This window comes from Platalea leucorodia (assembly GCF_965183815.1).
Source record: "Platalea leucorodia genome assembly, chromosome: Z".
NCBI lineage: Eukaryota > Metazoa > Chordata > Aves > Pelecaniformes > Threskiornithidae > Platalea > Platalea leucorodia.
The window spans coordinates 18055837-18127925 of NC_138858.1; the positions used below are offsets into that span (position 1 = coordinate 18055837).

General features: G+C 40.2%; 1 protein-coding gene across 2 annotated transcripts; it reads right to left on the minus strand.

The window, feature by feature from the left end:
* Positions 1 to 29808: 29808 nt before the first annotated feature.
* On the minus strand, positions 29809 to 57471 carry EMB (embigin). 2 transcript variants are annotated; one of them, XM_082337372.1, is made up of 11 exons: positions 57111 to 57471; positions 51932 to 52018; positions 49642 to 49731; positions 48271 to 48360; positions 45823 to 45997; positions 44515 to 44603; positions 40934 to 41061; positions 38850 to 39132; positions 38019 to 38052; positions 35487 to 35551; positions 29809 to 34281 (listed from the first exon to the last, which is right to left on the minus strand). In XM_082337372.1, the coding sequence occupies exons 1-10, from the start codon at positions 57193 to 57195 to the stop codon at positions 35491 to 35493; spliced, it is 1122 nt and encodes a 373-aa protein (XP_082193498.1). In that variant the 5' UTR covers positions 57196 to 57471; the 3' UTR covers positions 29809 to 34281; positions 35487 to 35490. The 2 variants fall into 2 exon arrangements, with proteins under 2 accessions (XP_082193498.1, XP_082193499.1); XM_082337373.1 differs by lacking the exon at positions 51932 to 52018.
* Positions 57472 to 72089: the final 14618 nt, after the last annotated feature.

The following is a 72089-nucleotide window of genomic DNA, read 5'->3' on the forward strand; positions in this document are numbered from 1 at the left end:
GGGTCTGGTTTCTGAAAAAATACGTATGCCACCTGGAAAAGTCGGTCTTGCTTTCTCCTTCTGGTTTGAGACACACACCTAGCATATGAGTTCAAAACCTTCTTACTACCTTTAGTCCGTGAACTTCTGTTAGCATTCATCCGTGCAGCTGTTGTGTGTGTGTTGGAGGAATCCATGTGGGATTCTGGTTTAAGTGAGTCCGATACTTGATGACATCCCTCCTGTCACGTGGCAATATACCAAGGCTCCCTCTGAATATATGGAGGATTTACGTACTCCTTGTGATTGGATCATCTTTATGTATAACTCTTCTCCTTTGCCTGTGTGTATGCATTGTGAAATATTTTATTGTATTTCTGGCAGTTATTATTCATGAAGCAACCCTATGTCATGGTACTACAAAGAACGGTCCTACTGACTGAATGAGGCAACTGGTCTATAATGTATTGTCATCTGATACACAGTGTCAGGTCATAGTTACTTTGCACCTTCCAAATTGCATTGTAGAAACAACTGTTTTTCTTTGAGTGCTTTCTAAGGCATTCTTTGAGTATTAATCTGATTACCTTACAAGCGCTAATAGATTTTTCTTCCTAATCTGCCGGAACAATTGGGAAGTATCATTTATTTCCATTTTAAAGGTGGACAACCAAAGGTTAAAATGAATTAATTGCCCATGACTATGTCACAGAATATCTCTGAAAATCAGTAGGCAATTCTAGATCGGCTGAATCTCAGTCCAGAGCCCCAGTCATCTCCTTTTCCAGGACAGCTCTGAGAAATTATTGTAGAGTCTACAGTTGAGGGAGTTTTCAATGTTATGGAAAAGTCACTTTTCTGTTTTGTGGGAAATAAAAAAAAAAAGGAGACACTTTCACTTTTTAAAAAGATTTAGAAAATCTCACAAAAACAACTTTAGATCCTAGTGTGACTGGCTTTGGAGATGCCAAAAAACTCAGTAGCTTATCTACAAATTGCCAGGTGCTTGAGCTCAAATAGCAACATCTGAGATATCTGGCCTAAATATATTTGCACATTGTGTCCAATCTTTCACATTCAACAGTGCTATGAGGTGGATCTGCCTCTGTGTTCTTCTAATGACCTCCCCAAAGAAAATGAAAAGGCATAGAAACTCAAAGGCAGCTTTTATTAGATCATAAATTAAATTCATTAGCTTTTGTTATAGAGATGGCATAAAGAAAATTCAAAGTGAGTAAATGAGAACAGAAATCAAAAGAGGTTATAAATAACTTCCCTTCTGCCCATTGTGTCCTTGCAGGGCAAGTACTTTCTTTCCAGCAAGGCTTCAAACAAGTTGGTGGCTTTCTGTCTTTTCCCAAGTTCTACTCATTTCTCTGTGGTTGTGGGCAGCTTCTTCCCATGAGGTCTGGCTGGCTGCACCCTGCTTGTCAGTCTGTAGGCTCTGCACAAGTTGCAGGCTCACAGGACCTTGCTCGTACTCTTGTTCCTCTTCTCCTGTTCTATCACTCTCTGGAAAAGATACGTTCCCTCCCTCCTTTAGGGGCCTCATAAACTGACAAACTGTCCGGTGAATGGCTGATGCTAGTTCTAAGGGGACTGAAGGTCATTATTACCACTTTCTTCCTTTATAGTGCTAGCTCTAATGGATAGACTTTTAAATTACACCTTTCAGAGTCATTTACTTTCTTACTGGGGTCATAAGAGACCAGTCCCGCCTTGTGCAAAACACAGACTCATGAGGGCTGCTTCTCCAACCCAATTCCTCCACCCATTAGGCCTGTGAAAAAATTGTGCTTTGCTTGAATAGCAGTCTGCTCGTGGGTTGCTAAATCCAGGATGCTTGGGTTCTGGAGCTTTGTTTCCTTGACAGGGATCAAGCCAAGGCAAGGGGCTCAACAAAAGGGCCTTGTTCCCCTGGAGTGGTTTTTAGGAACCAGTGATGACGTTTGGGGTTGGAGGAGCTGGGGCTGCTGTTGTAGAGAGGTGTCACAGAAAGGCTCAGACTGGTGTGACTGGAGGATGACGGGGGCCGTTTGGGTGCGGAGGCACCAGCAGGAGGACCTGACAGGGACAGGGCTGTCAGCCAAACAGTGGTCATGGCACCTAGATTAGTAGGTCCTCAGGACCCACAGCCTGGCTGCTGCTCAAAGGGCTTGGACACCCCAGCTCCAGTGCTTGGAAGGGGAGGCTGGGAGAGTAGGAGCGACACCTGCTCTCTTGCAGCACGTGCGTTAAATAACATGGCTGCACGCTCCAGGAACTTCTCCTGTGTTGTTGAGACAATGTTGGAAAAGTATTGCCTGCAATGGGTTGTTCTTTGGTTTTAAAAAAACACCCCATGAAAAGCAACTGGATGTTTATTGAGCTCTCCAAAAGGAGACTTGCACATGCAGGGGTGGAAGCACCAGCATGCCAATGTGAACGTAGGCTCCATCCCCAGGGCTGACCACGCGCTCCCCTGAGCTCGGTGGGCTTCGTGCCCAGGAAGCACTGGGTACAGGAGCCTGCTGGGAGGTGGTGTTTGGGGGCCTTGGAGCTCTGTCACCCCTCGATGCTCGGCCGCTCCCCATAGGCCTCCTCCTCCGAGCTGTGGGCTCATCGGTCATGGCACATCTGGCCAGTACATAGCGCTGCCGTGGGGATCCGCTCTGCGACCTCTCTCTGGCCATGTTCCTCTGGCGGCAGGTAGAAGTGCCTGCTCTGTCCTCTTCCTCCTCGTCATCTGCTGGCAGCACCCGCAGGACACGATCAAAAGGCCTCCTGCAGAGTGGGCACACAGCTCTCATCACAGCCCACCTCTGGATGCAGCCAAAGCAGAAGCGATGGAAGCACAAGGCCACGCAGGCTGCGTTGTTGACTTCTCCCAGGCAGATGGGGCATGGGTTGTCTTCTGATGCCTCCCACTGCCCTGCCCACTGCAGCTGGCCCCCGCTGGCTGTCACGGCAGAGCCGCTCTCCTCCAGAGATTCCTCAGCATCCGACACCATGTCCTGCAAAGACAGACCTGCAATGTGCCTGAGCTTTCCTCACGATAGGGAAGAGAAAAGCAGAGAAAACCCAAGCAAGTGGTGAGAGAGAGGAGGTCAGGGCCTCCCAAAGGGTCCCCTCGAGGGCCAAAAAGCAACAGCCGCAGCAGCAGCCCTGCAGGCAGCCAGCCCCATGGGCTGCCCTCCACACCTGCCCCCTCGGCTCCCCCCACGCATGCTGCCCGCCAGTCCCAGCCCGCTGCCCCAGCTCCCAGATGACCAGCGTGGCTTGAGCTAGCAGGGGGTACCTGAAGGAGGAGGTGCTCAGCGAAGACAGCAGAACTCACTGGGAGTCTTCAGCGGGGCCTGTGGCTCTAGGACAGCTGCTGTGTGGGACCCCCAGCACCCCACAGCTGAGCAGTGGGGAGAGGAGCACGGGAAGGGGCGTCCTTAACTCAGCTCCCAGAGCTGCTGCTTTCCTCGAAGCCGAGACTCAAGCCCAAGCCCACGGTCCTGCTCGAGTGTGCACACCATGCGTGTGCGCAGCAGGAGCCCTGAGCACAATGTGCTGGGACAGAGACAGGGGCTGCTGAAGAGCAGTGAGGTCATGGGCAGTCATAGGTGCTCCATGGTGAAATCACAGGGGTCTCTGGAGCTGCCTCCCAGCTGCCACCCAGCGAGGATGACAAGCGCCCCAAGGGGAGAAAACCGCTGCTTCACAGGACGTTGGCCATCTTCGTGTGGCCTTGCCTTGTGGTAGGGCTGGGGTTTTACCTCAGGCTTGTCAGGCTCTGTTATGAGAGGCTGGTGCCCCCGAGCACAAGGGCCTGGCAATCGGCAGCCCAGCAATGCAAGTGGGGAATGCTGGTGACCTCCTGGGAGCAAACAGTGTGCCCTGACTCGGCTCTTCTGAGGGCTGTCAGGGGAGAAGGACTCACCTCATGTCACTGGTGGGAAAGCCCCAGAGATGACAGAACGGTTGACGTTGTCAGGGACCTCTGGAGATCATCTGGTCCGAGCCCCTTGCTTGAGCAAGGCCACCTAAAGCCACTTGCTCAGGACCATGTCCAGACAGCTTTTGAGGATCTTCAAGGATGGAGACTCCACAACCTCCCTTGGCAACCTGTTCCCATGCTTATTCACCTTTACAGGGAAAAAGGGTTTCCTTATGTTCAGGAAGAAGCTCCTGTGTTTCACTTTGTCCCCATTGCCTGTCAGTGGACACCACTGCAAAAAGTCTGGCTCTGTCATCTTTGCACCCTCCCTTCAGCTCAATGAGATCTCCCCAAGACTTCTCCAGGCTGAACAGTCCCAGGTCTCTCAGCTTTTCCTGTTATGGGAGATGCTCTAGTCCCTTCCGTATCTTAGTGGCCCTTCTCTAGACTCCATGTCCAGTATGTCCATTTCTCTCTTGTATTGGGGATCCCAGAGCTGGACATGGTGCTCCAGAGGTGGCCTCACCAGTGTTGAGAAGAGGGGAAAGATCACCTCCCTCAACCTGCTGGCAGCAGTCCTCCTAATGCAGCCCAGGATACTGCTAGCCTTCTTTAAGGCAAGAACACAATGCTGGCTTATGTTCAACTTTGTGTCCACCAGGATACCCTGATCCTTTTCTTCAGAGCTGAGGTGGGTAACCCATAGAAATGCTGTGCAGGGGTATTGCAGGCTGACAGGGGTCACTGCCTTGAGGGCTGGGGGAGACTTTGCAGGCTGCGCGGCAAGAGCATTTGGGGTTGCACAACTGTTATGAGGGGATGTTGTTCAGGGGCTTGTAGAAATGTGTGATGCTCATCCCAGGATGTCTTGGGGAAGGCCCAAAGGTGGGAGGAATGGGATGGGCCCAGCGGGAAGGGAGAGGAAACTGTGGGAAGAGAAGGGTAATCATAGGCTCATAGAAAAATGCGGGTTGGAAAGGACACCAGGAGGTCCCCAGTGCAACTGTCTGCTCAAAGCAGCATCACTGAGGAGATCAGACTGTGTGGCTCAGGGATTTCTCAAGCCTGGTCCTGAAAACCTCCAAGGAGGCAGACTGCACAGCCTTTCTGGGCAACCTGCTCCACTCTGGACTGTCCTCATGGGGAAAAAAGTTTCCCTTTATATCCAGTCCAAACTTGTCTTGTTTCAGCGTATGCCCACTGTCTCTCATGTTGAGAACCTGTGTCTGTCTTCCCAGTGTGCACGGTCATAGGCAGGAGAAGGCTGCTCTGAAGTTCCCCCAAAGCCTTCCCTTCTTCAGGCAGAACCAGCCCCACCACTCAGGCTCTCCTTGCAGAGCAGGTGCTCCAGTTCCCTCAGCATCCTGGTGGGCCTCTGCTGGGCTTACTTAAGCCTGGCACTGTCTTTCCTGGACTAGGGACCCCAAACCAGAGGACACAGTATCTAGGTGTGGTCTAAGATGCATGGAATTGAGGGAGAACATCATGTCCCTCCATCTCCTGGCTGTGCTCCTATTCCTACAGTGATGGATACTGCTGGCCCTTACTGCTGCCAGCCTCAGGGTGGCTCCTGTGCTGCTTACCGTCCCCAGAGCACTGGGGACTTTTTTGCAGAGCTGCTGCCCAGGCACAGAGAGTAAGTTTATGCTGATGAAGTGTTTGAGGAGTTATTTCAAGACTTGGCAGTCTTCTCAGCAATGTCTTTTCGTAAGGCTTGGACCAGAATAACCTTCAGATTTTAAGCTTTTTTATGGGTTCTGCATAAGCTATGATAGCATCTTTAGATTATAATGGTGGGATAACTGAGATAGGAAGGGATCTTTCACAGTCATCTAGTCCAACCCTTGCTTAAAGCAAGACTTACTTCTGCATCTTGCTATGTATGTTACTCAGGGCCTCATTCAGCTGAGTTTTGACTCTCTCCAATGACGGACTGTCCTTAGTCCTTCTCTCTTTTTTTCTGTTTCCTTTATCTGTCCTGGGCTGCATCAAAAGAAGCGTGGCCAGCAGGTCGAGGAATGTGATTCTGCCCCTCTACTCTGCTTCGGTGAGACCCCACCTGCAGTACTGTGTCCAGCTCTGGGGTCCTCAGCACGGGAAGGACATGGACCTGTTGGAGCGGGGCCAGAGGAGGCCACAAAAATGCTCAGAGGGATGGAACAACTCTCCTATGAAGAAACACTGAGAGAGGTGGGGTTGCTCAGCCTGGAGAAGAGAAGGCTCTGGGGAGATCTTATTGTGGCACTTCAATACTTAAAGGGGCTTAAAAGAAAGATGGGGACAAACTTTTTATCAAGGCCTGTTGCGATAGGACAAGGGGTAATGGCTTTAAACTAAAAGAGGGTGGATTCAGACCAGATATAAGGAAGAAATTTTTTACAATGAGGGTGGTGAAACACTGGAACAGGTTGCCCAGAGAGGTGGCAGATGCCCCATCCCTGGAAACATTGAAGGTCAGGTTGGATGGGGCTCTGAGCAACCTGCACTAGTTGAAGATGTCCCTGCTCATTGCAGAGGGCGTTGGACTAGATGGCCTTTTAAGGTCCTTTCCAACCAAAACTATTCTATGATTCTATTATTTCTCTACCATTCTATGTAATTGCTACAGCTAAGAGTGGCTATAAATTCATATTGATGAGTGATGTTAATTATCTAATTATTTGTATGTGGTTATCTCTTAATTAATGGCAATGATTTGAAATAGCATTTTCTCAGGTTGTTAATTGCATTGTCTTAGGGCTTATGATAATTTAATCAGAGACTGTACAGACTTGATCAAAATATCAGATGTGTGAGAATCAAAGGTATAGACAATTTGGAAGGACTATAAAGTGCAGACTGAAAAAGCAAGTATGTTGTTTCAGAACTTGGGAATTTTCTCACATCATTCTTTAAATTGTCCAAGCCTGGTTATTTTAAACAGAAACAAAAACAAAAAAACCCAACCAACCAACCAACCAACCAACCAAAAAAAAATTCAGACATAACAATGCCTAGAAATTCAATGAAAATCTGTGCTGATGAATGAGTAATTATTTAATATTAGATCATACTCAAATGGAACATTCTCTCTTTATAGCACAAATTGTCCAGAAACTTGTCTCTCATCATCGCTTTTTGTGTATGGACTCAGAAGGTGATGGAACTGATACAGTACAACAAACTCTAATGCTGTAGTAACTAATAATAACTCCCAAAACTTATTTTTGCTTCACCTTTTTCTTTTCTTAAGAAAACTTTAAGCTTCTTTTGACCGCACCTAAGTGTCTATGCCGTAGGGATTTCCTCCATGTATAAATCATATTGTATGGTTACTGGGATTAAATACAGGAAGTAACATATTTAAGATCCATACAGTTGGTTCTAGACCTACTGCATTCTGAAAGTAACAAATCTAAAAGAAGGTATTTGTAGGAAGACTGTTAGTGGTAATTTCTAAAGACACCTCAAGCATATTAAAGGATTTCCTCTTATTTATTCTATGTCTGGAATTGTAGTATAAGGCAGCTTGGTTAATCAGGAGATGAAGCTTTGTAATAGAAAAAAACTACAAAATCTTTCAAAGGAGGCAATCCTCTAGTAGTGGTGTGTTCAATATCAGTATATGGGGTACACCCCGTTTTTACCTGGAAGACAGTGCATTGTACTTAAGGGGAAAGCTGGTGATTAAAGCACAGCGGAGCACATAGATCTATCAGGAAGGTTAAAATTAAAAATAGGTCATGTAACATTTAAAGGAATATGAAGTAATTTCTTGTGGATCTTATGATAGGTCCCAATATATTTGAACCACCTGAAACCATTTCAATGGCAATAAAAGAATGCATAAACATTTTATATCTACCTTCAGTAGAGTTATTACAAATAATGAGGCTTCTGTGCATGATTTAGCAACAATATAAAGCCTGCAGCACTCTATATCCTGTATGCAAAATGACTACAGATAACGGAGTAGTTTCCTTTTTGAGTCTTTGTCTTGCTTTGAGAAAAGAAACATAAATTAGAAAGACAGATCGTGAAGATTTACTGCCCCCAGGTGTTTGTATGAGGATTCATTTGATTAGGAGGCAGCAATATCCCTCAAGGAAATATCTTCCTTTTGCTGTGAAAGAAATCAGATTCTACACTTTTATCTTTGCTATCCAAAGACTTTCACTTTGTCTTAGGATGTACAGTATCATTGCGAGAGTTAGAAATAATTAAGATCATGTCTCAGGCACTGACCAAATACCTATGCTGATTTTTTCTCAAGAAACAGTTTGTTTCTGTTTTAATTGGGAATGGCAAACTTTGAATATATAATCTGCATATAGCTCATGGTTTTGAACAAGTTAAATCAGATCTTACCCAGCTTACTTGTAGTCACTCAGAGAACAAAAGTGGAAGTAACTGTCAGAGGAGAAACAGGGTGAAACAGGAAAACAACAATGAAGGAAGCGTGATTTACATCCCCAGAAGCACCATAACAGAAAAAAAAAAAAAGAAAAACATGGAAAAGAAGGTATTCCCATTTGATTCTCTACAGGCTAGAGGAATAATGGGAACTATTTATATGGTGGAACCACTGGAGAATTAGTGTGTTATGTTCCTTATTCTGCATATCCACTGAGTTAATTCTCTGAACATGACGATTCCTGCATTTCCTATGTGACACATGGGTCACTGAGCAGGGAAGTGCTGTTGTGTGACTGAAGCAGGTGGGCTTCCAGTGGGAACCTGTGCTCTCTGGAAGGCTTATGAAAAGGTAGAATTTAATGGCAGCTGCTCTTCACTATCTCAGGACTCTTCCCTTATCATCTGGAGGCACATCTGTTGTATACAGACCCAGTGTGCCAGCAGTCTCTCCCACCTTGTGTGATATCTTACAGGTCTGTAAGCTGAAGTGCCTTTGCCTGCGCTCATGCTCATAGACCCCACTAATTACTCAAGTAACAGAGGCTTGTGCTGTGCGGTGCTGAGAGTCCCTGCCAGTCCCGTCTTGATAAAAGGCCATCAGAGCAGTATAGCATTTTCTGAAATTAGTATACATGTATATGTATTTATGGTAACAGAAGCATACACGAGTAATGCTATATCAGACTACCTTAGGACAAGCTCTTTGTGATGCTTGCAAGATAGCCCAGCTGTCCCAGGACTTCAATGCAAGGGCGTAGTTTGCAGGAAGCTGTGATATAGCAGGTGGCGTTCTTCCCTTGAGATATACAAAACCTGACACGTTCACCAGCATGAGACAGGGAGCCGTACATAATTTGCTCGTTTTTGGATGATAGATTAATCCATGCTGTTTAACACTTGTGCTTACTAAAGATTTAGATATTTTAAAGTTGGGTAACTATTAAATCATGTTTCCTAACCTACGAGGACATGTTACTCTGACTATGACTCTGTCTGCAAAATTTATAGTACTTGTCATAGTGACCTGACCAAATTACACATGGAGTGTTTACACTCTATTTAGCAATTTATTGGCAGTTTCAAATGGGTACAATGGTCGTAGCTAATTCTTTAATTAGACTATTAAGAGACCTTTCATAAAAGCAGTGCTATAATCATTCTAGAAGTAATTCCACTTAAAATATCCTTAAATCTATCATGTATAGGGCTAATTTGCGATTTCCCTGGGATGAAAGGTACTGCCTATACTGAAGATTTTATTCGTTAGCATCTCTAAATCTAAATAAGAAATGATACACACATATTTAATACTAGATGAGAAAAGTGAAGGCAGTAAGGTTAATAGAGGATAAATCCCTACCTTTAAATTTTTAAAATGAGAGAAACAAAAAGAAACTCTATATTGACTAAGTACAGTATTAGAACTCCAATGCCTTTATTTGCCAGCACTTTTCTGCTTTCATCATCCAATTCAGAATTTCTGTAGCTCTTTTTAAGTGCACAAAATTAAAGCTCTAGCATTAAAAATAGAACCCAAGAGATTATACAAGTCCTTTTTATGAAGTTCATAGAATCACAGAATGATTGAGGTTGGAAGAGACCTCTGGAGGTCATCTCAACTAACCCCCCTGTATAAGCAGGGCCACTTAAAGCCACTTGCTCAGGACCATGTCCAGACAGCTTTTGAGGATCTCCAAGGATGGAGACTCCACAACCTCCTTTGGTAACCTGTTCCTGTGCTCATTCAGCCTTACAGGAAAAAAGGGTTTCCTGATGTTCAGGAGGAAGCTTCTGTGTTTCAGCTTGTGCCCATTACCTCCTGCCATGTCAGTGGACAGTACTGGAAAAAGTCTGGCTCATTTTTCTTTGCACCCTTCAGATATTTGTACTGCTTGATGAGATCCACCCTGAGCCTTCTTTTCTCTAGGCTGAACAGTCCCAGCTCTCTCAGCCTTTCCTGTTATGGGAGATGCACCAGTCCCTTCAGCATCTTAGTGGCCCTTCTCTGGACTCTCTCCAGTAGCTCCATCTCTCATCTATTGGGGATCCCAGAGCTGGACATGCTATTCCAGAGGTGGCCTCACCAGTGTTGAGGCAAGGGGAAGGATCACCTCCCTTGATGTGTGATTAAGACCTCCTAGTGCAGCCCAGGATACTGCTTGCCTTCTTTGAGACAAGAGGACAATGCTGGCATATGTTCAACTTTGTGTCTACCAGGATCGCCATGTACTTTTCTGCAAAGCTGCTTTCCAGATTTTAGGCCCCTAGCATATACTGGTGCCTGGAGTTGTTCCTCCTCAGGTGTAGGACGTTGCACTTCCTTTTGAATTTCTTGAGGTTCCTGTCAGTCCATTTCTCCAGCCTGTCAAGGTCCCTCTGGATGGCACCACAACCCTCTGGTGTATCAGCCACCTCTCCCAGTTTTGTATCATCAGCAAACTTGCTGAGGGTACACTCTGCACCATAATCCAGATTATTAATGAAGATGTTGAACGGCTTTGGACCCACTGTTGACTTCTGGGATACACTGCTAGTTACTGGCCTCCAACTAGACTTCATGCCACTGATCGCAATGCCCTGGACCCATCCATTCAGACAGTTTTCAGTCCACCTTGCTGTCTGCTCACCTGCCCCATAATGCAGCAGCTTCTCTGTGAGGATCTTATGGGAGACAGTGTTAAAAGCCTTAATGAATGAAGTCTAGGTAGTCAAGTGGGTAATATCCACGGCTCGCCACATATCTACCAAGCCAGTCATTTCATTGTAGGCTATCAGATTGGTGAAGCGTGACGACATCTTTGTGAACCCATGCTGACTAGTCCTGATCAGCTTCTTGTTCTTTATGTGCCTGGAAATGGCTTCCAGGATTTGTTATTTCATCACCTTCCAAAGTGTTCCCAGGAGTTGTTTAAGTAAACATAATCTAAAGAGCAGATACAAAACTTGCATACAATAGCTAAATTCTACCATAATTTAAATGTGGGGAAGTTGTGCTAAAAACAAAAAACCCTAGTCCCTAACAGGTAGTCACAAGTGTTGTCACGCTTTTTAGTAAAAAAAGTAAAACCCCAGTTGTTTATATCTAGCAACTTTGTCTTACTAGGTGAATAACATTCCCAGATGGGCTTTCCTCTAAGGATTCCAGCATTGCTTAAGATCGTGCAGACAGACGTGCTGGTTATGCACAGGAGCAGCCATTTGGAACGTGGTTTGTTAAAGACAGTAGGTGCTGTCCATCTGGAGGCTGGTGGAGAATGGCAGATCAGCCATCCTTGGATGGCCTCACATGAATCAGTGACAGTTTCTATGGATGCAAGGCAGTGAAGGGATCTTCTGACAGCATGTCAGCTGGCCTTCACCCACACCCACTCCCCAGTGGGCTCTCCACTTTGATTGCTTTTACATTCTGTGAGCTCTGTGGTACAGAGGGAATTGTAGAATGATAGTAGGGATCAATGACAGCTCTTTCCATGATTCATTACAAACACTGGAAATACGATAACATGCTTGCAGAAAGATTTGTGATCTCTCACAAATTCCACTGTTACTCTGCTGTATATTGTACAGAAAAAAACTGCATTGGAAGACTAAGGCAGTCACCCACTCCTTGTTTTTCCTTCATGTATCTGTATATTCTATACGTTCAGGATATTGTACTTCTAAGAAGGCATTAGGAATAGGCATTTAAGTCTTATCACAGTATTTGACAAATCAAATTGAGTCATTTACCCTCCCATCTTTCCACCAGGAATTTTGGAAAATGCCCAGTGCACAGGGCATGCTTTTTTTTTTTTTTGTCCTCTGTACAGAGGCAATCAACTTTTACATTTTGCATGCATCAGACTAGATTAGAGAGTAAGTATCAGCATAGTTTTGCTGACTGAACTAGAGATCTGCTGGTGATTTTTGTGCGTGTGTGTGCGTGCTCTCACATGAAGCTTCCAATACTTGTACATGCAGAAGTTAAAATTTATTCTCTGGGTTTTGGCAATTGGTTTGAGATCTTAAGCAATCTTGAAATCAGAATTATGTAATCTAATGATGTTTTGTTGAAATTGTTTAGAAGGCAACCTTGTCCTCAGCAAGATGGCTGAGAGGATTAATAAAGTCTTATTCCAGTGATACAGAACAGAATATATACATAGATTTAAATATACATCAGTTTGTCCTTTCTGTGTAAATAAAGAGATTAATCAGCTAAAAAAGGGGAATTAGGAACATAACAGATCAATGTACGTGTAAGAGGGTTTGTGTGCTTATGAAATACATCACTTTTGACATGATCATTTTTTTGTTTAGCACAATTATGTTCACAATAAATGCTTCTCTTACCGAGTTTGCCACCAGTACCAATTAATTATTACAATATGTAATATTTTTAGCATAGTTTGGGGAGATTTTTTCGCTTACTTTAAAAGAACTTAAAAATATTAGTACCTTTAGTAAACACGATTGTGAGATAAAGAGAAATATCATCTAGAAACTATGTAAATTTGTGGCCAAGCTCTCTTAGTATTAGGTGAATATCTCAGAATACTCATGAGAATATGTGAGGCTTTTATTTAAAACACAGTCGTACTTCCTTATTTCTCTTGAATGTATCTAACCTGGTTTATTCAGAGTTGATCTTTGACTTTTCTACAGCTTTGTTGTCACCTGATCTGAAATCTTTCCTCCTCTTTCTTACTCCCAAGATCCTAGATCTTTTAGTCCCTATGTGCGCACCCTCACACTTTATAACATCTATGTTACTCCATTTCTAAAGATCATCCAGTTCTTCTGTATTTCAGAAATCTTTCCAGACAAAATCTTTCACCTTTACAGTCTATTTCAATATTGCTGCTTTTAGCAGAAACTTCAGCCTGTTTACATTTGAGCATTAACCTATCCAGTGTACCTCATGTTCTTTTTATCACAGGCTATTAATGTGATTGATTGCAAAGTAATTGTATCTTGTCTCCTATCAGACAAACCCTTTCAATATAAATTGCATTACATGATACAGTTTTGTCTCAAATACATGCACTGCTGACACCTAGACTATTTACCTATTGCTTATCATTGAGAAACCATGGAAGGGAAATTCTTTACTTGTTACAAAACAATTTATTTGCCTGTGGCTTAGCTAAACTTCTTTCTGAAGTGGCCCTCTCATTTCATTTGTTTCCAGTAAGATTATAATTCAAGTGTCTTTACAAGGACATTTAACCTTCAGTAGTCTTCCTCCAAGATTTCTTACCTCATCATCTTATACTTCCTAACAAAAGAGTATGTAACAGGAGAGTCCTATTAAAAATATTAATTCTGCAGAACTACCAGACATGTTCCTAGTACATTCTAGCTGCTTCTCAGAAAACAGACAAAAATATGACTCAGTTTCTGTAGCTCATCAGCTTTTAAATAGGTCTTGGGTTTTAGGTAGTTGCTTCTGCTTTTTAGCTTGAGTCACACAGTAGTTCTAAAAGAGGTACAGAAAGAACATAAATGTCTAAACAATTTACTGTCCTAGTTGCAGAACTATAAGGAGAGAGAATTTGAAAATTAACCCGTGGGTTTTTTTTGTTTGTGCAAAGAGCATCAAAGTATTTTCTGTCTCATAAAGCGTATTACGCTAACCTTCATACTAAAATGAATTTAAAAAAAAAAAATTGAAAAAAGAAGATGAAAAAGAAGACTAAAGGATTATGTTTACATTCCTTATTAGATAGGTTCTCTAGTAACTTTCAATCAGTGCAAGAACTATGTGGTCTCTTAATGACTCAGTAGACATACATAAAGGAAGAGCTTTGACATAATCACTTCTAGGGCGGAAAGACCTCCCTCCTGTTGAGATAAACTTGGTAAGAGACAACATATATCATAGATAGAATACTGTTTTCAACTTATTTACTATTGTTTTGCCCACCATTCCCATAAATGATCAAGAAAATTATGATGCATTAGTCCCTGTCCTTTATTGCTCTTGATAAGCTTATTGGTCCTCCATGCCTGCCTTGGTTTAGCATATTTTACTTTAGGAAAGCAAGAGAAAAAAGGTCACTATTTAGTAAACTCATATGAGTCATTCAAAATTATTTCAGGCCCCTAAGAGCCCATAACCCTGTAACACAGCTTATCAAAAGGTATTTGTTTCTCTAAAGGTAGAACTGTTTGAGAGAACTAGACAGACAAATAACCAGAGAAGATACAACATGTATAGTTTTTCGCCTTAGTATCTTTTTTTTTCCTTTGAGAAAGCAGTAAATCCTAGCTCAACAGCAAATGCCGAGGGGAGCAAAGAAGAAGCAGGGTGAAGTCTGGGTAGCAATTCCCCAGGATGCACTCCCAGTGTTTCATAACTACAGGTATGTCTGATTCAGATACAGTGTCTTGATGCATTTTTCTTGAACAAATATTTGTTTAGCTGTTACAGATCCTGCATAAGCTTTTAGCATCTGCAGCATCTTGCATCAAGAAGCTTGAAAGCTTGACTACAATTATACAATGACTCTAATTTTGATACTGGAAGAGACTACAAATAGTTGTTCTGTATTCGCCTTGTTTGGGCTACTCACGATTCAAATTCCACATACAGATCTCCAGCAAATCCTTCTAACAGTCACTTCTGGACTGAAGAATCCTAGTGTAAATACTTTCTACTGTTAGAAATCCAGGAACGGATATACCAGGAACAAGTCTCCAGCCTGTGGAGAGCGTATGGTGAGTTTGTGAAATCATGAGAGAGAGTGAATAAGGAATGACTGTACATTTTATTTTCCAATCTGCATGCTAGGAAACATTGAATGAAGCTATTGTGGAAAGCCTGAAAACAAACCAAAGAGGGTGGTCTTTTGCATACTGTTCAGTTAAACTATGGAATTTTACTGCCACGAGCTGCTGTGGGCAGTCAAAGTTTGCATGGATTCAAAAAGCCTATGAAAAAAGAAATGGGGAGAAAATCCCTTGCAAGCTATAAATACAGAGACATTGCATTTGGTCAGTAAGCCCTAGACCTGCAGATTACAAGAGCATTTGGAAAAAGTACTGTATGCCCATTCTGTTCTAATTTTCCTCCTTAGGCATCCACTATGGTCAGCTATTAGAGAATGTATAATGGGTTAGATGGACCTCCGATCTATGCAGCCCTTTGGATCAGCACTCTCATTATTTTAGTCTGGCATTGTTTTAGTTTCTTCTGGCTTTACTTTCTGTAAGCTTTTGCCAAAATTAAGAAAACAGGAAAACTCAGATTAGCATCATAGTGTTTTATCAGGGACATCTAGGATGACGATTGCCTTCTAAAGATTGCATAATTGTTTTGGTCTGTTGACCCATAAAGTGGGCATACTCTTCTAGCTAATGTGAGAGCTGCTAGCACAGTTAATTTGAGGTCTTTTAACTGAAAAATCCCTTCAGCAACATGTGCTCCTCTCTCTGCCAGGTCACTTCTCTGTGAAGCATGGCTGCTGACAGTAATATCTTTGAAACAAAACTGCCCTTTGGAATTACTGAAGCAAACGTTTCTGTTTCTTATAATGAAAATTTTCCACACTAGAAACTCTCATCTGGCAAATACAGCTCAAATACAGCTTGCTGTTAGTGATTATTTCTTCCAAGATTTTAAAATTAATGGGATGCATTTTAACTTATCTGTAGGTCTAGCAAGAACTAGAATGCATACAAAGCCAAATAGATGCTGATTTCTCGATATACAGAAAAATCCCTTTTCTTTCTACACACCTAATTGTATTATTTCTTAGGTTTTACTAGATAATAATGTAAGTATGAGTCATTTTTCAGATTTTTCCTTCTACAAAATTATTTTCCTAATATTGTCAGTTCCAGCTGTGTTGTTGAGATAGAAAATGACATTTGTAAAACACCGTGAAGCCATCAAGTAGATTTTGACATATTATGTCTTCTTAAAACTGCAATTTGTATGGTGATTCCTGCAGTGCAGGTATTAAATGTAACTCAGGAGGCTAACGTTAAGCATTGTTTCATTGTCCATTTTAAATTAGATATCCGATCCTGTAACTATAGTTGGCACTCTGAGTGTAGTAGATCCACACCAGGGAGGAGAGGATGATAATGTCCACATTGGCACATGTGATCTGATGCCTGAAAGCTTGAAGCAAAACAAACATCATTATTTTAAAAATAAAGGTGCATTTTAAAGCGTATTTACAGAAATACTATTAAAATCTTTGACTTACGTGTTATAGCCATTTATGCTAGAAGAGTTCAAGAGACTGCAATTCCGGCATGTCTGTCAAGCTATTCTGTTAGAGGTTATTGCCTTTGAGAAGTCTGTCACTTAAAAAGTCAAGGCCATGGATGTGACTTATTTTTTTTCATTCCATTAGCCTCACTAATGAGAAAAGGAAGTGGTGGATGACTATCACGACTGAGGACTGATTTGACAGTGCAGCTAAGCTGACCTCCTAGCCAGCTACTGTCAAGAGGGGTGCCAACCCCTCCGCATGGGCTGCACCCTTAGTCCCTTGATTTTCATTAACTGTCTGATTCCCTAATGCAAAGGTCTCTAAACTTTTTTGATCACACACCCCATCAGTAAAAAATTTTTAAGCGCGCCCCCCTGATATATGTATATTTATTTTTTAATAAATTATATACATTTACTACTGTACTAATATGTTATGTACATTATAAAGCATGCACAAAAATAAAGATTAAGAAGGATGAGATTAAGAGGAAATAAACACTTGTTTTAAAATAAATTTTAAAAATCTTTTTTATTAACAGTACAAACCATATTTTCTTCCCAAACCTCTATGGACTTTCCTGTGCATGCATATGGCACCCTGTGTTATGATATTACAGCCTTAGTCCTTGAACCTTGGCAGAAGCATGTACTGCAGATTTTCAGGCACTCCAAAAACTGGAATTCACATTGAGAATGATACAGTATATCATTATGTTCTGAGCTCCCTAAGTAACAAAGCTGTGTATTACAGACAAGGTTTAAAAGCATAAAATTAACTTTTTCTGTCAAGGTAGAGGTTAAGAACGTCATTCCTCATTATAGGGCTAGAGTATACAGAGATTCCTTTGACTCGTTTCTATCATCTTTGCGTCTTCCTGCATAGAGAAGCAGACAGCTCTATATATCATCATTCAAGTCAGAACTCCTCTTTTCCTTCTCCCTGTGCTTTTTTGAGCCTTCTACGTAGCCACAGTGGTCCGGGACAGAGACATCACCAGCTAATGAGCAGGACAGGGCTTCTTCTCATAGTTGCACTTCTATAATGTCTCAGCATACCTCTGCTACCACGTACATAATAGCACTTCTAGGTGTCACTACTTCTGCTGGCTTTGTTACAAAGGTATAGTCAGCAGTTGGAGCCTACCTGGAAGCTTAGACCGACAGGAGGGCTTAGTGCCCGCAGCACTGCATGTTGCAATGTCTCCTTTTTAGCATTGACATTACATGCCTCAAAGAAATTTACAGAAAAAATCATCATGCTGAGTTAGGAGCCACCTGCAACCCATAGGACATATTAAGGTTTCTCCTATGAAATGCTGAAGACAGCGGTACTTGGAAACATGCTGCTACCATACACAAAATGCATAACTGCAAGAACTGTCAGTGAGGTGAAATCAGACATCCATATAAACTAAGCTAATCTATTTAATTTGGGCAGAAGCAAATTAGGAAAAAGGAACCTCTGCCTTTGGGAATTGACATTGTCCACAGCCTGGTTCTGCTTCCTGACCTGTAGCAAGACATATCTGTTCTTATTGCCCTATCTACACTGAAATAATATAAACTTTCCCATGGAGGCAAAAATCCAGTTTTGAGGGACTGGAAAAGTTAATGGCAAAATAGAAGCACAAACACCTTAATAAAAGACAATTTGATCTGTAAACTTAGAAATTTTGTATGTGAACCCTTTTTTATGAAACTAATCTCTGTCAACTGATCTTGCTTCTTCAGTTCTGCAGTCAGAAAATGATGTCCTTGTTCTGATACTTCAACTTCCTGTCTCAGTTTTTCCTTTCCAGATTCATTTGTTTGGATTGAGAAAGCTGTCAATCATGCAGCTTCATCAATGTATGCTACTCCTTGCAGCTGTCAGTGCTATCCGAAGTTAGTCTCATGCATATTAATGTTGTAATTTTATTAAAGCTTTTGAACAAATAATATGATACCTGGTGGGACACTGAGGAAGAGAACATAAGACATCAGGACTAATAAGTGAGAATGGTGTACACTACAGAACGATGGTGAAAGTCCTTCAATCATTGTCCAATTTCTGTTTCCTCATGGAGAAACAACAGTACAAAAAAAACCCTCAAGCCTATGGGTAACTTCAGCTTCTCTTCAATAAATTATTACCAATTTGATATTTCCCTCTTTAATTGCTGATGCATCATATAAAATATTAATTACTGTTCCTGCATATTAGCCTGGACAGGTAGGAGTCCCTTACAAACATAGTGCTGTAAGATTCAGGTCATTTTGAAAAGGCGTCTCTGGGGATGTGGGAAGTTTTTCTGAACTGCTGGTAAATGGGAGAAGACAGTAGAAATTAAGAGTGATTTCATTGGTTAAGTCAGCAGAGAGAGGTGGCTTGCAGGCTGCACGCTAATATCTATGCTGCCTTCAGGTCTGTCAGCTAAAATTAATGACTCGCTGCAAACTAGAAAGGACTGTTTTCTGTGAGTTGCTAGGAGATAAAACAGCTTTGCAAGGTCACATTCTGTGCACACTCTGTTCCTCATTAACCTCCGCCTGGCCTAATCATCAGGGAAAAACAAAATCCAGTGTAGATATATGATAAAAAGCAGTAATATCTGATAATATTTGGGAGACCAACAGGAGGTAAGTGAGCTTACTCTACGAACAACATATTTAGCTAGATAAGACTTTGGTGGAGCAAATCTGTTTCTTAGTGGAATTAAAGCAAGGAAAATATTAATATATTCCATATCTAACAACAAAGTATGGTCCAACGATATTCATTTTATAACATGCGTTTTTTTAAAACACAGATTTCATATGCATTTTAATTTGCTTTCTTAATTTTCTACTGTCCATCAATATTGGCCATAAAGAAATTTTTCTTCATCGAAAATGATAGACATCTAAATTACCTAAGTTGTTAAGACAACAACTTTTGTTGTCGTCTTTTTTTTTTTTTTTTGGTCCATTTAGATTGCTAAAGGACAGTTTGTAAAGGGAGGAAAGAGAGGAAAAAGAGCAGAGACTATAGATTTTTTGCCAGAAGAGAGTATATTTTGACCTTTAGCTAGGATACCAGGCCCAAACTGAGTCAAAAGCTATGTTCAAAAAAGTACCATGTTTCTTTCAGAAACTTAAACTTGGTGTTACATTTCTTCAGATAGGAAAGAAATCATATTTCTCTCAAGGGATTGAGAAGAAAGCACATAAACCAAACTTTTAAAAGATTCCACAAACATTTTAGAACTAAAGATATTGCAGACTAAAGAAAAGCTTGAATAAAGCTAAAATAATCAAGATTTATTTCAAATAATAACACATGCTTAGTCAATACAGTAGAAAATAGATGTTCACACAATATAGGCATAATAATTGTTTCAAGTAACACATTCTTAGCCAATGAACTAGAAAATTATGTAGTTCACACGATATACATTGGTATAATGATGCTACACTAGTTGTCAGCAAATTATGCCAGGCACTGTACATACAGTAATACAGTCCATTTTCCAGTGAGCTTACAGACAGCTGCAAAGCAGCCACATTTTGGCAGCCCCTTGGAGCTGCTATCTTTCTCAGAAAGGAAGAAGCTCCTGAGAGTTCCTCAGGAGTGTGTGGCTGTCTCGTTTTACAGTCTCCCTGGTGGAATGCTGTGGGGTCAAAATACATTTTGATTATGCTGATATTTTTCAGATTTGACTTATTGTACCTTAAGAAATAGATACCGTAAACTCAGCTTGATGTATTACATGATTCTCTCTGGGAAAATCATGAGAATGTGATATTTAATATACTGCATAAGGGCAATGCTTTCCTTGTATTTTTTCCACACCTTTTAACATTTCTGGAAAGCATTATTGAAGATAAATAGTGAAGTACAAGAGCTCTCTGACAGTCCTTTAGTATAAGTATGGGCTAGAGAAAGAATTTGCTGCTGTCTCTGTCACATAGAAAAGGAGCAAACATGCTCAATGAACTTTATTGTTGTTCCTAAATTGAAATATAGGGAGCCATTTTGTTGTTATCTATCAGAAAGAATGAAAGCATACCAAGTAGTAGTCTTTCTGCATGTATTGTATGCTATATGCTAAATGTTTCTGCTTTTATAGAACAAGTATGATTGCCTGATGCTTTGTTAACTCTGTTCTGGAAGGTCATGTCTTTTCTGTTAGCACTGCACATCACGAACTAGCATGGCTAGCGACCGTGGGTTATAATGTCGGAATAACAGTAGTTATTCACAGTGATTCTAATCAGATCTGACAGGGAGAGTGTTTGAAGGCTGTGCAGAAGGTGATCATCTAAAAACTGCTACTCCCCAGAACATTTGCAAGGGAGTTCACACAGATCTGGTACTCGCAGTTTCCTGCTGAGTACCCGTGTTCCTTTCAGATAAAATCTGTGACGCTCAAAAACAGTTGTAGAAGCAACTGGAGCCTTGCCAGGTAAAAAGAGATGTACACCTTTTATGACGGATACAAGTTGATGTTTCAAGCCTTGCATCCTTGTCCTTCCTTGTTTCAAAGGGCCAGTGAAGAAAAGATGGTCCAGATTCATCCCAGCGCTAACTTCCAGCGTCTTACTGTGATGCCGAGCTGGGAGAAATCCTTTGGCTCAGGCTGCTCTGTAGACAGCTATCTTAAATCTGAATTGCCGCTGGAAGCATATATCTCTGTCTTTCCATGAAATGCAGAGGGAGTAAGGTAAATAGATGTCTAAGCCGGGAGGCTGACTTAAGTGCCCAAAGTTAGGAAAGAAAACTTCTGGCCTGAGAATCCACTGCTGCTGTTGTACTTCTCTAGCATCCCGCTCACTTCTCAGTGACATTGCTGACTTCGGTCACACAATTCCCTGTCATCTGTTAGCTGCCAAGAGCAACACTATCTATCTCTTGTAGTTTATAACAAAATAAAATGATTCAGAAACATACGTGACTGAATTCTTTATACAGAAGGCAGTCCTAAATCTCCTGTGGGGTATGTGTGTATGCAAAGTCATTAGCAGTCTCTGAATGCTTGCAGAACGAAAACCAAGTACTAAAATGGGTATTGAAATTTGGGGGTATTACATAATTCTCAGATCAGAAAACGGTAACATCCTTTAAAAGTATCAGAAACAAGAACGATGGGTGCACTTGCAGTGTGAGTGCCGTTTCGCCTTTGCTGTTGGGCAGCCCGGCTGCGTGTGGCAGGCAGGTGGCTGCAGCCCCGGTGCTCAGGGCAGCCGTGTTCAGAGCAGCCCGGTGTTCAGGGCATCCCTGTGCTCAGAGCATCCCTCTGCTCGGGGCATCCCTGTGCTCGGGGCAGCCCTGTGCTCAGAGCATCCCTCTGCTCGGGGCATCCCTGTGCTCGGGGCAGGCCGGCTGCGGCTCGGGGACCGGCTGCCGCTCTGCAGCCGCTGGGCCCTGACCGCTGCTGGGCTCGCAGAGCGAGGCCGGCTCGCCCTTAACCTGAGGGGCTGCAAACCACGGTGGGAAAGTGACACCTCCCGGCGAAAGGAGAGATTTGCACAACCCCCGACCACTTCCCTAGCTCGGGTGGTGTAGGGATGGCGAGGGCCTGATTATTGTCTCTCCTGCAGTCTCTGCCTGTTTTTAAAATATTGATACCTAATTTCTTTCCACTGATATCATTGAACCTCCTAATGCTGGCAATCTTAATGCTCTACTGCTGGTATTTGGCCACTGATGTTTTACAATTGGGCTGAACTAAATAAATGGATCCTTAAGAAGTGAAAAACACTTTTTTCAACCTTTTTTCATTTGTGTTTGTTTTTTTGTTTTTTTTGTTTGTTTTTTTTTTAAATTACTCCTAATGAATATTCAACACCTAAGGGAACAGAAAGAGTGATATGTCTCTAGTGATGTATGGTAACAGTATCTTCATTACTTTGTCCTAATACTATGTGTGAAGCAAATAAGTGCTCAGCGTGACACAGACTGAACTTCTCACGCAACAAGGGTTTCACAGATTATGACACAGATGGCAAATTCCAACAACCAATTTCTTTCATTGTCTGAAAATGGATGGATAGGTTAGGCTGCTGATTGTCTGAAGTGCGCCAGGATAATCTAGTTCAGATAGATAAACTTTATATTATTTTCTCTACCTACTGAATTTGCTGGAAGTCTTTAGAAAGTCACCCTAAGATTTCCTTGATTGAAATGTTACTATCAGTATAGACACTGATGAACAGAACAGGTGGTGAGAGCGGAGAGAAACGAATAACAGGGGTTTTGTTGGTTGACTCTGCTGATGTGTCAGTTCGGTACCTTTAGATCAACTGAGACTTTATGAACCGCTGTAATGGAAAAATACTGCTCTCTTAAAAATGGCCTGGCACTTAATAACTCAGTCAAATTGGTGATTTTCTTTAGAGTACTTGACCTAATGTGACAACAGAAAGGGGGGAAATTAAATAGATCTCACTTTTTCAGAAGTAGGGTGGTTGGGGGATGTCAGTGATTAAAAAAATCCCCCCAAAAGAAAACCAATCAATTTTAGTAGTATATTGATAACCAAATAACAGACCTTGATTGTGCTCCTAGTTAGATATGTTGGTGCTTCACCATTGCTCTCAATTTCAGTACCTTATATACCTTTTCCCTTGGGGATCTTCAATTATTCACCAAACCACTGTATGGAAATCTCACTTCTGCTTATAGGATTTTTTTCAAATGCTATGTTAATATTAACTGCTTCCAGAAATCTCTTCTGCTGTATTGTTCTCAGCAATAACCTCTGTCTATCTATCTGCTCTCTTTCAGTAAAACCACTGCACCATGTCTCATCCTAAGCTGCATTTTTGTCTTTGGACTGTGTTTCTGTGATTCTTTCTGTTCAGTAATGATGATGATAAGTCTTTATAATTAAGTGATATTGGATGGTTTCAGTGAGAAACTGGGTGACAGCATGTGTGCAAGTGAAACTTCATCAAGCTTTTTCTTCACCATCATTTGTTGTAACAAGCAAGCAGTATTTTTACTTCAATTACCAAGTTTTGATAAACAGGATGTAGGATTTCCTTCATTGGTACCTTTCGTTTAATTGTCCAACAGTTTAAACAATTTCCTGAGAAATTCACACCAAGTGTCATACTGTGTTTCCTGACTGGCTTCATCCTGTCAAAGTGACTTCTCAGCTGGCTCACTTGGTCCCTGCAGTTTAGGGGTGCACAGTTTGCCATGTACCCTTTTGCAGCATTCAGCATCATGCTATGGGAATTTCCTTTTGAGAGGCTGGGAGTCACCTGTTACTCACGCTTATGGCTAGCGGGGCAAGGCATGAGAAGAGAAAGACCTGGTTCTCTTTACAAGTGAATTTTTGTGTCTTTTTGACTATTGCAGAAATAGTTCTTCTCCAATTTCTCCCGAACAAGAAGAACATCTTATTTTCTGGATAAATAAATTTAAACATAGGGTACGTTGGCCAGTGAAATCGTTGGATTGACAAATGGATCAATAGAGTTATACAACCCAGCTCCAATCCTGAATTCATCTTCTCACGTCCGAGATCTAGTAGGCAATCGATGACCGAACACATGTTGCACCAGTGCCTCAGGTGCCTTTTCTGTGATTTAATTATGATCAGATAGGAAAACCCACTTATATCTTCAAAGCACTGTGCATCATGAGGTAATTTGCTTTTATGCATAATTTTATTAAAGGAAATTATAATCTTGAATTCCCGTCTGTGGAGCACAAAATTATCAGAAGTTTATTTTCCTTGATTCCCTCCCACATATATAGATAATAATTAAGCTCTTTTCTGTGCAGACTGACTGATAGGAAGGTACTTGGGAAATACTGCATCACAAGATGGACTGCAGATCAATCTCCCAGTTGGGCCTTAAAGTAGAAGATTATATTTAATCTTCTGCTAAGGTTTGTGGAAGAGAGATGAAAAAGCAAGTAACAGGTTTAAATCTGCTATATTGCTGGATGAAAAGTGGATGTCTATCTTGGATGAAAAGCGGTTAGTTCTAGAAATCCCCCAAATCTTGAAAACTACCAGGGGCAACTACAGATTATTTGAAAAACTGTAAAATCCCGAAAGAAGCATGTTTGCCTTACCTATTGCCAAATATTGAATGACTTGTACTTTAAAGAATGATACATTTTACATTCAGTGCTTTCAGGGGGAGGAATATTCATTGCATTTCTTAAATACTTGTTCTCATTACTTAGACCTCTGGGTTTTTCACTGCTGCTAGAAATATACTGTTGATTAACTCAGATGGCAAGAAGCTTGACAGGTTTATGAGAGTTATATAGAAAAAAAGGGATTTTTTCGTCTGTTTTAGGGCCAGTGTTGGAAAGGAGGCTCAGCCTTTTAAGATGTCGGTGTATTGGATCTGGCTGGGATGGCGTTGAGGTCCTTCATAGCAGCCCGTATAGTGCTGTGCTTCAAAATTGTGTCTAAACCAGTGTTGATAACACAGCAGTATTTTGTCCGTTCCTGAACAGCGCTTACACAGCCTCAAGGCTTTCTCTTTCCCACTCTGCCACCCCAGCGAGTAAACTCGGGGTGGGCAAGACATAGGAGGGTACCCAGCCAGGACAGCTGGCCCAAACTGACCGAAGGAATATTCCATCCCATATAGCATCGTTCTCACCAATAAAAGCTCAGAGAAAGCAGGAGGAAGTGGGGACACTCGTGCTTATGGCATTTGTCTTCCTAAGCAGCTGTTACACATGCTGAGGCCCTGGTTCCCAAGAGGCATTTGGACATCTGCCTGCCAATGGCAGGTAGTGAATGAAATCCTCTTTTTTGCTTTGCTTGCATGCACAGCCTTTGCTTCCCCTTTTAACGTGTCACTGTCTTGATGCAAGAGCCTTCTTGCCTTCCTTCTACGTCCTCCCTGTCTCACAGGAGAGTGGGGTGAGTGGGCAGCTCTGTGAGCATTTGGCTGTTGGCCAGGGTCAAACCACCCCCTCAGCTGGCCACCTACCAAAGTGTAGACTTTGGGGTCATGTACCCCTAATACAGCCCTTCTAACATAGGAAAGATAATTGAAGAAAAGAAAAGCAATAGCATTTCAACAGTCTCTTCTGAAATATTTAGCGTACCACTTACCTTCATATAAAAAACTGCTAAAAGTATAAAGTGAATATGGGTGAAGAGTTACACCTGCATTAGTAAAAACACCGGTGGCTTGATAAGGTATATGAACGATTGCTAGATGGTATTTTTCATTGGGAAAAATTAAAAAATGGGCAAACTGTACCTTAGTTTCTCTTGATCTCAAGAGTCTTTTAGTCCTATGTGGTATCAAACACAATCTTGAAACAAACAAATCAGTATTATGCAATTCTTCTTGCAATATCAACCCATAAGAAAGAGACCGACCAAAAATTCAGCATGTTTCTGCTACTTGCCCTTAGCAGATCACCAGGAAATTGTCTGAGAGCATGGCGGGCAAACAGTGATAAGCCACAGGGATATCTGCCACAATTTGAACCATCCTTGAATTACACTGTCCTTGAGACAAAGGCTCTAATCAGTACTTGATACTAGCAGACATTTCATTTGTGAATTCCCGTAATTACTTTTTCAGCTTGTGTAAACTTATATTCACAATATGCTGCAGCAGTTAGTTCTCAGCTCAATGTTATCTCATGGGAAAATTACAACCTAACAATATCTACATAAACTGGCTATTGTTTTGCTTTTACCAACTTTTGTTATTTGGCACTTAATCTTGTTTAAAATGTTATTCTTCTACAATTCTGAGAACTCATTTTCAGATTCATAGTTAAGAACTATCAGCAAACTTTCTCATCTCACCAAGCACCCTTTTTGCTTTTATTAATATGTTGAACAACATGGATTGTAGCATTGATCCCTCCTTACACTGTGAAAGCGGAACATTATTCATGTTTCTTTGTTTCTTGTTAAAGCAACTATTGGTCTATAATAGGTCTATTGCTTTTTTCCCTAGTCTCTTCAGATATTGCTGGTATGGGACCTTGTAAAAAATTTTTTGAACGTCCAAGTACACCATTTCACTCTTTCCACAAGTTTATTGATTCCTTCAAATAACAACTCCTACAGACTTGTATGGTGACACTACTCCTATGCTGACTCTTCCTCATTGTATCATTTATGCTCATGTCTGCTTATTCCTTACTGACGTATCAACCAATATACACATGAAGACCTGTCTATAACCTGGGAGATTTCTTTCCAGATGCTTTCCAAACTTTCATTAATAATGATCAGGGCAGGCTCTAATCTGGAGAACAGGTTTTCCTGCATCTGCCTCTTACGCGTCTCTCAGAGACAGATGCGCTGCCCAGATGTCTTCCCTGGTTTATTCGTTCTTGCGTTCCTGAGCTTGTCTGGTACCAGGAAGGAGAACTTTTCTAAAGGAAGTGTGCTTGAATTCACCACTCATGTCAGTTTTTGTCATTCATCTCCCTAGAAATGTATCAAACACCTTTCATTTCTTTCACACACATCTTAGCCCATGCCTGTTCTCTCAGGCTCTCCTTCTTGACATCCTGTCACTTCTGCTCCTCTGCCCACGTACGATGTCCTAAGGTCTGCATTCATTTTCCTCTCTTTTCCTGCAAGTTATGCTCTCTTGCTTGCCTTACCTGTCTGCTGAGACAATGGCCAGCAGCATGGTTCAGCTGTAGCATGCGTTTATCCATGCTGTGATGGATCACCATCACAGAGTATACTTTTCACACACATTTTTTGGGAGAGAGGTCACTCGGAGGACAAGATCAAAGGCACACCATTCAGGTTTCATAGAGGATATCTGTGATCTTGCAAAACCATACATAAAATCTCTCTGGATTCAAAGGAAAAGTCATATGATCCATGGTTCTTTTACTTGTTTTTTCTGTCACTCAACATACATATTACAACCATGTTCTTAGAAAAGGGCATTAGGATGTGCAAAGACAGCTTTTCTTAATGTACTGTTGTAACTGTCACCTAATGTATGGTCTAACTGTATATGTAGGACGTAGCAGAAAAATGATTAGCCTCGTTGTCTAAGTTTGGTATCTACCTCATCAAGTAGTAAACTGTCATGGTCTTCTGCAGTAAAATTCTGCAGAGGTGGTTGCTGCACAGCACCTAATAGCAAACTTTTCCTCCTCTAGAAAGCCACAGTTCTTCCCCATTTTCTACGACCTTTTTCTACGACCTTTTTCTTTGTATGCAGGCTTTCCTTTGTATGCAGTAACATACAGTGCCCTAAAGTAGCCCACAGATAACTTGACATAACACCTATGGTCCTGCTGAATGAACAAGGAGCATGCCATCCTTTACTAGGTCTGATGTACCCCATTATCAATACAAGCTGAAATAGCAGCTGATGTCATTCTTTCTAAAACATGAGCTAGAAGAAAGCTTGCTCTCCCTTCTTTGCACACACTTTTGTTACTTACTACCAATGCCAGAAAACAGCCAAGCAATGTAAAACTCTTCCAAAGGTGTGGAAGTCTAAAGGGTTACAGGAAGCAACTCAGAATATGCATTAGTTCACAGGTCTGCACTGTCAGTAACCAAGGCTTGGTAGAATTGAAAATCACCTGAACTGCTTTCAACTATTTCCTCATGACAGCATCTGCGGGTCCTATAGACACTTGTTGTTTCTTCTGTCTAGCCTGACATAACAAACATCGATCACGAAGCTACTTTCCCCAAGTTAACTGATCTGACAGAAGTGCTTTCATTTACTTCTCCAAAAGCAGGCTTTGTCAAATTGCATCATATTTTCTAAGTAATATGTATATAAATTTGCATGGAAAGAGGCCAATAAGAACTTTTACATACATGCTACTTTTCTGAATTGGTGGTTAGATCTCCTGGGATTTCTTTCTTCAAAGCATTTTCCTGATTCTTTCTTATCACTTCTTTCCTTCATTTCTGTGTCATAAAAGTTAATAGTCGTAGAGATTTGCATGGACACTTGCTGAGCAGAACCACTGCACCTGAACCTAGAACGATCCCAAGTCGTAACTGTGTAATTGCATGTAATGGCTAAGCTATGTGGCAAATTGAGATTAGCTCATCAAGAGAACCACATCACCATAAAACCAGGGGAACTCACAAGTTTCAAAGAGTACCTACATGACCTCATTCCTTCTGATGGTCTTAGTGGGAGCTGAGGATAACAGTGTAGGTGCCCATCTATCAAGTAATCTAAAGGCTAATGTATTTTAAAATGATGGACATGATTATCAGCTCTATCCACAGAAACAGTAGAATTAAAGGGATTAAACAACAGTTGTTAAACAATATGGAAAGGCTGTTGCTATTTTATTTGCACTGTGGAGATGATTTCTTTCCAATCCATTGTATGTGTTTGAACTGGCAACTTTTTTTTTTTAAACGTTATTGTTCTACGTATTTTCCTTTATGGTTTTCAGAAGTATACATGCATTTAGAAGACTCTATGACCATTAAGAGCAAAGGATACAAATCCTCTTACTCTGCTCTTCTGGAAGAACTCCAAACTTTGCCTCCCTCTGCTATTACTCTCTCTCTTTTCTAAATACTGCCTTTTAAATTTCTATGACAGATTTTTTAAAAAGACAATAGAGAAGTATTTGGTGTTACAAACATATGGCTTCACTCTGTTATTCTATGGCAGTAAGTTGTCCTTCAAGTTATCTTGGCTGCACATCCTATTTCTGCTGGTAGCAGTTAGCTTTAGTCTTTCATATTTTTGCCTAGACTGGAACTTCCGTACAAGCAATTCCAAGTGGCAGAAGTAACTAATGGTACTCTATTCTCTTCCAAAGGATATGCCTATGTTAGTGTCCTGTGCTAGGGGGAAGCAAGTGCTCATGAACATTCAAAACAACTGCCAAAAGGGAGACTGAATATACACTTGCTGCTGTGCAGTTTATTTTAATTATTTTATTTGAACTCTTCAGGCAAACAGGACAATGAGCAAGGCCAAGATGTGTTACTTAACCCAGTAGAGACAGCATTAATATGTACTAAGAAAACGTCATATCACGTCTGTTTGTGATCACAGAAGAAAGCAACCCAATGAAATATCCTTAGGTCTCCTCTAAAATGATAACCGAAAGGAGAAACTAGTATATATTTCAATTTCCAAGCTAAGTGCAGAGATTGGTCTTCAGGGGAAGATTAACACCATTTTAAGTATGTTTTAACACCTTGTGCTTTATAAAAAAATTAACACTGTCTCAGAGGCAGAGATTGACCCTGCCTAACTCCAGATTCCATTTAGGCTGTTATTTTCTACTGGAAGATAATTTTGTTTCTCTAAGATGCCAGGCATAAGTTCACTCTCCACTTTATGGATTCTTCACAGTTAAATTTATTAAAATTATTTGTAAGTACAATATTATCACACTACTCAGAACTACTCTCCTTTTATTGCATATACATCAAACATACAGAGGCTATTCCATTTTCTGTATACATCTTACTGCTCAGGCAAAACAATAAAACAGTTGAGTGAGCACAGAGTATAAAATCAGAATGTAAAATAAGGCAAGCGTGATAAAAGCATTAGGCTCAGTCTTTCACTAGAAAAATAGGTTTTGCTGTCAAGTTTCCTCTGAAACTTTTAACAAACATATTGCAAAAGAGAAAAATGAACTTAACTATGGTAAACAAATTCCTTCCTTCAAGGCACTATTACATAACTTTTAATGTCAATTTGAAAATAATTCAGGATGTCAATTGATAGAAATATTACCTTAACAGTAAAAAAGAACAAAAATATTTGGTTAAATAAAAGGCTGAATGGAAAAACAAATCAGATTTTTCTTCTATACAGAAATTTAACAATCATTATTTTGGCTAAGATGGAACAAACATTACAAGTTTGAAGTCTTATAAAATTCAACTAGAAAAATTAACTCTTATCAACAGCAAATTTAGACAATTCAAAGAGTTTTAGTAACAAGTTGTAAAGTTTGGAACTTAGGTTATATTTTTCATAAAGAATTGTTTAACACATTATATACGCATGTTCCAGCATAAGAAAGTAACATGACTGCAAAACTATTTAAAACCAGTGGAGAAAAAGTTTTCCAAGCATGTAACTTCCAATCCTCTTATGAAACATATCACTTGGCTTTGTGTTTTCACCAGTGCAAGTACTTCACAATGGCAGATTGTTTTCAGTCACTGTACAGGACTTCCTACAGAAACACTCTGAATGGCACACCTAAAACACTGCTTCTCCTACAGATTTATGCTCTATCTTCCCTGCACACATCTAATTGCAAGTCATCTCAGCTTCTGCTGTCTGTCCCTCAGAAAGCCTATGGAATACCTACAGGTCCTTCCCATGTCCCTACAACCATTCTCAACTGTTTTCTTCCTCATTCCTTGCCCCTTCCTATTTTTGGGGAGCTCCCAGCTAGAACTGCAACTTGATGTGGCTAAGTGTGGTCAGCCTGCATGTGCTGGGTAGCTCAACACTTAGAGGACCACTCAACTGAAAAACTCCTCCTACACTGAAGATGCCAGTCAGTTTCTTTAATTTTAATTGCTCAGCAGTCAGTGTTGAAAAGCTTAGAGTGAATTTAAAGACAGAATATAAAATCTCATTTTCTTTGGCTGAAAAATAGTTAAGAGGCACACGGATGCCAACTTCAGTAGCAACATCAATACTGAAGGGTTCTTCCTCTCTACCTTGCGACTGTGTGCATCAAATGACCTATAGCTAATCACTTAATTATCCTGGCCCACTACTGGGTAATTCTTAAGTCCCCATCCTAAGGAAACAGTAATACAGTTCTATCTGAGCTCACAGTTTGGAACCTGTTCTAAGATTTGTCAAGCTTCACTAGGAATCTGGTCTCACAGCTGCTTGTGTCTACTTCGGACCTATGAAAAGGAGGAATGTGCAGTGACCAGTCTGAAGCAGTAGGAAACAGCCCTTCAGAATTCTTTTGCAGACTTTAATTTTTTCCTCTAAGAAACGGATAAGGCTTTTGTCGGTATAGAAACCAATAACATCATCTCTTGCAAGAAAACAAGGATTTGATCTTGGAAGACAAGATTTGCCAAACAAGTATAATGGTTAGACTCAGCCTACCCATAAGTCAATTATTACAGATTAATGTTTGTTATTAAAACTAATTTTGTGGATCCTTACACTTAGCTCTAAGTGCTGTTTGAAGGAAATATCTTAAGGATTGTTTTGGTTCATTTGGTATCTCTTGGCTTGAATGAGGTAAAAAAAATCATTTCCTAGAATTTTGGTTTTTTAAAGGTTGCCAAATTTTTGTTCTATTGAGGGCTATGTTTGCATAATAAAGCAGATACACAAAGCAACTGCATTAGGAATGTCCTGAACATATAAAACATGTATTTCTCATAAAATATATATTTGTAGATTTCCAGAGCTTCCTATGTGGTATTGGACTAAAAAAGTAGGGTTTATGCCTTAAGTTATGACCATTAATTATGCCGATTATTTAATATTTAATATTATTTATTAGTCCCCTCTGTAGGGGGACATATGTCTAGGCAGACATATGAGGAATAAAACCACTTGCCAAGATGAACAAACTACTTGCCAACTGAAAAATAAACACCAAACCCCTTGCAAACCTGGCAACCAGAATATGCTAGAGGCAGGTCAAGACAAAAAACTACAGTTACAGCAGCCAATTTGACCAAACTCTAATACAGTCCTGATAGGAGCAACACATCATAGATCTAAAATCCATGCTTAATCCAGGTTCTCCAGTTCTTGCCTGCCTTCAGTGCAGCCCTTGTTTGCTAACACCAAAAAAAGTATCTATTCATGTAACTTGCTTATGTGGGCCAAGACTTCATGCCACAATTTCAGTAGGAATGCTCAGTGAATGTAGTAATAAGTTGTTACATTTCTCATTAAAAGGTGGGCTTTTTCCCAGATAGTACCTAGCCTCCTTTTTGTTGCAAAAGATATTAAGTCTGCTTTATTCAGAATCTAATTCTTAGATCTATAAGTAAGCTTACTTTTTACTACTGAATTTAATATGAAAAAATGTATTGTCTACAAAAAATAAAATTATGTTTCAACAATTGCTATACAGAAGTAAATCTTTTTAAACTGCAAACATTTACTTGCTCTAGCAAAAATGCTGTTATATCAATGATAAATTCATATAAAAACCTGTAAATGCATTCTGGTTTTTATAGTGCATAGAAACTCCGAGGCAGAATACAATAAACACAGTAACTTAGCAAGGGAAATCTTTACCACTGTTCAGCCCTTATGGTCAATCACTTAATGCTTAGGTACTTCCCATTGTTTTTTATTTGGACTTTAACTTGTAGTTGTTAAAGCTGCAAAATAAACTATGAAAACCAAAAAAGCATAGATCAGACTGGATTTTGTCTCCCATCTCCAATAAAACAGCCAATGCTAGACTTTGATATTTTGAAGCCCATAAGAACAGTAAAATAGGGAAAAAAAGGGAATTAAATCTATTTTATCTTTTTCTGTATTCCTTTATTTATGTTCAAAGAGAAATTACCAGTTTGAAGAAATTCTATTTAGATGTTTTTTCTTTTTGCTTCCCTCGAGAGTTTGCAAATGCTGCCTGTTTTTCCTTACATTCTTGTAGAGAGAAGAAGTTCTTAAGAAAGGGAAAAGTCTAGTCTTCAGAAAATCGAAGTTATTTTTTCTTTTGGATTAGCAAGCAAAGGCAACCAATGACAATTGACTGTTTTTCCTGTTAGCTGCACATTTTTCAATTGCTGAATGCATAATGTAACTAAATGGTATATTTAAAGTTATGGCAACTAGCTCTTTTAAAGCAATATCCTAAGTTGTAACAGCAGTGTCACAATTTTATGTATAAGAGAACTAGCAGTATTTATGTTGGTTTATCCTATTACCCTGAAGAATTTAGCTGCTCAAGACATTTTCTGTGCTCTGAGAGGAGTTTAAGGAACAAGATTGTATGCAGCAAGAAGTAAAAGTACCAGCTAGACAGGATGTATGATAAGAACCATATAGGTATATTTGTGAAATTTCTGTGTTCTGTATAAATTATAATCGCAAAACTGGATTTGCAGCCCTCAGATCCTATAGTAATTTGTGCACACCTAAGGAATTATTTCAGTTATATTCTGCTATGGTACTGTATCCCCTTTGCTTCTTTCATCTACTCTGAAATACCTGCTGAAATCTCTGATCTGTACAGTATTTAAATGTTTAGCCTATGTAGAATTACAGTATAGTAGCACAGACATATGGCAGGACATCTTCAGATAATTCATATCTTAAGTATTCAGAATGTACCTATATTTCTTTCTCACTTAAATGAAGCTAAGAAAAGTTAGAATGAAGATATTTTACTGTTCAGAGCAAACTGAAAAACTGTTAATGTTTCATTTAAATCATGATAAAGATTTCCCTTTGACCATTTCTTTGGTATAAATGGCTGTGTCACATTTGCTTCATCTGCTAGTAAAAGGCGTTTTCTTTGGTGGAAATACTTTCTTGATCTCGCACGTCCAGCTTTATAACACTTGGATAATAGGCCCATTCTATATTACCTGTTTATTCAGTGAATGCAAGGTTAGTTCCAATTTAAGACAAAAATCAAACAGATCAGTCATAAAACAGGAAGTCTGATCACAAAAACCGCCTTTTAGTAGCAAAATAACAAACAATGTTACACACAGCAAAGGTCTAAATGCAGAATACATTATCAGCTGTATAAAATGAGCAGTTTCACAGCTATTTTAAAAGCAACTCATTTCTCTTAAGTGTAGAGGAGTTTATTTGGAAGCATAGTGGATGTTTAAAATGCATAGCCGCATACATCTTCTGTAGGTTTGTGATGATTTCCCCTTCTGTTGGCTTATATCTCCTGAATTAAAAGAGATTAAACACATTTCCTTGTAACATGAATTCTATTATTTTGCTGCTTAATATTTTCCCATGTTTGTTTGGAAATAAAATTCATTCCAGTTTATATTTTACAATTTTTTTGAATAGTCCAATTTGCATATCCGAATCCTTAGTGATTCACTGAGTGTCATGTGCCAAAAGGACTTTACAAGAATGGGACCTCAGATCCCATATGGGGTAAGTCCTTGGAACCTAAGTCACAGCAATCAACAAGTACAATAATGCGCAGGAAACAGAGGAGATAATATACTCTTGGAAAGTATTTGTTCTTGATTGTTTTCTGATTTTTACCCTGTTTATATGAACTTCACCTAACACTTCTCTTTGTTCTTTAAAACAAAGGGTATGGAAAAAATCTTCCTTCAGGTAGATGGCTTGTGATAAAGAAAAAGAGTACCAGCAGTGACATGAATGCAAAGTAACTCACACCTTTCATCCTGAAATGGGAGATTGGGGTGCCAGATGCAGAGGGGGAAATAACAAGGGGAAATAGCTAGAGTATGTAGGATTGGTCCTCAACTGACAGACCATCCTCTGACAAGCATTTCCAGCTGGCATAAGTAGAAGCAGCCTGTAATTAGACTATAAAAAGGGGACAGAATCAGGGAAGATCATTATACAGCTTCCACAGGGCTACATTCCTCTGCTTCCTTCTGCTACCACTAATCCCTTCAGTCATCATCTATTAAGCTCTGTCTTCTTTCCTAGACTCTATAATCCCTTGTTTCATCTCTCTGGTACTGTCACATTCCCCACTTGCACCCTTCCTCCATGAACTCACTTGACACCCAAAATACAGCCTGAAAGAGCAGGATTTTGGATACATCAGCAATTCTATGCATCTCAACACCTACACTGGCATTCACAGAAATGTTTCATGATCAGGAGCCAAGCAATTAAGCAGCTTAATCTGGGTCCTGTTTTAAGAACTGCATGGGTAAACCGAACTATTAAACCACAATGATGATGACAGCATTAAATTTAAAGGTTTTGGACTCACTTTCTTGCTGACATTACATCATAAATGACTAGATATTGTTTTAACTAAATAATGGTTCTATTACTATACTATTCCCACATAAAAAAAGCGGATTTTTTTTTTTGCCCTTGTATTAGGCTGCTCAAGAGAAGTAAACTCTGGTCTCTGTTTCATCTCTCACTTACCTTTTTAGGAAGTTTTTCTGTGCCTAGCACTACTGTTTTCCAGACCATTGCTTTCTTCTGATTTACTATAAAGAAAGAGAGGTTAAATTCCAAAACTCAACATTTAAGTATAGGATGAGCACAGTCATTTCAGTCCCACAATCCAATCACAGAGCACATCTAAAATGTTTTTGATTTTCCGGTTTTTAGTATGTGAAGTTATAAGAAAAAGAAGATTAAACAAAATTTAAGCAACCAAAATACTGACTCTTGAAGTCTTTCAGCCGAGTAGCAAAGGCTCAACTCAATCCCCCTCAAAAATCCCACAAAGTTCTGGCCAGAAGTTGTAACAATGATAGCATTCCCAGAAATTACTGCTTTCATTCAGTGTATAGAATTTGTGTATGTCCTGGTTTCAGCGGGAATAGAGTTAGTTTTCTTCTCAGTAGCTGGTATAGTGCTGTGTTTTGGATTTAGGATGAGAATAGTGTTGATAACACATTGATGTTTTGGTTCTTGCTGAGCAGAGTTTACATCAGTCAAGGACTTCCCAGCTTCCCGTGCCCTGCCAGGTGCATAAGAAGCTGGGAGGGGGCACAGCCAGGCCAGCTGACCCAGACTGGCCAAAGGGATATCCCATACCATATGACATCATGCTCAGTATATAAGCTGGGGGAAGAAGAAGGAAGGGGGGACATTGGGCCTGATGGCGTTTGTCTGCCCAAGTAACCATTACGCATGATGGAGCCCTGCTTTCCTGGGGATGGCTGAACGCCTGCCTGCCGATGGGAAGGAGTGAATGAATTCGTTGCTTTGCTTGTGCGCGCGGCTTTTGCTGTACCTATTAAACTGTCTTATCTCAGCCCATGAGTCTTCTCACTTTTACCCTTCCAATTCTTTCCCCCATCCCACCAGGAAGGGGTGAGCAAGCAGCTGTGTGATGCTTAGTTGCTGGCTGGGGTTAAACCATGACAGTATATAAAATGAATGCTCAATATACAAGCAATATATAGCTCAACATCCTCAGAACATGCGCTGAAATAGTCATATGCTTGCTTCTTCTGGAGTACCTACAACTAGCTATATCGTGTTGGTCACAATCAAGACTTAAATTAACAATTCTCTTGCTAAAAAAATTCTCTGAATCACTAGCCTCCCACCTAATACATTGTTGGATGTGACAGTTTAATTATAACCTCATCAACCAAGTTCAGCTGTATATTAGTCATCACTTGACATAACAGACCAGAAAAGTTCCTCTGAAGCCATTCTCTCTGGTACACAAATCTATCTTCTAAACAGCCAGTAGCTGAAATAACTTTCAGTTATTAAAATCAGGCAAGAACTACATGGTTTAATACATTTTCCTCATATGTGTTTATCTGAGATAGAACTCCAAAGATCAAGCAACTGATCAAAACCACATCCCACATCTCATCCAGCAGGAAAACATTATTTTTAAACTGTGTTAGAACCCTATTGTAATACAGTTTCAGCATGTTTATAAGAAGCAGGGCTGGGCAACAAGGGCAATTATTCAATTGTCAACCCAAGACATGTCCCCAAACACTCAGCAGTATAATAGCATTCTATAGCCCCAAGACATAGCCCCACTTCATAGTATAACTGAATTACAGCTTTAAAGCTATTTAGGTAAGGGGAAAAGCACTAAAATATACTTTCAGCTAGCACTGGAAAAAGGAATGGGAAAATGAATACAACACAGGGAAACAAAGAAGGTCACTGCAGCAAGAAAGTCAAAAAGGGAAAGACAGCACCAGACAGAGGGACCAAAAAAAAAAAAAAAAGGAGATAAACATAGGAGAGAAGGGACTGAGGGGAAGAAAACTGGAGTTGACTGGATACATCTAAAAAGAGGAACTGCTAGGCTGCATCTTAAAACAAAAGGAAAGTTAACAGGCCAAATGAAGTGACCCAACTGAAAAGGATGGGCAGAGGATGGGCACCCTCAAGCTGCAGAACAGCAACAGAAGTGCCTAAACCTGCTCCTTTGGCTCCAGCAGTGCAGCCATTCCTGTGCCCAGGGAGCCCAAGCCATCAGCACAGTGCAAGACCCCAGAGAGGCTGGAGTTACCACCGAAACAGCCAACACCACCAGCTCCCAACACCCCAGCAACTACAGGCTTACTAGGACAGTCAGGGCTTTGACCACATGCAAGTGAGAGAAATGTATGTTAATATGGACAAAACATACATATGAGAAAAAAAACCTTGAAAGCCTCTTCTGTAAAATTTCCACCTGAAAGTGATTTTCCTCATAGTTATAGCCTTTCAGAATGAGTTTATAATGAGGACAAATGGTATTCTCACAAAAAAGTGAAATATCTTCCAAACACCAAAATTAAGTACCAAGTAGAAAACAGCTTTCTGCACACTCTGGAATTAGGAAGTCTTAACGAAAGGAATAAACTGTACTTTCACATTCATCATTAACCCTTACGAATTGGGTCAACAACAAGATATAGTTTTATACAACAGTGTAATATGGAAAAGAGCACATATTTAACTGTAGTATACAAATTCTTTACTTACAGCTGCTCAATTTGGTCAAATTCTTTTTCGTCTTCTGCATAACAGAAAAAGGATTATATGAGGTGTCAATTTAACAAACAGTAGAGAAGTTCTGTTCAATTTTATTATTTACGCCATGTGTAAGCAAAACAATCTTATTTTTTCATTTTATTAGTTTTCTTAAATTTGTAATTGAAATTATCTTGTTCCTCTATTCAATGGAATTACCTGCAAATTTGTCAAAAACCTTTGATCAAGTTTTATTAATCTGATTTTAATACATACGTTATATATTAGATAATATATACATATAGGTATAAAATATAGAAAGAGAAATGTATGCATATATGTATAATCCATAGACATATGTATACATAGATTTTATATTTCTCTTTCATCTTGCACATTTAGTTTGGCTCACCTATTGGTTGCTGAACCTAAGGCACACACATTAGTGCATTCTGTTGTAATGCTTTTTCCTTCTTACTCAATTTCTTGACAGAAGTTTCTCCCATCAAGACTACTAACAGTTGCTTCCATTCCTAAGCATTCCCCAAGAAAGTATAACCTCTAAATTCCTTTGTCTTGTAAGAAAAAAAAATAAGGACTATATCAAACACTATGAGAAAGTATTGCTTATTGAAAGCACCTTGTACCTGAATTCTAGGCTCATGGAAGAGATTTAATCTAAAATAATGCAATGTTGTAGAAGAAAGTATTTTATCAGAAAAAATACAGTGTGAAAAATCACACTGAACTTCATATATGAAGTGCTATGGGTCATACCCTTCTACCTTTGGCTGCAATTTCAATGTAAAGCTAGAAAAGACAAAAAAAAAAAAAAAGACTTACCTGCACATTTCTCTTTCTTTTTCGAATACATCTCATAAAGGAAAACAATAGTTACCAAAATAACAACTTCAGCCACAATTGCTAGAAAGGGTTTGAGAGGCACCATGAGGGACAGAACTTTAAGCTTCAGCTTTCCTTTACTCTTCCCTAGTTCAAAAGCAGCCTCACACCAATATACACCATCATCTTCCTTGGTGAGCTTCAATATCTTCAGATGGGTTACATTGGCAGATATTCTATTAATTACATACTTGTCTGCCAGCAGAGAGTCATTAATGGCAATCTGAAAATAAAAAATACATTACAGGTCTTATTAATGCAATGAGAAAGTAATCAAATTATTTGTATTATCAACAGATAGTTCAACGGAGAGATATAAAATGAGTTAAGAACAAGTGGCATTTGTGAAGCATGTTTAGCCCACCTCCAAGGGAAGGATTCATCTTAGTTGGCCACCCTGGTTCCCTTTACATTCAATGGAGAAAAATATGCACTTTTAGTGAGCAAGTTGTCTGACCTGTTTTAGTTTAAGATCAGATGAAAGGTACCCTAGACTATTGACTCTCCACTGAAAGGCAGCCTCAGGATCTAACATCCAGGTTTCAACACAGCACAACAGCATACACTTTCAAGGAAGTTGAGCTGGGAATGCTGCTTCACTGGGAAAAATGTCAATAATCTTATAAGTCAATGCTACTCTCCAGCAGTATAGAGGAGACAGATCTATTTACCTCCTCTCAGTTGACAATGCTTCCCCCAGAAAAGGGCTAGAACAAAGTGGCTATGCTTCCAAGGTGTCCTGGTTTCAGCTGGGATAGAGTTAATTTTCGTCTTGGTAGCCGGTATGGGGCTGTGTTTTGGGTTTAGGATGAGAACAATGTCGATGATACACTGATGCTTTGGTTCTTGCTAAGTAGTGCTAAGCTGTCTCTAAATAGGTGCTAAGTAGCGCTCACACTGGTCAAGGACTTTTCAGCTTCCCCTGCTCTGCCGGGGGCACAAGAAGCTGGGAGGGGGCACAGCCAGGGGGAGTGCTGACCCAGACTGGCCCAAGGGCTATTCCATACCATATGACGTCATGCTCAGTATGTAAGCTGGGGGAAGAAGAAGGAAGGGGGGACATTGGGCATGATGGCGTTTGTCCTCCCAAGTAACCGTTATGCATGATGGAGCCCTGCTTTCCTGGGGATGGCTGAACACCTGCCTGCCCATGGGAAGTAGCAAATGAATTCCTTGTTTTGTTTTGTTTGCGTGCACAGTTTTTGCTTTGCCTGTTTAACTATTCTAATTTATTTTACTTCAATTATTAAACTGTTCTTATCTCAACCCACGAGTTTCCTCCCTTTTACCCTTCCGATTCTCTCCCCATCCCACTGGGGGGGGAGTGAGCGAGCGGCTGCGTGGTGCTTAGTTGCTGGCTGGGGTTAAACCACGACACAAGGCTAAAGAGGATCCTGAAAGATGGGTGTGTGAAGGAGGAAAACTGCTGAGCAAGACTTTTCCTCACAGCCTTTAATGCAGGAGCTGAAGCAAGAAGATATTTCAGCTCCTTCAGAATCAAGTGGAACAGCAGTCTACCACAGGATACCCTCCCTCAGGTCCAGTGCCCCAGAGAGGTCATACAGGCTGGGAAGTACAGAAGTACTTGTACCTGGAGGAGGAGGAAGAGAAGGGGCATGCTCCTGTTCTCCCTCAAGCCTCCAGTACTTTACATGTCTTAAAGAGTGTCCTGCTATGGTAAGATTTTTTGGTATCAAGTAGTAAGATTTGAGCAATATAACCATCATTAATGTAGCAGAGACAAGAATCTCAAGACTCATCTTATTTATTTTACTCTTATCTGGGCTGCAAGAGTATGGCAGGGAGTTTTGGAAAAGAATCATCTACAAAACAAAAACTACATCCCTGTAATAATGAATACTTCTAAATATCACAGATATTTTTTTCTATCTGCAGAGATTTACATTAACTTTAATGGAAATGCAATTTGTAGAGCCTACAGTGAGAAGTCATTATACTTTACAAAGTGTCTGTACTTGTTTTTTGCCACATTGTTTTGGTTGGCCAACAGATGGAAACCTTACCTGTTCACTTCCATTGGTCTTATACCAAGTCCAAGCAATGGGAGTATAGCCAAAACTTTTACAAATCATGACAGCTGTATCTCCTTCATAACTGACTATGGGTTTTTCTCTTCCTTCAATTTTCGGTACTATGAACAAGTAGGAAAAAGTTCATCAAGTGAGACCTACAGGTTTTAGTTACAGTATTACAAAAGATAACATATATTTAGATATGTATTTATAGTAGTCCGTTCACTTCCTTTTCCTGTAAATACAGATGATTCTATCATTCATGATGTAATTTAAATGAAGTCATTTCAAGCTGATATTCCATATACAGAATTTGTGCAGAAGTCTACAGGAATCCTGCTCTCACTTGCTGTATGATCTTAAAACTTGCTAATTCATACAGAAAACCAAGTGATAATCAGACTGATTTCTAACCTTGCCCATTTCCTCTTTCCCTTCCTTGACAGCTGTGAGCTACATGTTTCAGCTCTAGTACACTAGAAACAAGCATAGTAATTTTTCTGCAATTTCACTCAATCTGCAAAAACTGATAGAAGTCTATTCCAGCCATAATGCTACCACATAATGGTATCTGGCAAATTGTGCATGCAGAGAACTTTTTTGTAATTAAGACAAAACTGCAGATTGAGGGAGCTTTGTAGTTACAAACATTTTCTAAGCTGAAGTAATGACTTGTGGGTGCATGCCAATGAAGAGCTCCAATCTTGCAAAGGACAGAACATGGCCACAAGAACAGCCACTATAACTGCAGATGCCCTACAGCCTTTGAAGGGCAAAAGCCCAAAAAAAGGCTGCTGAATGTTAAGACATCCCACAGATAGTTAGAGCTGAGCAAATAAATCTTGATAGAGTATGCATTTCCCCTTCCCTCTTCTTTCCCTCTTTATTAGGATGTTTACCAGCATGTTTTTCTCAGATCCATTTAATTTTAAATTTTACTTCAAGTTTCATTGCCCTATCTTGTAAATACAGATCCAGTACATCTTTTAAATGGTATTAGTCACACAAGACTAAACAGGCCAAGAACTTGCTTTCAACAGTTATGATGGAACAATTTGGTATAAACTACGATTGTTCCTGTTCCCTCCCCTCGTTGACTGGCTGAACACAAATTAATTGTCCTGGGAAGTTCACTTCTTATGAGTATTCAAACTTAAAAGTTTCTATTCCAGAAATATATTTGAAACCGATTTGTTAGTAAGAACCCTGCTTACAACCTCAGAATTTGCTGCACCATACATCAATCCAGCCTCATTACTAGTGAGGTCTTCTTACTCCATATGTATCTATTTTCATCATAAAACACTATCCTTCTGAAAAGTAGTGGCAGAGTATCTTCACTGCTGCCAGTAAAAGGCACAACTTTACTAATAACTGCTGCCACTTCCTTTGCAATTTATAGAAGAGAAAAAACAAAAGCAGGTTGGGGAAAAAAAGAACAGAACATGTAAAAACAAATAAAAAACCATTGTAAGCAGCACAACAGGTTTATGTGGTAGTCAAAGATTTAGCCATACTGATCACTAACAAAGCACAGCTATGGGCGTATCAGCAGTACCTTTACCACATTAGCCATGATTAAGGAAATGAATATCTATCATGAGTTGTGGGATCTGGCTCTGTTATGAGTGGTTAATCCTCAAATGCATGCAAGGAAATAATATACTTTGTCCCAGGTATTTTTGCAAGTAGATCACCCAGAATTTGGTGACAAAACACTGCTGCTGCACAGGAAAAAAAAAAAAATGTTGAAGAGATGGACAGATAGGTGATCACACCAGCATTTATACTAGTCAGACTTCCACACTGGTTTAAGACCAGAGTTGTTTCATAGTGCATGTACCTGGACAGCTGCTTAAGGATCCCTCAAAGGGCAAACACAAATTAATCTATTCTATCCTTTAATATAACTTCACATGAATGGTCTCCAAGTTTAATAATTTAAACTTCCTAATAGCATCTCAAAATGTTATGGTTTTCCGCAGATCTGGGTAATAGCACAACTCCTCAAAATCTACAGGATTATGCCCAGCCAGGATGGGAGGGGCAGGGAGGAGAGGCAACACATACAATAATGACTAACTGCCTAGTGGAAAAGCTATTGCAGTTAGTTACAGCAGTGATGACTTTAGCCACTGAGTCTTTATCAACACATTATTCATCTTTCAGTTCAAGATTTGTTCTCTCTGCATTATTGACTGGAAGATTCAAGGACTTCTCTTTCCCATTTCCTTCACTCTTGCATTAATCTTGCAAAGTCTCAAGCCAGTACTTTTTACGGCATCAGAAGTGGCAGCATTCAACCACTGTGAAGCAGTTCTCCCATCTTCTTGTAATAAATCAACCAGTCCTAAGCACTGTTCTAGAAAAGATGACTTCCCTATTGAGTCATTCCTGCTCTTACTGAATAGTTACTGTATACTTTCAAAAGAATAAGCTCTCCTTTGACTGTTTTAATCTAAAAAGACTTGGGTAGCCATTCAACTAAACCTTACCCACATGTTGACAAGAAAAATATATAATCATTTTTAGAGATTAAAAGATCTGAATAAACTAGAATTTTGTCTTTCTTCAGTATTGCAAGCTAGGCTCCCCCAGCTGAAGGTCTGAAAGCAGGTACCAACATTACTGTTCAAGACTTAAACATACATGAGAGAGTTTCCTCAAGTCACAGCCAGATAGCCTGCTGGACAAAGCCAGCTTGCAGCATGAAGTATTACAAAGCCTGTCTGGTTAGTTCAGCTGAGGTTAGAGTAGTTATTTGAAGCATTAGGGTTTTTAGGAGCCTGTGTTCAGGGAGAATCTTCCTTGTTTATCACAGTCTGTGGAGCTTTCACAGATCAAATGCCTGCCTTGCTCTTCACAAAATTTGGATGGTGGGAATAGAGAAGGGACTAGCTCTCATGAGAGATGAATTTGTATTTGTTTCATTTCCACACGTCATCCATCCAATTGGATTTCAGCTACTACTGTCAAGGGTATATATTTGGAGAAAAGAATACAAAACAGAACAAGGGGCACTTAAACTACCCAATGAAGCACACTAACTTCTAATGTAAGAGTTGTTCTTATATTACATGGAATGAAAGACGCACTAAAGCAATAACTTGGTGTTTCAGAAATACAACTGCATTTGTTCAAAAACCTGCCTCCATTCTGCCAATCATTGCTCCTCTTGTAATACAAAAACTCAGGCCAAACTTTCAAGGCATTTACTCTGCTTTTTGAAGAATTTATCTGAGACACTATCCTTTCCTCCCACCCACCCCCCCAAAAGTGATGAGTATTCCCTCTCCAGCCCTACAGCAGGAGTGAAGGGGAAATCAGTTACTCATAAGAAAGAAGTAGGCTTATATGCTCTTCTGGTTGTTAGCAAATTTTACTAAAAAGGCTTTAGTTTTTGCTTCTAAAGTCTTCTTCCCTCCATGCTACAGAAATGCCTTTGATAGTGATTCTCACTTAGCTTGACCATATTAGTCACTGTTTATCAAATTAAGTTGCAATTTCCATCCAGAAACCATATTAATACAGGATTTCAATCGTCAAGTGAAGCAAAATTTAAAATAACTTGCCTTGTAAATGAAACATAGCGCTGATTTCTTCTTCACCTTTCAGAGTACAACTGTAGCTTCCCAGCATACTGTTATCCAAGATCCTCAATCTTCAAAATAAAAAGTTTCACCAGTTTGCTTTTTTGCTTGTATTTTCTTTCATCCTACAACTATCAGTGACTGCTAATTAACATTCTAAAGAAACCATCAGAGATTAGCAGTGGAGCAGACAACATACATTGCTGAAACACTAGGATTCAGGCTTAGCGCTATGTAGAAACAGCATGACATCTTTAAGAAATCAGAAGAGCACAAGCACACCTGGGAACATAAATATCATTTCCACCCTTGCTGCTCACAGAGAACTAAACATGTTTAGGCAGTATGATCTACAGGTTACCAAATCAGACATGGGTTCACCCACCTACATATGCTATGTAGTACTTCAGAAGAGACCATTTAAATGGTTTGTTCTTCCTAAAGCCAGTCAGGCAATGGCTAGCATAGCTCCAACACAGAACAGTTTTGAAGATCTGTCATCTAATGAAGTCCAGCATCTTCTCTGCTGGCAAACTATACATTTCACAGGAACTTTGGAAAAGATTTACATGGTTGTGTTTGTGTATATGGAGTAGAAGAAAAGTGACAGTACATTCTCATTACATTTTCTATCATAGAAATTTTACATAAATATTATTGATGTTAAGAAACCAAAGCAGTACAGAACACATCTGGAGACTACCTGGTTAAAATTAGCCCACTTACAGATTTTAAAGTCCAACAGTAAATTGTACCAATTGAAGAAAATCTTCTACAACATTTCTTGAGTCTCTGCAGAGGTTCGAAAGAGTTAAGAAAACCTTTAAAAAACCCAAAACATCTTTACTGTAAAGCTAATTTCTTCTCTTTTGCTAACTATGAACAAAGAAAACTGGTCATTGATGCCTTTCAGACTTTAGCGAAGCGGCACTGAGAAAAAGAGAACGTGGAAAAAGAAATGGAGGTATTTTAACAGTCTAAGAGTGAGATTACTACTTCACATACTGAACAGAATTACTGCACCTCAAAGAACTGTGTCCTTATTCTATATTCCTGTCTTGAAGAAACCTTGTTTTTCCAGCACTAGAGGAAAAACAGGAGCTCTTCCTCCAGGCTTGAGGTAACTGCAACGTTTTTCCTCTCCTGCAGCTTTAATATGTTGATTATAGGCATATATTAATCACCACATTTGGCTCTTTTCTAATATACATGTGACTAGTATTGGGCAGTGTATATGCATGTGATAACTCCTTAGAACCTCCAAGTCAAACTGTAAAGAATGCTACCTACTGGATGCTCCAGCTGCTTTCAGTTTGGTTGATGTATCTGATTGTTTTATTTCCCTTCTTCCAAGTCACTTGAAGACTTTTCAAATGAGAATATTTACTGTCCAATCTGCACGAAAGTTCAATTCCAATTGCACGGTCCAAAGTGATATTTTTTTCTATGGCATTACCAGAAATACCTAGAGGAAGTTTAAAAAATTGTGTATGAAAAACATTTCTTCATTCTGGGCAAAAAAGAGATTCAAAGTTTTTGCTTTACATGCGCTGGATTACAGGTGCATACAGTGTGCTGCTGTTATACTTTCCAGGGTAAAAAAACCCTGCAAAATCAGACAATCAGTGTTTGACAGTAATTTTCTTAAGCCATAACTGAGTTATGATACACATCCATTACAAAAGTGACACAGTCACTCCATTCTGTAGGTAATCTTCCTAGAGGGCTCTAATATAGAAGTACAGATTTCACTGAAAGCAAGATAGACTCATGCTTCTACGTAATTTAACCCAAATCAAAATATGTTAAGTACTTTGCTCTCACCAAGGGGAACAATGTCTGCTCTCAGTCTAAACTTCCCTTCTGACTTCACATTTGGTATTACAAAAGCAGAATTTATTGGATTAAAAAGTATTAGTAGATATATAAAAAGTTATATTAATAATATCAAAAAGAGTTAGACTTGTAAATATCTATAACCATCCAGACTTTAGCCAGTTGCAGATTTTTACAATACTGTGAGATTAAAGGTACTGGTCTGTTGATAGTGAACTTGTTGATAAAATCCACAACCCTAACATTCTTGGATCTGGCATTTCATGCTACAGCTACTCAACTTGAAACTGAATCATCTTCAAACCTATTTATGGCTGCCTTTGCCTTCTAGTGGCAAGCCAGTAGAATTACAAAGTGAAGATATTCCAATACAGTAGAAAAATCCAATGCTTTTTTGCTTTTACAAGCTTCATGAGCATAAAATGAGCATATCCAAAAAGTAGGTTTCAACAGCAGATATCTTCTCCAATCCATACAAACAGCCTTCTATAAAAAAACACCTCTGACTTTGTACCTGTCAGCACTGACATTTTACTTCATAATTGGCCTTTTCTTCCACACTTTCTAGATAGAAGTGTGGTTAGTCCATCCGAATACTCCATGAAAATTTATTCCAAGCTTCACTTCAATCCTAGACCTACCCTGTAGTACCTGATGGTCAAAAAAGTGCAGTTGTATTTCACAGCTCAAATTCTTTTCAAGAGAACACAAGATTTTAAGGTACAGCTCACTGACTTAGTAATACAAATCACACCTAAGAAGCAGCAAAGTCTGGCTGAAGTGGAAGCACCAGATACTCCCATAAAATATTTGAACTTTCCTGGGTCTGGCAGAGACATTTACAGCCTGCAGAACAGCATGCCCAGAACTCCAAGTCCCAGCCAAAATATTACAGATCTGTTGAACTGGAGTTAAACTTAGAGGTGCAACACCTTGGTCTTCCATACCAGAGGAAAGTCAGTTACTGTAACTCATTTAATAGAGCCATTACACTCAATAAATGAGCCAAGCATAACTCACCTTGTTGAGGTTTTTTATGATCAAAGGAAGTTTGCAAATGGAATTGATTTCACAGTAGCAAAAGTTTTACAGTCAGATCAGTTACACTGGCTAAAAACAGAATCCATACCTTTTGAGAGTATTTTAAAAATAAATCCACACTTCAAATGAATGGAACATGAAAACCCTATGCTGTTGAAGATTAACCACTAGCCAGACTGGTATCTGGGGCATCTCTGTACCAAAAGGACACGTACCAGAACAAGAAACAGACACTACCTTAAGTTTTCTGCTAGAAGAAAATACAGCATAAATACTGTGCAATTATGTCCTTGAAGTATCATACCAGTACTCTGCAAAGCAGTTCTAACTGACCTCTTCCTATTGAGAGAGATTTCAGTTAGAACAGTTTTTCCAGTTGCTCAAGAAATTAGTTATAAATTCTTACTTGGCAACTGGGAATTTCACATCTACTTTAGAAAGAAGCCTATCTTGCCTTTTCTTCATGCTTTAACTCCTGTAATGCTGCAAAACTGACTAACACCTGCTGGTTAACAAGTACCCTAGCTTACGTGGTCTCTCCAAGTGGATTCACTAGTGCAAAGAAATTGTCACTTGAATTGATTTGGGGGAACAGAGTTATGACGTTTTGGTTTTTTTACTTGTGGTTTTAACAAAAGCAAGAATCCCCTTCACTGCAAAATAGTTATTAGAATACAAAACTGAGTAGTGTTAACAAATTTTTTCATCTTTTCTGTTACTGAGATCATCACTTGCTCACTATAAGCATCTTAACTTTATCAAGAAGTTGCCATCCTAGATACTTCTACAACTCATACAAAAGCTTGTGTGTAATCATAGGCTTCAATATAACGTAACTGGAAGAGAAAATAACACACTCACCAGGTAGGAGTACCTCATACTCCACAAAAGTGACATTAGACACATTCTGTTTGGCTCCCTGCTTGAACTCTTGTGTGGGAAGATCTGGACCTAACAAGGTTGTGGGGGAAGCAAAGTGATATGTTACAATCCTATAAAGGTAATCATACAGCAAAGCATCAATCTGGTACTGCAATTCTTTCTTATAGTAATCTTGGCGGGGGGAAAAAGGACCTTGCCAAATGTTGACTACTGTGGAGATCCTTTCATATACCCTGTGTGTTAACAGCCAGAAACTTAAAAGTAGCAGTGTTGTGTGGCCACTGCTATAGTAATTATGCCATTTTAGAAGATGGTATGTAGCTTTAATATAATGTTGTAATTGTGAACACCAATATTCTAAAGAGGTCCTAACTATTTCACAGCCTGATTCAAAGAGTCACCTATACGTGCAGCTTTTCCTAAAGTTTACAGGTGGGTCCTAGAACTGTATAGGGCTACATCAGAGTTTAGAAAAGTAACAAGCTTTAGAAAAATAAAAAAGAAAAAACAGAAGGACAGAACACTGCAGTTCCCAAAGCCACGACAATTTAACAACACAGCCAAAAAGCCCAGAGGTAGGCTAGGCTAGATGCAGCTCTAATGAGTGCAAGGGGCAAGAACACCCTGTGCTCCACTGGAACATGGGCAGAGTCCCTCACTGCTCCACAAAACTCCTGTTATACTGCAGGGGACTTCTTTCCCCACACAAAGAATATCAATATTGACCATCATCTGCCTGACTAAAACATGCTCCTTTCCTTCTGTGAGGGAAAACTACATTTAAAAGGTTTAATATGGCCAGCAAAATTCTTTTTCTGTAGGGCTACCTATAGTGTACTATTCAGAGACTACCATTATGAAGCTCTACAAAACTTGATACAGCTATCAGCAGGCAACTGTAAGCATAAACAGTCTGTTCCCACCATTGTACTTGTTCTCATGCTCTGTGCATTTCAAGGACAGTGCAAGAACGCAAATTAATAAGCTACAGCTTTTCCAACAGATGTAGCCCAGCTAAGGAAGCATCACCCTTCCACATCTATGCACATAATTGTTTCATTAGTATTGTATTATCTGCATACAAGTTCCTAGTAAACTGAAGCATGCTGTGGGAGAAGACATTAGAAATTATGCTTAAAGGAAAGGCCAATTCAATATAGTTATAGCAATTTTCATTTTTTTCAGTTTCCACAGTCACTTCCTATACAGCTTTAAACATCAAACTGTTTGCCTTGATAATTATCAACCAATATAAATTCTCCATAACCACTTGATTAAAAAACAAAGTAGAACCTTAGGGTAACCAAAATTTAACAATTTAAGTGGAAGACAACATGTGATTGCTTTTACCAGGTGTAGATATATTATGACCAAGTGTCAAGTGATGTGAAGTGCTCCCTTGAGTTTGCCAGTTGACAGTTCGTGTAGTTGTCATGGGCTCTGAAAGGGGAAAAAACAAACCTGTTACAAAAAAATTAATTTTCTTTCAATTTAGTGACAAAACAAAATAAAGATACCCCTTCCCCATGGTAGATAAAATACACTAGATGTTTTAAGCCACGTTTTACATGCTTGCAAAGTAATTTTATTGTCAGTTATTTTATAATGCATTTCAGGAATACATAAACAGTAATTACTGATTGAATCTGCCCAATCATACAGCATTCATACAGCATTATAGGAGAAAGTTATTCTAGTTTTTGTAGAAGGAAAGGGGCTTCATTATCTCTCCTGTCCATGGATTGACAAGGTTCCCACTCACAGTTGGGAAAACAGAGAAAATTAGGCTACCGCTTCAGTCTTCTACTGAGAGAAGCACTGGGTGGCAGAGTTGATCACTGTGCAGTAGAAATAATACCTCTGAAAGCCTAGATCTTCTCAGAATGACTCTTTCTCTTTTCCTGCATAAAATACTGAACTTTGAGGTAAAGTTCTTAAACACATGCCTCAGCTACAGTTGAGAGAATCGGCTGTGCTGAAGGAGGTCCCTGCTAGTGGTTTGCATCTAAAGGTCTCCCAGCAAGCATAAGCAGAGGTACCACATGCCTTCCAGCTTGCTGGCCCATTCTGTAATGCAGTGTTTTTCTTTATCAACATGTCAGCTCACAACTCAAGGAATGCTATGCCACAGGCAATCAGCTTTTTGCCTGGCTTGTTCCATCTGCACTTTTATACCTTCCCTCATGCTCCAGCCAGCTTAAGTAACAATAAGCCTGTACATTAAGGTGGATGATGCGGAAGAACAGACCTTCAGGCTAGTTCATTTGGTGGTTGTTGACAGTAGACTGTTGTCAATCTCAACTACTAGTCCAAAATGGCTTTTTAAGCAAAAAAATTATGAAGCTGACTCCTAGCACTAGACAGTAAGTTGTGTTACTCTAGAAAAGAGCACAAGCAAGCCTCAATATCTGCCTGATGAAGAAACAAACTAGTCCAAGTGTTTACCCCTGAAATAACATGTGAAAGCTGAAAATCTTCTGGGGAATCTTCCTCTCTGCACGTGCACTTAAACACCTTGACCACATTCCAAGGCTGCCATGGATCACCTGAGTTTGTGCCAGTCTAAGTACATGCATCACCTGGTTTGTTACTGAAATTCCTCATGATAATAGATTCAAAGCATCAGTGCCAGTTCATATTGCAGTTGTTATCTACCCAGAAAAAAGTAGACAACCTTTAAAATGTCTTGCACACTAACAGGATCCTCATACTGACTTTCTTCCTCAATTCACATGTCAAATAAAATAGTCAGGTGAGATCATATCATACAAAATACTTTGTGTATTTTAGCTCATACATATATGTGTTTATGCACACATTGAATCTATTAGCTATTGCACTCCTAGTTCTCACACACATTGTGCTAAAAATCTCTGAAGATGAACACCAGGTAAATAGCATTATCATCTCCAATGACAAAACTGCAGATGGAATAACTTGTCAGAACTTGCTTGGGTTCATGTTTAAATATAATTTAGCCCATGTTTGATTTGCATTAATCACCATCAGCTTTGGTAAACTGCTGAATTTCTGCTGCTCTGATCTCTATGAAGAAAGGAGATGTGGGAATCAATAATCATCAGTTTCTTCTCCTGCCTGGAACTTATTCTTTGCTCCCTATCAAAACCACAATTAAGGTCCAGAATATGGTGAATAAAGTGTGAGGACAAAAGAAGGTTTTGACACATCCATAATTAGAAAACAGACAGATGAAGCTAGCAGGCACAGTGATGCAAGGGCATTATTGTACCTCTCACTAATGCAAGAGCATGAAGAGCAGTCCTCACATGAAAAATTATCAGGTGTAAGTGCTAGAACAGAACCTCCCACAATGGTTCTAGTTCGGGAATTGTCCCATTTCCAGGGTCATTGCCTGCTTTCATGGCATATATGCATAAGGGCAATAGATCATGCAACTGGCAGTTGGATAGCTTTTTCCCCAGTCCTTGAAATGCCTACAATACTTAAGCGCTTGCAGTGGCTTTAAAAGGCCGAGATATATTTACTTCTGTTTCTTCTGACAAATCACTCTTTTATTTCAAAAGACTTATTTAGTATGAAAATGTAAACTCCACATGGTAACTTAGGATCACTAGGAAAAGTTATTATAGCTTTAGGTATACCAAAATAAAAGAATTACCAGGAGATGACTCATTAAGTCCAGGTTGCATCTTAGTCAAAGAGTTTGCCTGAGACTGACTGGCATCTTGTGTTGTCATAGTGGGATCTAAAAAGAAAAAAGGGTTTAAAGAAACTTTATTCTCTCTCAGTTGAGCTGAGTTAGAAGTATCTAGTTCATGAAAAGAATTCAAACAGAACCTCCCCACCTCAGCCTACTACCTCCGTTTTTTCCCAGGTTCTGAGCATATACAGCCAAAATGTGCAAGAATTACTTTTCATTAGTTCTTTAGCTTACTTTAGGCAAGAAAAGATTAAAGAGGCAGTATTTATTTGACCTCTAATTTCTGTATATAGATGTTTTCCTGTAGTTGGCCTATAGTCAGGCAAAGCCATTCTTCAGAATATTGCAGCAGACAAATAAACTTTATAACCTGTACTCAAATCCTGTCTTGTTTGTGGGCTTAGACCACCACAGCTTATGATACTGACACTAGTTGATTATTTTTAAACACAGATTAGCAGATTCACTAATAGAATAAGAACCTCATTACAACCTTACATGTCTACCCTCTTTAGAGATGCAGGGAACGACCACCTTTCCTTTTATTATCACCTTGGTGAGCAAAACACAAGGCATCTGTGTCAAACAGACTTCACGCAGTAATACTAATGACTATTTCCATTTTCTTTAACACCATGGTAAATATGATTCTGCTCCTATAATATAGTTTTTGTAAGAGCCAGGTGAGACTCTAGGGTTTTGCTTTATGTTCTTGATTGGAGGAAGGACAGCAAGGGAAGAAGCAGAAGACTTGCTTAGTTTGAGTATATTGCTGTATCACTCTTCCATTAAGAATTCAAGGTCCCTAGATGTTTTATAAAAATTGGAGATGCTGGCTCCTTCCTTTCTGTTCCCATATTTGGGTGGCAGAACCAGTTAGCATAAAAAACCCCACTATCTTCACACACTTAGGTATTGCAGGAGATATTCTACTGCTGTAGCAGCAGGATGCACTCTTCCTCAGGCCCAGAGCAATCTCATATTAGTAGCTTTTAAGTGATTTGGCCAGTAGTTACACAGGAAAAGGGCACATGTTTTGCAGGTGTAATTAAAGTCTGAGAGGGGTTCTGTTAGACATCCAAGACAGCAGCAAGCATAGATGAAAAGTGAAAAGCTACATCATAATTTAAGTGTGTCAAACTTGTTGAGAACTGCGTGTCTTCAGCAGAAGGTAAAGTCAGCACCCCGTCAGCTCCTACAAGTAAACAATAATACCAACACTCCTACTGCATTTCAGCACTATAGGCATAGATAACCTACAGACTCTCCCACTGGCACCTCCAGCACACAGTTACTCCAGACTACTACAGAGTCATGCCCGGCTTGCATCATCTGCTTTCTCAATCTGCCCATCATCCTTCAACCAGTTTGGATCAAGAGTGAAACAAGGCAGTCAAAGGATAGGATTAAAAAAATTAAGCATTAGCCATTCTTAACAACAGCCTCTTCATTTTTCATACCAGTCCACTGGTCCCGCAGCCAAGTCTTGCCTCCCAGCCCTTCACCCAAGCAAAGAACTCAAGAAATCTGCTCTGTCTACCTGCTGGCTTATGACCCAGACAGCAAGAAGACTGAGTCTTCCTCTCTGCTTGTCAGAGGTGCTGAGAGCAGGGAGAGCTATTATGCTTCTGATATTCATTGTAAGGTTGAAGAAAGGTCCATGAATTTTTATATCTGCAGCATCTTGAGGCATTCTAAGGATGTAATGGATCACCTGACTGTGTCAGCTTAGTAGATGCATCACCTGCACAGTAATTAAAATCCCCAAAGATGATAAATTTAGAAGGTGCCAGTGCCAAGCTGTACAGCAGCTCCGTTATCTCTCTGCAAGGAAGCCAGATAACCTGCAACATGGTTTGCATACTAATAGCGTTCTCATCTTGGCTTTCTTCCTTGATCCACATACCAAGTGAAAGCAGTCAAGTAGTGTTATTTCTAGTCACCACTGCTTCTTCATCTTGGCTCTTATATGTCCATATGTCAAACTACATAGCACAGAGACAACATTGCACCACTCCTGTGCTCTCATATACATCTGCTGAATACCATGAGAGATCAAGATGACCCAGCACTGCATGATTAGTGCCATCAAGCCAGGCAGTGATGTAAGCAAGTCAAGTGGAATAACTTCTCAAACTATTGAGTCATGGCTGCATGCCTTAGCCTATAATTGATTTCCATTAGATTTAATCAATAGTGTGGTAGCTTGCTGAGCTCTTGTCGCCCTGATCTTTATGTAGAAAGGAGTAGATGAGAGCATGAGGTCATTAATTTATTTTTCTAGCTTACCTCTGCTCCCTACTGCAGCCAATATTTGAGGGATAAAGTGTGGATGTACCATTACTTGTTATCACCACAGCAATTTCAGGCTTTAAAATCTATTAACACTTTTTCAGCCAGAAAAGTGGCTGAATAGGAAAACATTGAGATACAATTTGGTGTAACATCATTAATTTAATGTTTAATTTAATGTCAATTAATTTAATATTGATTTTATCCTCTGTGCAAGCACACAAGCAATCAGTAGCATCCAAAAGCAGCCACCAGGACCTCCTAGGGCCCCTAGAAAAGGGAAAAGCTACAGGCTGAGCTCTCCTGAGGCACCAGAGGATCCACATGAATGACTTCCAAATGCCCTCATAGAAGCCCTTCCCTCAGGGCAAAAAATCCAACCTGGAAGCAAAATCTGTAAGTGAGGTGTATCCTCTGCTCATATAACTCCTTAGTATTTTTCAGGTAGAAGTTGGGTGACGAGGTGTGGTGCCTTTGCTTTTCCTGACAGAATCTGGCAGCACCTGCTGCAACTAAACTAGGCAGCCACACTAGTAACCAAATGATGCAGCAAACTCTGAAGAACAATGTTGTGACTCTTAGTTAGAAATTATCCTCCACTCAATACAGAATAAAAGTGATGGTTTAAGTTTTTCAAAACAATTAACTAAACAGTTACAAGACTAAAAGACAAAAGTAACAGAATAATAAGAATATGCTTGAGCCTATCCTCAAGCTACTTACCTCAAAATAAAAATCTAAGAGGCCTCTTGTGGTATTTGCCTGACCAGCTGCAGAAGGCTATGCGACCTGCCTTTGTGCAACTCAGTTCTTGTGCAGCTAGTACTCCACCCTCCTGCTTTTACTGCAAGCATTTATTTTCATGGAAGAAACCTGCTGAACACCCACGTCTCCAGAACACACACTGTTTCTGGACTTCACTAGAAGACAGTTTTAGTTCTCCTCCCTCCAACAGAACATGAACTTCCCTTTGCTGCACCTGTGCTTGACTAGGTTTTTGTACATTTGGTTAATAAAAAATGGAAGAGTAAAATACTCTTCCTCACATTTAAATGATCATGGAAATCACAGCATGAAGCCTCCCTACCTAGTTCACACAAATATGAAAGCATTTAATAGAAGTCTGAAAAACAACAGTCTCACTTTATACAGATAAAGGGTACTATAAGCAGGTGGCTCATTTCTGATGTCTGCTCAAAACCAGACATGATATCCACTACTTTAGGAAGATGGCAGATTTGTGGAAATTTTATAAACACAAAAAGGGTTTTGTTGGATTTTTTTTCAGAAGAGGATATGATTTTACTGATGGCTTTACATAAACTTAGAATTGCTTCAACCACAGGTACAGTTTTCAGCAGTAATAGTCATCAAAAATAAATACCGTGTGACTAACTTGCCATAATATGACTCACGTTCCTACAAATATCAGGCCATTTACAGTCATAAAACTTTTTGGTCAACGAAATAAATTGTTAGAAAGGACTTCAAATTTTGTATGTGTACATAAAGCATCTTTAAAATAAGTATGTGTATTTAAGAACTACAAAGCAGATTTTCCTCTGTGTGCATACGTAAATATATGTATTTTAAACAAGCTTTGAGGACTGCAAAACACATCTGGCCTTTCACATTACGCAAAACTACTACAAATTTTACAGAAGTTATCACACAGGGAGTAGTATTGCTCCTCTCAGTATTAGGAAGACCAACAGAGGCACGAACAAACATGTAATTACTTACACATCACACACTGAAAATGCAGCTAAACCATTGATTAAAGCCACAGCGACAATGTTCACATACATGTACTGGCACAACTTTTGGCCTTGGCAAGACATGCTCCAAACAATTACATGTTGTGCAGCAAACATCATCAATCTGATATTTCCTTCCGCTACCATTCTGTACTACACTGCAATGCTTCAAAACCGGGGATTAACAACAGAAATCCACTAGTTTTAGAAATAAGCTCCTATTTCCTTAGGAGTGGCTGGCCTGCTCCTGCACTGCTGAAAAACACTAGAGGAAGAACAGGGCCCCGAAGGCTCAAATCCCTCTTTCTTCATGGATTTTAAATGTTACATTTAAAAATGCAATATAAAATCCTCCAAGGAACGTTCCTCAAAACCTGCTAGGCATACCGATATTTTAGTATTTTAACTTGTCAATTTGGGCTTTTTCAGGACTTAATGCTTTACTTGACAAGAATAGGGGGCAGCAGTAAAACACGGTGCCTCGACCTCCAAGTTCTGCACCTGCGAACCAATAAATCCTCCTGCTTGTGACGCAGAAAGCGGGAGATGGCGTTATCCCGCGGGGCTGAGCGCCAGCGGCTGCGGCTCAGCATCACAGCCGCCGTACCTGCCGCCCGCCAGCGCGCCCGGGCGGGGAGGCAGCGCGGAGGGCCACGCTGCCCTTCCTCGCGGGACGGCGGAGGAGGGATCCCTGCTTTCCAGCAGGCCTACGAGAAACACAAACCCTTTCTGGAGGCTGAAGAGGAAAGAGCACCGGGGAGCAGGGGCGGCAGCTGCCCCCGCAGCCGCTGCCGGGGAGGAGGCAGCGCTGGGGAGTTCGGACCCCGGGGAGGGTCGGGGCCGCCGAGGCAGAGAAACGCCTCAGTCGTTTAAACAGGCAGGGCCGAGAGACAGCCGCCTTGCCGGGCCACCGCCTCGTCCCCCTGGAGAGCCAGGGGGATGCTTCAGGGCAGGCAGGACCTTCGCTCAGCCGCAGCTCCCAGGCGCTGCCCCCGACCCCCTCACCCCAGCCCACCCCGACGCTGAGGGCGGACGGGGCGGCTGCGGCGTGACAGCCGCCCAGCCCGGCGAGAGGAGGGAGCACTTACCTGCGGGGCTGCCGCCCGAGAGGCTGAGGCAGAGCAGCAGCAGCAGCAGCCGCGGCAGGCGCTTCCCGGAGCAGGCGGCAGGCATGGTGCCCCGGCCGCCGCCGCACTCCCACTGCCGCTCCCGCCGGCGGCGCGCAGGCAGCTGGCTCGGCTCGGCCCCGCACCGCCCGCGGGCCGCGGAAGCCTCAGGCGGGCCGGAGCGGCTCTGCGAGAGAGGCGGCTGCCGCAGCAGGGATCAAAACCAAAAGGAAGCAGCCCCAAATCCGCCAACAGGGCAACCGCCAGGCAACGGCCGGTAGAAGCAGGCCGGGCAGCCGTTGCAGACACCACCGTTCCCCCTCACGGGGAGGACTTGTCACCGCCGGCGTCGAGGCGGGCGGTGCGGCCCCGCCGGGCTTTATGCGGCGGGAGGAAGGGCGTGGGTGAGCACCGGTGGCTAATTGGAGAGGGGCCTTCGCCGCTGATCCGGCTGGCAGCCTCGCTGGGGACAGCTGGAAGCTGACAGGGCACGTAGGGAGGCTGGCTCGTTTCGTATTTGGGGCAAAAGCGGCTGATGCTGCAGGACCACCTGGCTGGAGCAGCCCTCCGAGCTGGCTCTGGTCGGGTTTGCCTAGAGAAGGCTGCCTCGGGCAGAGCTCAGCCTGTCTCTGCCCTTTGGCTGGTGATCTTCTGGAGAGCCCAGCTTTGAGGGTCAGTGGCTCCAGGGCAGCTGGGTTATACTGTCTGAGAGCTGCAGCTTTTCACATCTCTTTTTCTAAATCTCCTGGCTTGGACAGCAATGACCGAGGAGCACCATTTCTAATAAACGCTTCTCAGGACTTTTGACTCTTGCTTGGTGCCTTTAAAATCACAATTTATTTGCTTAGACTGTTTTAATCTGCATATATATGTACATATATAGTAAACCCACTCATATATAAAAATATATATGCATTTCTGTTCGTTACACGATAAAGAACTGAATTTGGATTTTGCAGTATAAAAATCTGGCAGGGTGGCATTCTCTGAAGGAGAGTCTCCATGATGGGGTACTTGCTGCTTCTTCCTATCAAAATATAGTTACTTCAGCTAATGCAAAAATTGAATTGTGTGTAAGGTTTGTATCAATAATGCAAAAAGGTCACTGCAACTAATCCTTTACATCATCTTAGCTCTCCCGTGCTGGCAGAGCTGTAGGAGTTTATGCACAGCAGGAGTAAGTCAAATGCCCTGCATGTTGATTTTGCAGCATTGCACATGTTCATGCTGCCATCCATGTCCTCCTATACCAGTACAGTGTCCTTCAGATGAAAATTTTCCATCATAAAATCTCCCAATAAATGAAACTACTGGCAAAAGACTGCGAACAGGATTGTTTCATTAAGCCTTTGCTGCGTGTCACAGAAAGACGCAGGATTCCTGCTGGCTGAATGGGACCACGGCGTAGATAGGAGCCTTTTCTGTTGAAAGAATGAACGCTCTTCACATACTTGGAGCAATGGGGTGGAGCCTTCTGTGCTCCAGCTCTAAGGTTGTTCAGCTCATGTACAAGAAGTAGGGAGTTATATATATGAGTAGTCAATGCACAATGATGCCTACACAGTTGTAAATCCACTGCTTTTGAAATTTAGCTACAACCTACAGTTCTGTGGAGTGGTTTGATAGACAGACAGTACCAGTGTGCTCTAAGGAGAGACTGAACCCCCAGAGTTTTGTTAACCTGTCAGCCCACTGCAACTGCACAGAGCAATGGGATTCAGAGAGAGAATCCAATTGAGATAAGGCTGTTTAGGAATGGCAGAAGATCGTCAGCTTTTAATGGGAAAAAAATTGGCTGGAGCTTGAAAGCTGCTTTATCTGAAACAGTGAGGCCTGAAGAGACTTATCTCAGGGGGCAGGAGGGAGGGAGAAAAAGGGTATGTCAACCGCCTTAAGATATGAAGGGGCTGGTTTGTAGTTCCAGTTAGCTCTCCCTGGAACGGGTGAAAATAAAACCTTATGTCCACCTGATTTAGCAGTTGGGTATGCAGCACCTTCTGGTGAGTCAGATTTTATCTACCTGGAAACCACGTGTGTCCTGGTTTCAGCTGGGATAGAGTTAATTTTCTTCCTAGTAGCTGGCATAGTGCTGTGTTTTGGATTTAGGATGAGAGTAACGTTGATAAGGCACTGATGTTTTAATTGTTGCTACGTAGTCCTTACACCAGTCAAGGCCTTTTCAGCTTCCCATGCCCATCAGGTGCACAAGAAGCTGGGAGGGGGCACAGCCAGGACAGCTGACCCGGACTGGCCAAAGGGATATCCCATACCACACGACATCATGCTCAGCATATAAAGCTGGGGGGAGTTGGTTGGGGGGGACGGACTGCTGCTCGGGGACTGGCTGGGCATCAGTCGGCAGGTGGTGAGCAAGTGGATCGTGGATCACTTGCTTTCTATATTATTATTACATTAAACTATTCGTATCTCAATCCCTGAGTTTTCTCACTTTTACTCTTCCAGTTCGCTCCCCCAACCCACCAGGGACAGGGAAGTGAGCAAGTGGCTGCATGGTGCTTAGTTGCTGGCTGGGGTTAAACCACGACAATGTGGATGGGTTAGTGTGGGGCAAGTCTATGTTGAAGTTTATGGCTAAACTCTGCCAGCTGGCAGGCATGGAGCTGCTAGGATAGTCTGATCTAGGGCCTAGATGTAGCTTTATTGGTTCTTGTTCAGTGGAAATTGTAGAGGTTCTGATGGAGACGATTTGTTTTGAGTGACTTTACATCATGTCCTGTATAGGACTGGCTTCTGTCTTTCCCACCAAGTCATCCTGCACAGAGCATCAAAGCAATCTCACGACATGATGAATACCTTTGCAGGATTCCTTCTCAACTCTTCTTCAGGGCTTGTCATCTGTTAATGGTACATCCCAAACTTATCTAATGCTGAATGGGAAGAAAACAAAACAATTATTAAACTGCTCCTGAGGTAGCTGTTGTTTCCTGTACTCATGGTATGAGATACAGAAGCCACAAAGCAACCGAAGGGGGAAAGGCAAAGAGGAAGCAGAATTTAGAGGAACCAAACAAGGAAAGGAACACTGTAAGGGTTTCAGTGCTCCAGAGTTTGCCTTACCATAATAATATGCTAGTACTAGATTATTCCTTAAGTACTACTGCTGGATTTGGTAGATCATTGAAAGTGTAGGAGTGAGAAATTGCAGAAATTAAAAAGGTCAGTGATCACAAACTATAAGAAAACAGAATACTGGAGGTATTAAAAAAATCAGCTGTCATATTTGCTTGCATTTGGAAACACTGACTGGTGAGTAATTAGGAATTTCAGGAAAATTATCTCTATTTAAACTTTACGTACTAAGACTAATCTGCTCCATCTATTAACATCCAGCATATTTTCCTCTTCTCCCTCAAGCTAAACCTTTTCTCTTACTTCCAGAAAGAAACTTTGACTTGTTCTCACATGGTAATTACTTGGTAAATGTGATGGTCATTTTGGAACAAGGATTCATATGTTGAACCGTACCCTGGCTTATAAGAAAACTTTTATATTTAATAAAACTACTGATACAGAGAAATTACTGGTTTATTCATCTGGAAGACCTTTGCCAAAAGTTTTTTATGGCAGAAGGAAAGTAAATGAAGCTCTGAATATTGTTGCGAAATGTTGATTATTGGCTGAAGAAAAATCTGGATGATAATTTGCACTCTTACAGCTCCTTTTCTCCAACAACTAAGTGTATGTTCTTAAAGCCCAGTCTTTGGCATTCATTTATTTCTCTTAATAACTAAAACAGTAAAATAACCAAAGGACGTACCTGATCCAGCAGTTTCCTTGGCAGGAGGTTTGCTTTTATAAAATCCACTGAAATTGTGAAAAGGTAACTAGCGCATATTTGAGAAGAACTGGGACAAGGAACAAATAGTCAAAAGGGACTGAAAACCTCTTGAGGTGGCAGTTCACATACGTTTCAGGGATGGTGCTTAGTTGCTTTCAGTATCTGAAGCTGAATCATAAAGACCTTATTAAACTCTAGCTAGAATTTTCTAACGTTCAAGGAACTTTAATGAGGAGACATTTGTTTATGAGTGTGAAATTTTTAATTGGAAGAGCATGAAAGTAAATAATGGGAAATAGGAGAAACAATTTAGAATTACTTCAGAAATAAGTATTGCAAGCATGGCCAGGAGATAATTTTGCAAAGCCAGGAGATAATATGTTACTAATTTGTGCACCACTGTCAAAAAGATGTGCCCGAGTAGGTGCTATGCAACATCCGCATGGGTTCCCCATTCTGTGGTAACAGTCAAGTTATAATAAAATAAAAAACAATGCAGAATGCACGTGTTTCTGAAAGCCAAAGCAATATATTAAATGCTAGTACAAGACTACAAAACCGAATTTTATTGTCTTCCCTAAACATTTATCTTTTGCTTGCTCTCTTTGAAGGATTTAACTAAACTGACCTCTTGGCTGGATTTAAAATTACAGGCCAGATTATGCAATCTGCATACTCTGCAATTGCCTACTCTGCAATGTCTGCATCCTGCTGAGTGGCTGTAAATCCTAGTATCTCCTGTCACCTCCTCAGAGGCAATTTGCAAGATTAAGCATATAGTCTCTATTGAGAATTCTGCCATTATCAAATGTTTAATGTCGCTTGCTAAGATCTGAGCTGCAGATGAAACAAAAATTTGGGCTGTAGTGCTTTAGAAACATATGTCTTAAAAATCTTAAGGTTGCTGTCAGTACCAATTATTGAGATTGGCAATACTGATCATATAATATACTATATCAATTGTTATTGTGCGGGGCTTGATTTTGTGCAAGGTTGCAGATTATGCAGTATGGCTCTGCTCAGAAAAGTCTTTGTTCACATGGCAAACATACTGTCATCAGGAGCTGGCAACCAGAATGTCAGCCAAGTAAGGTTTCTGGCAAACAGCTCTTTTTGCCTTTCTGCCCCCCTACCTCTCCCCCCAAAGCCTGAACAAAATTGACATTTTTTAATGGAAAATATAATGAAAAACAGTATTTTGTTTAAAACACAATTTACATTTAAAACTGATGCACAGACATCTAAAGAATTTTCTACAATCTGTTAGTTTAATGTAGAAATAAAGGTCACTGTGATACCAATGCATGCTACCCCATCACAGTTTGTTTTGCAAGCTGCTGCTTCAAACTGTGCAGAAAATATTTTTAAATGTCTCAAGCAAGACCAGATTTTGAGGGAGGTAGTATCTTTAATGACAGTAATGTACGTGGAAAAAGTAAGCCAGCCTCTGATCTGGATACAATTTGAGAAAAATTACTCTGTGTAATTGTAATTATGCCGAGGGCATGCACTCTCACCTACTGCTTTAGTACCAGGAATAAGATCATCTCTGATAAGTCTTTCTTTTTCATGAATTCTCTATTTTCCAACCTTTCAAACTCTTAAAAACCAGTTTCTCTTTTGTTGCAAAGATAAAAATTCATGAGAGGCCTTGCATAAAATAAATTATACAGGAAAGTCTCCTCCATTGTGCTACTGTATTTGCTGAATTATTAGCAGTAGTAAGTGGGAGCACTAAGTTGTCTGGTGAAACAGGCCTTGTTTACATCACTGAAATTGGGCTATGTAGGGCTTGTGCTCTGGGGGAAGTGATGCATGTGCTTCACAAGATAATGCTTTTCCCTTTTTTGGTGGGTGTGGTGACAGAGTGTAGACTTCATCTCATTCAGCTGACCTGTTTTATGGTTTTCCTGTGCTGTGGTTTTGGTTTTTTTTTTGTTTTTTTTTTTTCAGGTGGTTGACACAAACCTAGTTTCTCTGAATTTTTTTTCTTATTTGGAAATATGTAATGCTGAAGGTAAGACCTGAAGATAAGACAGTGTAAAATAAGTAACAAGTAAAGTGGCCTAAGCCTTATTGATTGTATTGCAGGTGGAGGGAAGTCATTCAAGTTAAACACCACTCCATGTATTTATTAGTCAACTTCAGGTGACTTTAGAAACTCTACCTCTAACAGCATTCTTTCACTTTCAACATTGTTTTTCCTTTAGTCTTTATGTATTATTTTAGAAAAAGAAAAGAAGGCTTTAGGAAAAATGTGGAGAAAGCTGTGTAACTAAAACTGTTATTTGTAAGTTCAAAATCCTGAGTTTTTAAACAGTTTTCATTAGTCTTTTGCTTTTTAATTCTTTTCTCTCTTAAATGAAAGCTAGGGGGTTTTTTGCTGAAATCATAGAACTCCAGAAGTGGGACCTGTATGGAAGGGAGAAGAAAAAAGAAAGAAAGAAGGAAAAAGGATTGCAAAAGTTGTGATAAAATCTTTGGGACTTGTACTGACTGCAGAGTCAGCATAGCCAAAACTGAAGAACTGAAGTGGAAAGAACTATGCTGTCATTCGATCACTTCATATTACTTACTTTGCAGGTGCAGGTAAGATATGTCCCTGTCCTCTTCAGCACAGAGGCAGAGACCTCGGTCTGTATGCTTTGGGAATACCTAACAGTAGTGACTCTGAGTGAATGTGAATATTCACTCTCCTAAAACTTAAGAACCCGTATACACCTTGGCAGAACCATGCCATCTAAGACAGCACAAGGAAATGTACCCTGGAATCTGTACGCTACAGGAATATACCCATGATCCTTGTACCACACTATTTCTGTTAAAGAGAAAATTCAGTTTCAGCATCTACCACAGTGATAATTCTCATTGCTTTTAATTCACCCAAATGTAACATTTGTGTAATAGGTACAGAACTAATTAAAAAGTCTCTGAAATGATGCATACTCAGAACTGAATAGCTTAGTACTTCAACAAAAAAAAATTATGTTGGTCCAGGGAGAGGTGGTCTTGGATATTTTGCTTTGGGTGGGAAGGAAAACACCATTCTAAAGCAAAACAACCTGCAAACATTTTTAGTTCTTCGCATGTGGAAGAGCTTCTTTCAGAAATTGATTGTTTTCCAGTCTGCAAATATTTTGTTTGGAGAAGCGGAAACAGCATGTAGCAGAGTTCAGACAAAGGAAGGAAAGCCACCAGAACTCCAATAAAGAAACTTGTCTGCAATAAGAAGGAGTATCAAGAGTCAGTCTTTGCCTGTCTAGAATTTGTGGAATATTTATTTGTACAAAACCATTTTCCCTCATTGGCTTTTTCAGTCTGACTATGCATCATAATCCTGCCATTTCTCTGATGCCCGAAGTGGTACACGCTTCACTGCTTCACAGGAAACGTTTTCATCCAGAGCTGTAAACTGACCCATCAGAAGTGTCCAGTGGGATCTGTGAGAGAGGAACTGCTGGGCTGTGAGGCAGTCATCTTATGTATCTTTTTAGTCCTATTAAAACATAAATTTTGTTTGACACTGGTAATAATGGAGTTAAAATGCCTTTTTCAGCTGAGCTTATGTCACACCAGAAGGGTTCAAAGATGAAATTCTGAAGGTGACTTTTTAACAGCAGATTTGTTCTGCAAGGCATTTCCACAAAGGATTCATCAGGGTTATATTATAACTTGTACAATGTTATCAATATTTCCAGGGAAAAAATACATATATAATTTTAAGTGTGTAGAATGTGAATTTCAAAGTGAAAAAGAATGGTAATGAGTAGTTTTTACTTTAAGGTCTGAGTCAGCAATTGTTAATATATTTCCAAATATTTCTGCACTCAGTAAGCTGGGGGAGGATTATGCGAAGATAACTTATCGTAATTTGAGTTTTACCTTTCAGTACAACAATTAAAAAAAAAAAGATTTCTCATGAAGAGAAGAATGTGCAGAACATATCAGTAGTGAAAAACCTACAGAGTTAATTAAATTTTTTCAACAATAACTGATATCATCTTATCCTGCCTGATCTATGTTTATTTCAGCTTTTGTAAACCTCACAAATGCCAGAAAAAAACATCTTTTCATTCTTCATTGTTCCAGCTTCCTCTGCAGCTTGTTTCACCTTCTTTTGGTTATGAGAGTTACTGGAACCAATAGTAAACTGTGTTGTAGAATTTCAATTTATAGTGTAAGAATTCGTTTGTTTTAATTACAACATTTCGATTAATTCAGCCACAAGTTGGAATTAGTAATGCTAAGACAGCTTTTTAGAAGAAAAAATTTTTTTGTTGTTTTTAAATAATTCAGATAAGAAGAATAAGTAATAAATTACATCTGACATCAGTAAGACTTTAGAAAGCATATTGCTAAGGGTTGCGTAATTATTTACTGGAAAATAAGGTTCCAGAGGAAAATGTAAATCAGTCTACTGTGAGGATGTTGGGTCATTCTGACTCTTTAGATGGCATATATTCCTCTGACTGACTTCTTATAGTCTGTCACAGTCTCAAGCCTGTCAGAGGAAAATATGTTCTCTCCGTGTGGACCCTATTCCCATGCTTGACAACATTTAATGTGTTTGTCCTCACATCAGCCTTGTGGGTAATGTTAACTCCAGTGAGACACTAAGTGGCTCACCTGAGATAACCCAGGAAAAGTGTTACACTTGACTGTTCTTTTCTAGCTTTTTCTGCCCTGTGCCAGGTTCTTTTTAATTCCCCAGGATAAAGCTGAGTAGGTAGAAAAGGCTACTCCAGGTGCACTGAAAAAGTCAGAGGCATTCCCTGCTGACCTGTTTTATTACTCCTGTTTCTTTTAGGAGAGAGCAAGCCATGCCCTTTGTACAGACGGCATGTTTGGACTTGGCTTGGGAAGAATTTGAGTTGCCCTCTCTAACACACAGCACAGATTGCAAGGTGAGCATCTAAGACTGCAGACAGCTGTGTGAACACAGTGATTTAGATGCAAGCAAATGTCTGAGCGCTTTTACACATTGGCATTACGTTGGAAATTAGATTACAAGTACGAGTGGCCTGAAAAATTGCTGTTGTGCAACAGGTTCATTATCCTCTAGGACTTCTGCAAGGGAATTGATTGTTTGTAGATCTCTAGGACTTGATGGTTACAGGTCTCCTGGACTTACAGCTAATGTAGTATATTGACTAGGAAAAATGCTGGTTTTTAAACTGAAGCTTCTTACAGGTGTCTTTTCTGGGCTTTACACATAAATGTTGTCCAGCTTTACTGTAAAGTGGTGTGCTCACTCCTACATTTGAACTGTCCTGGGATATTCAAACTAGAAATAAAATTTCAGTTATAGTTTCTTATTGGTACACGCTTCTTTTACACATGCTTGAAAGTTTCATAAAATTATTTAAAGCTTCTCACAAAGTTGCTAAAACAAAGCTTATTCATTCTAAATTACTTTAAGGCTTTTTTCTTCTCTTGATAATACACCCTTGAGGATGATGGTGCCTCACTATTACAATGCATCAAGCCACGGGCAGTGCAGGTGTTAATTACATTTTTTAAAGTAATCATTAAAGAGTTTGTACTTCACAGAGAGACCATGACCTCCATGCAGTAAGTTAATTGAACTTAGTTGTAGGAAAATAGGAGAATAAATCTGGATTGCAGAAGACACTGCCAGAAATCTGTGACTAGAGTGCTTGGAAACTACATGATCCTTTTTTCACATGACTTTCTTAGTCACTGTTGTATTTAATCTTGATAAGGGGGGATGGACTAGATGACCCTTAAAGGCCCCTTCCAACCCAAAGCATTCTACGATTCTATGATTCCATATGGGTATCAACAAACCTCCTGCATCATCTAGTACATCCCAGTTTATCAGTGCAGCATAATTCATCGCTATTTCTACAGCTTCTGTGCAGCCCCATCCTTGAAAAGTGAAAGAAACCTGTTCTAAGGCAGCTCTAATTACAGTGCACTAATTCTTCCAGCTGTTGTGTGCTGCAGAAGTTGCTCTGCCCACTGAAACTCCATGAATTGCATCTTTCCTTCCTAGTAGTAAAAAAAATTATGCATGTGCATTTATTGCTTTTCTGTGAGTTTCCCCTTTAGGCTACATATTCATTCTTGAAAACCTTTGTGCTCTTCAGCAGACCTTTAAAGCCTGGTCGGTGATGTCTTGGGTAGAAGCAATACAGGTATTATTACTGGAGACACAGAGATCCTTGCAAGGAAAGTCCATCTCTAGATGGGCTTGTAACAAGGAATATGATACGGTTCATACAACACTTAATTCAATCTCACTAACAGGTTGAGTGATGACCTTCCAATTACCCCATTTCACACTTTTTTCGCAAGTTGCAAAAATGAATCTCCTTTCAAGTACTTTTTGATGGTGTTACGTTCATGTCAGAAGAAAGGGAGACATTTTTACTGCCTACATTTTCCTAAAACACATGCTGCGTAACATTGTGTGACACACAAAAAAACCACACTCAAAAGAGGAACTTTTCAAAAGAGATAGGATCTTGTAATGGCAGCCTGAGGTCAACTGAAGCCGGAAACATCACCGTTTCCAATTCTTTGTCTGTATGCCAAGTATGCAGCTTATCTGATTCACAGTATGACTGTCCACATTTAGTCCTAAACAGGCGTCCTCTGTGGTTCAAAAAACTAAACTTCTGGGGTTTTAAAAAGGAAGCCAAGCACAAAAGGGAGATATCTCACAAAAAGACTGGATTTCTCTGGGAACTGAGCACACATTTTTCCAGAAGATTACAGAGAACAGCAGTGCTATCAAGTAGCACTTTTATGTCTCTTATTCAGATAATGCCTTTGTGCAGTGTTTGCTACTTTTTCACTCTTATAGCAGAAGCTAGAGAATAATGTTTATCAACTGCATGTTTGTTTCTTGCTCTCTCGGTGTTACCTACCTGCAACAGCTTTTGCCATTTTTTTGTGCGTGTGCATATCAGTATAATTTGAACGAAGAAGTACAGTCATCAGTTGTATTTCTTATTCGAGAAGATGAGATAAGAAATATGAGTATCATCCCCTTGATGCTAAATAGTATTTTTTCCTTTATCACTCTTCTTCCTAGATAGACCTAGAGGGAAAATGCTGTCTGTGGAATACGATCAGATAGTGAACTACAGGCACAAAAAACTGGCTTATAGGAAACATGCATTAAGTTCTTCACAGTGTCTCTGAGGCAGCAGTTTTACTGTCAGTAGGTGCTGATCAGAGAGCAGGGAGGAGCATGCTTGGGATCATACTAAATGGTAGAGTGTGATTCACTGCCCTGTTAGGAATGGTCAAATCTCACCCAAAGTCCATGGATTTCTGGCATGGATGAAGTTGGACTTGAGTGCAGGTTTCGGTCTGTATCTGGAAGGCAGTGTTGACATATCTAAAACAAGCCATGTTTCTGTAAAACCCAGCCAACAAGGAATATGCAAATCAGGCTCAAAGCAAAACAAGAAACCTTTCTCCAATGCAAATTAACTTTTTGTATGATAATGACAAGTCATTAGTTTCCTTTCACATGTAACAGTAATCTGCCCTGGGGCACAACTCTGAAGGAAAGAAAATCTCCTCTTTATAGGTTCTGTCTCATTATCCCTAGGCAACTTCACTGCTGATACCCACATACTGACTTGCCAGCATTCAGAGAGTAGATGGGTGGTGGCAGCTATTTTATTTTGGGGAGGAACGTGATCTCTGCTCAGTTGGGAAATAAATTGACTTTTATCACAGTATATCATCCACTAAACATATTTTTAAATCACAGTCTCTGTTTTTCAAGTCAATAAGCTCTGAGAAAATGATAAATTAGAAAAGAAAATTGGATTTGTTTTGAGTTCTTTGCACTTTCTGCTGCACTTTACATAGGGCACGTTTATGCTCTCTGACTAGGCGAGTGCATTTCTGAACCTGAGATCTGTCTAAAGAGCTAGAGGAATATCCTTCCTACTCCTGGCACGCCATCTAGTTTCCTCTGTATTAATGACTAGAAATCTTCTCGCAGTAGAGCCAGCCCTCTTGGGGGAGCTTGATCTTCCCCTGATATTCAGCGTAAATTGTGAATCTCCTGAGTTCCAGCTTGAACAACAGAGGCGCAGTGCCTTGCAGCAAACATCCCTGCAGCCAGGCTGTGTTTGGGTACCAGGCACCAGCGGGCTGGGAGCGGAGGCCTTGGTAGCTGGTCGGTGCTAAGCAGGCACTGCGAACGCACTTTTGAATGATAGTTCCCTTGTCCGTGTTTGTCTCTGAGACTGCAGAGAAATTCCTGGGGCTACAATGTCTGGTACTGTTTTAAATACAGCTAAGAATCTGATTGCGTTCCTCTGTTACAATAAATAACTTTCTTGCACTTTTCTATGTGTAGTCTCCAATCAGTTCTAGATCCCTACTGTGTTTTGTTATCGCATTGGACACTCACACATTTAGTCCCATTAGCCTTTCATTTTAAATCCATCTTCCTTCAAAAACAGATGAGCAGCCTATGTTTGTTTACCTTTTTCTGAGCTTACTATTTCTTCTGTTAGGTAGGACATATCTAAAAATGAATATTCTAGTTGTTTTTGAATGTGCTAAAATTATCTATATAGAATACAAGATGGTTACACTCCATATGGTGCAAGAATGTTTTGGTGTAAAAAGCTCAGAATGCAACAAGACTTCATAGTGCATTATACAGAGCACTGAATACTTTTACGACGGTACCAGCATTCACTCATTGCTGAGACAAGCTAATTTTGAACTGCTGACCTGTAAGATAAAAGGAGAGGTGATCATTCTCTGGAGACACCTAAACAACTGTGTAGTTTTAAATGTAAAAGATTTTCATTGATCCTTGCTAGCGTGTTTGGTTGTTTTGGGAGATCTTTGGGTTTTGAGTGGAGGTGACAGGAGTCAGGTGAGACTGGTTGTGGTAAATCATGTTTAGTGAAATGTCATAGTCATAGCATGAATGTTTCTAATAACTGAATTTTACTGATAGTATTGAACCACTGAAATGTTGGTTTTCTCTGACTCGCATTATATTGTTCTGCTGAGTATTGCATAAGAAAAATAAAATGTGATACAGTGTACAAGACATTTTAAAAACGAGCACTTTATTGTAAGGGTTGTTTAAAAGGAGGTGTGGAGAGTTTATGGTCAAAACAGAAGGGAAAGGCTAGAATAAGAAATGAGCTGTGTGTTTTTATAGAGGTCCCTTATTCCTAGATTTGCATGCCATTTCAATATTGATTAGTTCCACAGTGAGCTCTAATAAAGAAACAGAACTGACACTTAAGCTTACAGAGAATTTCAAAGAAGCATCAGAAGTACCATGGTCATGAAGAACTAGGACAGCCATGAAGAAACAAAATAAACTTTGTTAAACAGAGTGTTTTCAAGAGAAGTTTGAAAAGTAGAAAGATTTACAGTTGTCACTAAGCAGTGTGTATCAGACCCCTGCTTTTTTCTCAGTGAAGAGAAATGGACATTGTAAGTATGCAGGATTGCATCTAAGAATGTCTCATTTCCTCTTGATAGCAAGCTGCAAGATGATGAATATCGGCCATATGACTATATCAAGAAGTGTAAATGTTTTAACATGGTGTGTATGCTTTTTTGCTGTTATTTCTTATAATGCCTACATCAACTCAACTTTTAAAAGCATTCATCTCTCTTATGCCTATTATAATAGTAGGCTGGATGGTGACAGCATTGGGTCTGTTTCAGACACATAGAAATCTGAGAGGATACTGAATACTGAATGTTGGTAAAGAGTTCTTTTTCTTGACATCAACACAGAATGAGGAGATGGCCTTAGGAATGATGCCTTGTCTCTTCCTTGTGAACGTTAAAGTGCACTATTTCAAACACTTGAATGCTACAGTTAATGCTGGCATATCTTCCTACATGCTACTGAGGACATCCCTGTAACCTGGTAATTAACAAAGCAAAGCCTTAGTTATCTAATTGTAGTTGATAATTCCAGAGTTCTAGTGATGGCGCTGAATACATTGTGAAAAATTTTAGCGGAGGAGCTTTTGAGAGCTTTCCTTTCTTTCAAAGAGGGGAAAAAATGCAAAAGTGTGGGTCAGATCCTTAAAGGTTCTTTGGCACAGCACCTTAAATATCTTTAAGTGCTAGATGCTTCATGTTGTAGACAGCATCTAGTGAAACCAGTGGGAAAGCTAGGGAAACCAGTTTTGGGAAAAAAGTGGTTGTTTTATGTCTCACTATTTCTTTGTGTGCCTTTCCCTATGTGTAAAGTCAGCACCTACTTATTTCTGTTTTTTTCCCTTGCTGTACCTACACAAACCTCCATGAATTCAATGCTATCCCCTTTTCCCTTCATGGTGAAAAAAGTTGGGACTTGAGAAAGTTATACCTCAGAGTAAGACTTTTTTCCCTGTCTTTGCTTGCACTAAGTGCTCTCTTTGTTTATAATCCAAATGTTGTTCTAGATTTTGTATCAATTGTTTATTTTGTTGGAGCGAGGAATTCATGTGCTCCTGCACATGAAAATCTGCTCACCTATCATTATGCTGAATTTAGAATGGCCTATTAAGTACTACAGTCAGCAGTTTGCCTATGTTTTTATGCTTGTAGTCTGTCATCATTTGTACATTCTCAGGGCTCACACTTCTCCCCCTCAACAAGGGATTGTCTTTTCTCTTCCCTGTCCCTCAGGCTTGTCCTGACACTCTTCAGAGCTTTGTCCTTTTAACAGACTCCCTTCTGTCTTAAGTCCAAGAAGGAAGACAATGCTTTTATTTTTGTACCTATTTGGCATTGTTTGTGATATTTTTTCATTGTTTCAGTAGCTATGCTTTTACAGAGACTTCAGAATATATTGATTTCCCTAAGGAAGAAGGTAAAACAAATCTGCCTTTGTCTCTCTAATACAGGACTTAAAGTACATAACCAGATATTGCAAGCTCATTCTCAAGGCAAGAGTTATTGATACCAACATCCCACCTAAATTGCCCTTTCTACATTTATACTTAGAACAGATGTAGAGATCTATCTGTCCTAGGGATTGACCCTGACCTAAATTGGTTGATGAATGAGAAATTGTGAAATGACATCCTCTCAACATCCAGAGTGGGATAAAATCCCCTTGTCGTGGCGACACTGAGACAGGACTTGCTCTTTTGCCATGTCAGGCTCCGGCCCCATCCCTCACTCCCTAACCCCAGCACATC

Coding starts and splice junctions, on each gene's coding strand:
- EMB (XM_082337372.1), bottom strand. CDS start 57,195: ATGCCTGCCGCCTGCTCCGGGAAGCGCCTGCCGCGGCTGCTGCTGCTG. Junction 41,062..44,514: donor CGCTATGTTTCATTTACAAG/GCAAGTTATTTT, acceptor ACTTGTTCATAG/TACCGAAAATTGAAGGAAGA. Junction 35,552..38,018: donor TTTGACCAAATTGAGCAGCT/GTAAGTAAAGAA, acceptor CTTTCTTTATAG/TAAATCAGAAGAAAGCAATG.